The sequence below is a fragment of the Enhydra lutris genome, unplaced genomic scaffold, assembly GCF_002288905.1.
Source record: "Enhydra lutris kenyoni isolate GAN:26980312 unplaced genomic scaffold, ASM228890v2 scaffoldscaffold13, whole genome shotgun sequence".
Classification (NCBI taxonomy): domain Eukaryota; kingdom Metazoa; phylum Chordata; class Mammalia; order Carnivora; family Mustelidae; genus Enhydra; species Enhydra lutris.
Genome location: NW_019154097.1, coordinates 50,226,484 through 50,295,862, shown reverse-complemented (window position 1 = coordinate 50,295,862; position 69,379 = coordinate 50,226,484). Strand labels below are relative to the sequence as shown.

Genomic DNA, 69,379 nt, shown 5'->3' with positions numbered 1-69,379 from the left:
TAAGATTTTCTTTCTTTATTTGAGTGAGAGAGAGCATGAGAGGGGAGAAGGTCAGAGGGAGAAGCAGACTCCCAGTGGAGCTGGGAGCCTGATGCGGGACTCCAGGATCATGACCTGAGCCAAAGGCGGTCACTTAACCAACTGAGCTACCTAAGTGCCCACGTAGCTGCTTTTAAATGTCTTCATTTTCCTGAGAGCGTCACCGTCTTCTGGAGCTGCAGATGTTCTGTTGTTCCTCAGTCATTCATCTGGAGCCCCCCGCCCCAGTCCACTGCTGGTTTTCACAGGCCACGACTCCTGCTGCTTGAGCTCCCTCCACTCTGAGATTGGGGCTGTGCTGCTTTTGACTGAGCTCCAAGTCAGGTGACGCCAAGACCAGTCCCCCAGCCTCTGACAGGCTGCTTTGCTCTCCCGTTTGTAAAAAAGGGAACAGGGGACCTGGCTGCCCCTCCCCCAACCATGCAGTGCCCCACCAGGGAGGGAGTGGGGCAAGGGCAAACACCTGGAAATGTCCTATCATTGTGAATGTAGCTTTTTCCTGATGGGCATTTGCTTGCTGGCTGTGGATGTTGGACTCCCAGAGCACCTGTAAGGTTAACTCAAGCCAGTCCCGAGTCATCCACTTGGGGGCGGTGGGGGGGGGGCGTCAGGTAAGGGCTGGAGTGTCCTCATCCGCCCTCTTGGCTGACGTCACTGTCTAGGCCTTTCCTTTAACTGTTTTAATTTATTGTTATAATTTACAAAACATAAAAGAATTTTGAATGAAAACTCATTTATACAAATATTTCAGTCTTAAAAACTAGACGAAATCCAGCCCTTGATTCACAGAAATGAACTTTGAAATCCTCCAGTACTCCGAGCACAGGTCCCATAGTAAGTGACCTGACACCAACCAAAATCTGTCCTCCATCCCCACGCTCTCTAGACACAGAAAAAAAGGAAACAGTTACTCCGGAGAGTCACTCTTTTTTTTTTTTTTTTTAAGATTTTATTTATTTATTTGAGAGAGTGAGCAAGAAAGACGAGCAGGGGAAGGGGCCGAGGGAGAGGGAGAAGCAGACTCCCCACTGAGCAGGGCGCCTGATGCGGGACTCGATCCTAGGAGCCTCGGATCATGACCTGAGCTGAAGGCAGACACTTAACCGACTGAGCCACCCAGATTCGCTCTTACGTCAAATGTAACTGTAAAGTAAGCCCCAGAAGATTGTAAATAATGGCAATAAAACCGAGAGAAAAGGTACCAAGATTATCTTAGAAATGACTGATTTATGGATTATTTTAACAGACCTTAGTAACAATGAAAATGCTGTATTAACACTACCCACAAACAGAATGAAATAGAATCACTTAAGTTATAAGATTCAAATTCAAATATTCTTCAGTTATTAATCATTACGAATAATTTCTTCAGGATACTCATTTGAACCCCACTGTCTAATCTCCGAATTAAAAGCAGTAAAGCTAAACAAGAGAAAACTCCCAGTTACTTTAGAGACAAAGCTGTCGAGGTCAGGTTCAGGATTGTCCCGCTGTCACAGTAGAAGGCAGAGCACTGCCTCAGACTGCGTGGACAGAGGTGGGATCCAGCATCTGGTGTAGACATTTCTATTGTCAGTGGAATGTGTGTTGGGCCAACAAGGATCTCTGGAGGAGAGAACTCCTGGAGGGCAGCATCCTTGTTTTCCTGAATGTTCAAAAGGACAGGTGCTCTCAGGCTCGGTCCCTGGGACCCCTTGGTCCTGGGTTACAGAATCTGAGGGGAAGACTTGCATCTTGGCCTATGCTTCTAGGCGGGTGAGCGTCCGAGCGTCTGGGTCTGCCCATCCATCAGGAGGATGGACACATTCAGTGGAGGGTCCCTTCTTCCGAGGGCCTGAGCCTGTGGGGGACATAGTCACACCCTGGGTTCCTGTATGATCACAGCTCCAGCTCCGAGCTCCTTCTTCCTCAGAGTCTCGTTCCAGAGGATTCCCTGCTGGGCTTCTTGGGCCTCTGCCAGATGCTTCGCCCAAAATATTGGGGACATATGTTAAGCTTTTAATTCCTTCTGAGTAAATTTTGTCTAAAGTCTGCACTTTCTTTTCCTAAATCACCGTGTTTCTGTCATGGGCAATGAGATGGCCTTGAAAAAGCCAGTGAGGATTCCTGATGTTTCCGGAAGAATTTTGGTCTCTTGACCAGGCTACAGCTGTTCACATATGTGTCTGACCTTTTAACATGTTTCAGAAAGATTCTCCTTTCTATTTACACAGGGAGTTAATTCTCGATTGCATGTCAGTAGAGATTCATTTCTTCATCTATGCAGTTTCTGCTGGAACTCTTACCTTCCATTTTCTGCAACTTTTTAAGAGAATCATAAAAGAAAATGGGAAAATTTTAACATCCAGGTTCTGTGCCCAGCACAAGCTCTCTTTATGGGATCAAGAGTTAATGTAAGTTGATTTTTCTTCCTCAGAGTAAAGGAGTTCTCGGACTCAGGGATCAGAACCTGATTCCTGTAGAGCCGCAAGAATGAGTCAGACTACACCACCCCCTTCAAGTGAACACCAAGCCTATTTTAAATATTTTTTTCAAATGCTGGGGGTGGGACGTTTTGGGCAAAATGGGTGAAGGGGAGTGGGAGGTACAGACTTCCAGTTATGGAAGGAGTAAGTTGTGGCGATCAAGGGACAGCCCGGGGAGTATGGTCACTGGTATCGTGATAGTGCCGTGTGGTGACCGAGGGCCGCTGTGCCTGTGGGGAGCAGAGCATAACGTGTGGAGCCATCGAGTCCCTGCGTTGTACACCGGAAACTAGCGTAACGTTGTGTGTCAACTACACTTAACAAAAAACAATTTTTCAGACCAGGGAGATCCTATAAATTTCCGATGTGAATTATTATTGATAGATTTTTAAAGGATCTCGAACTGTTTTTTAGAGCATGACAAGCACGGGGGTGAAGGGCAGAGGGAGAGGGAGAGAAGAGAACCTTAACGAGGCTCCATGCTCGGCGTGGAGCCCGACCCGGGGCTTGATCTCACGACCCTGAGATCATGACCTGAGCCGAAATCAAGAGTCAGAAATCAACTTAGCCACCCAGGCGCCCCAAACTTTTAATTTTTTATGGAAGCATAGGAATTTTATTTTTTCCCAGTTTTATTGAGATGCAGTTGACCTAGGACATTGCATTAGTTCAAGGTGTACAGCAGAATGATTTCATGCGTGTATCTATGGCTGTTTGACTGCAGTGAATCGTTCTCTGGGGATTTTAAATGGGACTTAGAAGAGCTCTGGTGATTTCTTTCCCTGCTGTTCTAGCAACATTTGGTTTTGTCTTTTCTCAAGACTTTTTTTAAAAGTATCTAAGTGAGCCACATCCGTCAGTCTTCAGAATCCTTGCGACATGCTTTCTGTGGGCTTTCTGCTTCCTGACGGAGCCCTCCCACCCAGTCCACGGCCCCCTCCATGCCCCCCGTGACGCCAGCCAGTCTCCCCTGGGGCAGGACTGACCCCGACTCCCCGCCGCACGTGCCCTCCCGGCTGGTCTGTTGCTTGGCTCTGTTGCACGCACTGACCCCCTCTTCTCCGCCAGCTTTCTCCTGCTTCTGGAAGCAGCTCCCTGCTTCCCTGGAGGGGAGAATGCTGATGCAGGGCGTCTCCTGGGGCTATGGGCAGCCTCCCTTCAGTCCTCTGTTGGCTCCCGAGGGAGGAGACAGACGTGGTGGCAGGTCCTCGGCGCCGCGTGTGTTCTGAGCACCCCCCTCCCCCCGCCAAGACTGAGCCTTCATACGGCAGCTCTCGGCTCGGTTGTGCCCCACGTTGGCGTTTCTCTTCGCTTGTTCACTCATGAAACTCTTGCCTTGAAGCCCAAGCAAATGGGAGCTTTCTGGATCATTATTTTTTTTCTAATATTTTATTTATTTGACAGACATCACAAGTAGGCAGGGAGGCAGGCAGAGAGGGAGAAGCAGGCTCCCCGCTGAGCAGAGAGCTGGATGTGGGGCTCGATCCCAGGACCCTGAGATCATGACCTGAGCCAAAGGCAGAGGCTTAACCCACTGAGCCACCCCGGCGCCCTTTTCCGCATCACTATTAATGGCCTCCAGATTTGATTTATTTTTCTTGATTTTTTTTCCCCCAGTCTGGCTTCCATTCATGTCCCTTCAAGGCCTCCAAACTCCGAGGAAGCTCAGCTGCTCCAAGGTACTGCCTTTCCTCCAGGAGGCCTCCTGGTCTTGTCTGCTCAGAGCAGCCCCTTCGTGATGAAAAATCAGGTCTAACCCTGTCACCATCTCCCACAGCAATCTGTGTGGCTGGTCCCCGGCTGAGGTCCCCGGCAGCAGCACCACCACTTCGCCCCACGACCAGCACAACGACGTAAAGCCGCTGGCGGGCACTCCCCAGGCACCCACAGCACAAGGACAGTCCCGTCCCAGGAGCAGCAGGGCCCTTGGGGCCAGAGGTAGTTCCTGGAGCTTGGGACACCCCGGCCCTGCCTGATGGCCCACGAGTCAGGGGGGACAGTACCTGGCCGGCTGCGCCCAGCCTCCCGCTGTAGCCCAAGGCCTCATCCGCCCTGCGCCCCTCGGAAAACTCCCTCCTCGCAGGCCCCTCCTGGCTTGGGTCCGGCTGCTTTGAACAACTGGGAGGGTTGGGGGAGGGGTTCCGGAGGGTCCCACACGAGGTACCCGATTTACCTCACTAAAAGCCCGTGCAGTGTTCAGGGACTGTGAGCAGGGAAACCTGATCTCGAACCCAGCCCGCAAGCAGTGAAATGCTTGAGATGGAAGCCCCCCGAGGACGCTGCTGTCACGACAGGGATCCCGGGGGGAGCTGAGCGCACCTCCGGGGGGTTGGGGGGCGGGAAGGGGGGGCAACTCAGCCCTCAGGAGGCTGATCCCTGGCCCCCGGCGGCTCCCAGAGCAGCTCCACGCAGTCCACGGGACTCTGCAGGTCCCCGGAGCCTCCCCAGGGGAGGGAGTTGGCCTCACAGCCCGCCCCCCCCCGCCACCCATGGGGACAGAGAGGGGGCCCTGCGGTGGCATTTCCACCAGCTCCTCTGCGGGTGGTGAGCGGAAAGAAGGGGACAAAAGGAGGACAGCGCCCAGTCAGAGGGGCACGGGGAGGTCTTGGGCAGGTGCTTGGACCAGCCTGTGTGTGGCCCCCTCCTCCATGCAGGCATTGCCCCCTCCCCCTGCTCAGAGGCCACCAGGGCCCGGAGAGCCGTGGGCGTGCGGGCCGCGCTGGAAACAGAGAAGGGCTCCAGGGTGGCCGCCGACAGGTGAGCGACGAAGCACTTGCATACCCTGTACAGAAATCCGAAGTCTTCATATCAAAAATGGGGGGCGGCGGGGAGAGACTTCCGTCTGTCTGGGGCAGGAGGCCGTGTAGATCCGGGTTCCTGGGCCTGGTGCGGAGCCAGGGAGGCACCGGGTAGACGTCCCTCGGGGTCTTTTCCGTCAGGCTAGGCTGCCCCTCTACTTCGCTAAGCGAACAACTGGCTGATTTTCCTGTCTGTGTTCACTCACTCACGGCCGCCCTTACCAAGGGACCACACGTGCAGGGGCCTCTCCTGGACCTCCGCGTCCTCGAGTGGAAGCTGTTCCGTCACAGGGTCACTCTGTCCAATTCTTCGGTCAACACTCTTGAGCATCTTCTGTGTTGCTGCGTCTGAAGCTCAAGAGGTACGCACCCCCCAGAGTCACACAGTCACGAACCGGAGCCGCAGTCAGACTCGAGACCCTCCCAACCCCTCCTCATCCTCCGTCTCCCGGGGGGTCACACCCAGCGCCGTGTCTTTGCCCAGGGTCCCAACCAAGGGATGGTTCTCTGGTTCGGGCCGTCCACGCCTTCGCCCGACTGCCCTGTGCTCCCCGGGGGAGCGGACGTCTGTTCTCTGGCCGCTGCTGCCCCGGCTTCTCAGGACACCTGCTGGCCGGACGGGGAGAGAAGCAGCAGCCCGACACCCTGGGGCCAAGGACGCAGAAAGGTAAGACCCTCGTGTGGGAAGCGCGGTTTCTGTGAACATAGGACAGTGGGAGCCGTTAGGAAGGAGCATCCGCATGTCTGTGTGGAACATATGTAAACGGTCCAGTGCCCCGGGCAAGAAGATGCTGTTTTCTCCGTTTTACAAAAGAGTAAACTGAGGCACAGGGTAGGTAACAGGTTCAAGGTCAAGTTACAAAGCCAGGATTCCACTCCAGGTCGTGGCTTTCAAGGATGCCATCTTGCCCCCCCAGCCCGTCTGTTTGACTATCAGGTCAGACGAATGAGCTGTCAAGCGCCTGCCAAGGGAAGGCCAGTGTTTGTTGGTTGAGGGGAGAATGAAGGAAGAAACTAGAAAGTTTCGAAAGAGCAGACTTAGGAAGTTGTTGCAGGGTGGCCTGTGTCTGTGCTGAGCCCGCGGACACACTGTGTTCCAGGGACTGACGGGTGGGACTTAAGGGCAAATATGACCAGTGACCTCAAGGAAGCTGGCAGAGTCAGAAGCACTAGGAATCCATCTCCACTCAGACGAAAACTCAACAATTGCGGAACTCTAGAATCCATCCGAATGCTTGCAAGTCCCAAGGGAGGGCTTGGCTGGTACCTTCTGGTAAACCGTGAATTGCAGTCTATTTCAGCATTTAGTGTGGTAATGGCTCCCCTCCCCTCACTCCTGGCACACGGCAGCCTGGGTTCCTGGTGCAGCTTGCCAAGGTCAGGGTCAGCAGTAAGGACCTGGTCCTCCAATTGTGAGATTCTGTGTTCTGATCACTGATGGCTGCTTTTGATCAAGGACGTGCAGACACAGAGCTGGGCAGCCGTTGTCCCATCCCCCACTGGCTGATGTGGCTTTCAGAGGATTTAAAGGAATAGCCCCTGTTGTTTTATTTATTCCCCCCCATTTCCTATTTTGGGAACCAAATGTTTGAGGTAAAGGACATTCAGAAGCAACTGTGTGGACAGTCACTATGGTCTCAAGATGGCTTGTCCCAAAAACTAGGAAGAAGCTGGGACTTTTAGTCACAAAGGCGTTTAAGACATAGATTTTGCCAGCAACCCAAGGGAGCTTGGTTGAGGATTCCTCCCTGCTTGGGCCTCGAGAGAAGGCAGTATGACGGACACACTGCAGCCCGTGGGACCCCAAGTGGAGGACCAGCTGAAGCTGTGGGAGGAGTCCTGATCCATGAAAAATGTGAGTTGTTTAAAAAAGAAAAAAAGAAAGAAAAACAACCATGTAAACAGGGGAATTTAGAAAGCTACCCTCATGTTCATGGAAAGAAATGAGTTCAAGAAAGACCTCAAAGCTTTCCCCTCAGGCTGATCACAGATACTGTCAACAATTGAAAAGAAAAAATAAACACCCTGGGGAAAGAGGATCATCAGATTTCCAGATTTACCTTATAAAATTCTAATGTCCAGTTTTCAACAAAAAGTGACGAGGCATACAAAGGTATGGCCCATTGAAAAAAACGAACAGAAATCATCACTGAGGAACTTACTAGACCAAAGACGTAAGAGAGGGTCAGAATTCCACATCCAGCAAAATTCCTCTTCAAAAGTGAGGCAGTGTGCTACCACCAGAACCGTTTTACGAAGATCACTAAAGGAATTCCTTCCCTTTGAAATGGAAGGATGCTTGCTAGACAGTCACTCAAAGCTGTGAGGAGAAATCAAAATCTCCAGTAAATGTAAACACATGGCCTGTTATAAAAAGCTCGGATTACTATAATTTTGGTTTGGAAGTCTACTTCTTATTTTCTACAGGATAGAGTAGGCAAATGCAAATGCATAACAAACTGCTCTATCTTACCGGGCACACAGTGTATAAAGATGTGATCTGGGACCGCACCAACAGAAGGGGCTGTACGAGGGCAGGGGTATCTATGCTATTCAGACTGGCCTAATTTCGGTTACGGTAGCATCAGGAAGTTAAGCGTAATCCCTGTGGCAACCACAAAGAGAGCATCTATAGAACGTATACAAAAGGACACGAGAAAATATTCAAAATGTGTTGCTATAAAAGAAAATCAGCTACAAAAGGCAATAAGGAAGTGGGGGGCACAGAGAAAACAATAAAATGGAAAAAATAAGTCCCTTCTTACAAGTTACTAAATGTAAATGTATTAAACTCTCTAATCAAAAGGCAGAAGTTGAAGATGTCCCACTAGGAAGCTCCAGGCCTGCACTACCCCCATGGAAACATGGAAAATATGTACGTAAAAACAACTACTGACTTGACTAAAAGAACTTCACGGGACCTCTGGAAATCAGACAAAAATGTACAGCACCCGGATGAATGCCCAGTCAAGAAAAAGCCACAGGCACAACGGTAGGTAGTTTTGTGGCAGTTTTGCTTGCCTTTGCCTCGACGCTTCCTAGCACAATAATGCACGGTTGGGAGGAAGCAGCCCAGTTCCTGGTTCCCTACCTTGTGCTGGAAGGAGGAGAGCAGAACTCATCTGCAGTGCTCAGAGCTGTCTGGGCTCCCGAGAGACTGGTGTCTGTCTCGCCTGGCCCGGAGCTCAGGCGGGGGAACACGGCACAGGGGAGCCGGCAGGCGGCCCGGAGCCCCGCAGCGCAGCCGCACGAGACACGGTGCGGAAGAGCCGCAGGAGGAGGGCAGACCTGCTTGGAGTGGGAGAACTTATTTGAAGTGATGGACAAAAATTTCTCAAATGTGAGTAAAGAAATGCACCTACAATTTTAAGAAACTCAACACATTCAACAACAAATGTAAATCCAGAGACATCCACAGCAAACACCGGAAAACTGAAGGGCAAAGCGGACAGCCCTACAGTACAGGACTCCGAAGTCCCTCACTCTCCGGAAGCCAGCACAGCCAGGCAGAAGATCAGGAGGGAAACTGAGGACTTGCACAACATTACAGACCACTCGGACCTAAAACAGACAACGTCCCTGCCAACAGCAGCAAAATACACGTTTTCCTCAAGTGCACAGGGAACATTCTCCACAACAGACCACGTTCTGTAAGGCCACGAATCAAGTCTCAAAAAAATTTAAAAAGACAGAGCACACAAAATATTTGCTCTTCCCACAGTGGACTGAAGCTAGAAATCAGGGACAGAAGGGAGACCTCCTGAGTATGTGAAAAGTTGAGCAGTACATCATCACAAGGGAAAGTAGAACCTGTCTTGAGACGTATCAAAACTAAAAGCGCTGAGAAGGAAACTTGCAGCTAATAGACACTTACATTGAAAAAGAAGAAAGGTCTGAAATCAAAAACCTACCTTTTACCTTAAGGAACTAGGAAAAGAAAAAACTGAAAGCTGGCAATAGGAAGAAAACAGTATCAAAGCAGAGACCGAGAACAGAAAACAACAGAGAAAGCCAATGAAGTCAAGAGTCGGTTCTTCCAAAAAAAATACTCACCATAGTGGCAAACCTTCAGCTAAATGCCTATGGCAGGGGAAAGAGGACGAGGGCTTTCTTTTTTGTGGGATTAAAAAAATTTTTTTTTTAAATCTCATTTCCACACCAAAATATCAGAGGCCAAAAAAATGTAAAGTCGTGAGTTTATTGCATATGTAACAAAATGAACCTGACCTCCCGGGTCCAGCCTGCTGTACAATCACTGTTGGTTGTGTTTCCAGCTGGTTCCATAACCACATTAAATAGAACTAGTATTTCTTTAAATACTTTTGATTTTGACATAAAACAGAACATTAGTGTACAATTTTCACAAAATAAATCCGCAATAAAAACAGTGGGAAGAATAACAAGGATAGCAGCAATACTTAAAAACAAGACGTTACAAAATAAATTAAAAAATACATTATAAAGTGGTTGAGAAACAAAAATAAACAAATTTTTAAAATTCATACTATGTTTCGGGAAGGCTGCCGTGTGGCCCACACCTGGCTGCGGCCGGGGCTGGGGGGTGGGGCGTCTCCTCTGCCGAAGGCCCTTCCTGCCAGATCAGCTCTGAGGACCACCTCACCTGAACTGGGACCACGCGGCCGAGCAAGCTTAGGGAACACAATCCACCTGGTGGGCAGGTCCCCCCACAGGAGAGAGCAGTCCTTCCTGTCCCCCAAGCAGCCCCTTTGTTTTTCCTACCTCCAGCACTGGCAGAGCGGTGGTTGGCTACATCCCTGAGGGTCGGCTGAAGACCGCTGGTGAGGACAAGCCTGGAAGCTGGGCCCCTGAAGCATCTGGGCAAAGAGGTGAGGGGGGGATGGGCAGGCGGGGACTACCGTGGAGGGTGACGAATGAGAGCTTGTGGGAAACGGGGTCCCCGTGGACCCAAAGTGGAGTGACCGGGAGCTTTTACCAACTGTCTGCCACACTACTCTTTGGGTGGCCCAATCCACGGTTGATCGTGAAGGTTCTAGAAGGGCAGTGCCACTGACACAGGCCCCTTTGGTGAGAGTCAGCCAGGGCTCTGGAACATTCTGCTCTTTCAGGCTTCACGGTAACACACAGCTGAGGAGGGGGGCCCACGTGCAAGGAGAAAAGCAGAGACTCGGGCCTACGCCTGCGGAGCTGACCCCGGACACAGGTGAGCAGCCCGGGGCCGGCAGGTGCACTCAGGATGGTTCCCCCGTTCCTCCCAACAGCAGGAAGATCGTCGGGAAGGAGCCAAACCCAGCTTTCCCACTAGACCCTCATCTCCTCGCTAATTCCTGCAGAGTCTGACCAACACCAAAAGAAGCAGCCGGGCTTCCTCCCCCCCCAGTCTGGAGGTGCTCTCCGCTCGCTCGGGGAGCTCTCCTCCTCGCGCGGTTGGGATTCACCTTCGAGAGGAAGCCTCTCTGGGCACAGGTCTGGAGTTGACATTTGCTCACTCTTCCAGAGGAAGATTCCGAGGGAGGACTAGGGCCTCAGGGGGAGCCAGCTTCGGGGACGCCCTCACAAGGGTCATGGTAAACGAGACACGAGATGAGCCCAGCTGGGGCAAGGCAGAACTTCTGAAAGACCAAGCCCACCGCCCGGCCTGGACTTCCTGAATGGGTTTGACAGACACACGGACGTCTCTCCTCAGGAGCCCGGAGTACACGCTCCCGCAGCTCCGGGAACCCCCGGCCCACAACCCGTGACCCGTGCCAGGCAGACCCTCTGATCCAAAGAGGGCCCAGAGCTGCCCTCGTGAGCCACAGTCTGCGTCGGGGCAGCCCGAGGACCCACAGCAAGATGAGAAGGGGAAGCGCGCCTCCAACCCCGCCACAGTCCGAAGCTGTCAGTAACAGAGAGTTACTCCTTCCAAACCCCTCTCGGACCCACAGCCGGATGCCGATGCCTAACTCCCAAACCAACAGCAGAATTTCAACAGTGAAATGTCTTGCTCGTGGATTCCCGCACACTTGCCCCCAAAACGAAACAGTAACAAAACCCAAACAGGACGTCCGGCTGCCGCTGCCCTTTGTGGAAGTCCGTCTCCGCTCAGACCACCTGGTCGAAATACTGCTGCGGCTTCCTGTGCAAACTGCAAAGTGGGGTGAGACACTCGGCTTGCGCTGGCCTCGCGCAGCCCGTGAAGACGTCTGGGCAAGGGGACTGAGCAGCGACTGCTGTGTCGCCCTCTGACGCTCAGAAGATGGCCGGAGTGAGCCAGAGCGGAACCATGCTCCCCCCTCTGCTGTCAGGTTTGCATTTAAACCGTGACTCGGGCAGGGGGGCTGGGGTTAAGTCAGTGAGGTTAGCCGGTCCCCCTCTCCCTTTGAGGTGCGTCTGCACCCGGCCAGCAGCGAGAACAACAGGCTTCTCTTGTGTTAGTTCAGCTCTTCGCAACTTCTGTGCGAGACTTTGTTAGTATGCAGTGACTCAGCCGACACCCGGGGGTGCGGGAGCCCCAGCCTGGGACCGGCCGCGTGGAGTGGAGGCTGGTTTGGGCTGTTCTCGTATAAGCTCTGTTATGTGGTATTTTCACTGGAAGAATATCCCCAATTAGATAGATAACGTGGCCAAAGGGACTCTTAAAAGGAAAGATCATTTTTCTCTATGCAAAACAAATTTTTCAGCCAGGATCCCCTGAAACCTGCCCCGGGCCTGCAGCTGAGGCGGCCCCAGCCGCTTTACCTTCCCAAAGGGAAGCACACTCCTGCGGCAGGCTTCCCGCCGCGGTGCGCTGCCCGTCGAGCACACGGTTCTCGTTCAGTTAGAAATTCATCTGCTACCCGGAGCAAAGCTGCGAGGATGGGAGTGGAGTTTGAGCTGCTGCTCTTGCAAAGGGCCCTCGGGATCATTTTGACACAGAATGGCTGGTAGAGCCACCAGGTACGAACCCTCAGTAAGCCAGGCTCGGTTGCAGAACGTGTGGGTCGGTCTTCCTCTAGGGACCACAGGGCAGTGAGCCCATCACCGTATGGGTTCCAGTCATAGCGGAATAGCCTGTGTGACCGAAGCCCAGTGCTAAACCTGGCTGCGTTTATTAGATGGGTGATGGAAGGGGGTGGGAGTACTGTCAGAAAGGAGGAAAGTGTGGGTGGGAGCCACCGGCCAAAGTCCCCCCCACCCCCCTCGCTCCCTCAATGAAAAGGAGGGGAGACAACTCTTTGCCTCCGGTGATCTAGGGTTCCTGGGCCTCAGCCAGCCCTGCAGGAGGCACACAGAAAGCTTGCTTTGGGTCTGGTGGTCATGAGCTAGAATCTGTTGCCTTTGGTTGGTCTTCACTCCACAGCAAAGCCACACGTCTCCTCCACGGCTGTCAGCAGCTTCTCATAGAGCTTCTCGTAGGATTCATACGGTGGAATGTCAATCCGATTAAAGCTGGAACAGGACAGAAGAGCGGGAGGGTCACTGCTGGGGGGATCTGGACCTAGGACCTGCTTCAAGGACAGGCGGGAGCGGAGCATTCGTGCCCCTGAGCTAGCAGAGAGTGGTGAGTGAGTGTGTGTGTGTATGGACAGAGCCAAGAAAAGGGGATAAGCATCTCCTTGCCTCGATGGGTGAGGAGGCAGAGGCAAGCTTTCTGCTCCCCTCTCCAGTCCTCTTCTGCTCTGAAAGCAAAGATTTTTCATTGCATACACAGCAACACAGACCCTAAAATCTTGAAAACCAAAATTAACTCAATTACTATTTCCTGGTTATATGAGGACAAAGCTCTCAGCTCGTTTTGTTTGTTGTCTTTGAGGAAAATTATTTCTTGGTACAAAACACCACCTTTGCAGAGAGCCCCGCAACCCAGACCGGCTGACAGGTCACCCCGACCATCTACCGCACGTCCAGCCGATCCCCGTGACTTGATATGAGACGAAAGGGGGCAGTCTGGAGTATTTCTTGCAAAAACAAGCTTCAGCTCAAAACTAATAAAATGGCAAATCCCGGACACTGACATGAAATGAATAGAAATGAGTGAGGAGATGAATCAACATCTCCCTGGGGAAACTTATTTCTACTATTGTGTTTAAAAAAAAAAAATACTCTTTAAGAAGGATATTCTCTCCTAACAAAAGAGATACAAAATTCTGACTGAGAGGCCATAGAGTGACTGACTAAATTACAAGGAGTTAAACGGGTAAGGATGGTTTTTTGAGAAAGAATTGGGGTGAATGGTGGAATAGTCTGGGCGGGGGGGCTTCAGCATCAGAGGACGCCGCTCATGGCTGTTGTGCTCCAGCACGGGACCCGGCCAGGACGTGGCCACGGGGAGGCGAGCAGCTGCTGAGCACGGATACGGTGCTGCTGTGCCGGACGGGCGACCCGGGAAATGGGAAGCCACAGCCCTGGGCTCCCACCCAGGAAGCTTCTGTTGTGCCCCGTGCCTCCCGAGGACCAGGACCTGGCTCTCCTGAACTAGACACGCTGGCCTTCTCGGCACATGGCTTCATGACAAAGCGTATGTAAGTAACTTGATTTTTATTTTTTTTTTTTAAAGATTTTATTTAATTATTTGTCAGAGAGAGAGAGGGAGAGAGAGCAAGCACAGGCAGACAGAATGGCAGGCAGAGGCAGAGGGAGAAGCAGGCTCCCTGATGAGCAAGGAGCCCGATGTGGGACTCGATCCCAGGACGCTGGGATCATGACCTGAGCCGAAGGCAGCTGCTTAACCAACTGAGCCACCCAGGCGTCCCCAGTAACTTGATTTTTAAACCACAAAGGAAGTAATCTGCTACAGATACTATTTAAGTTCAAAGTCTGGGGAAGAAACACTGTTAAGTACACAAGATGCATCATCACAGACTAAGTTCCTAGAAGGAAAATGGGGTCCCAGGAAGTGAAGACGGGTAACTCCAGATGAAAACCTACAGTTTTGGAGCACATGGATGGCGTAGTCAGTTAAGCGTCTGCCTCTTGGTTTCAGCTCAGGTCCTGATCTCAGGGTCATGGGATCAAGCCCCGTATCCGACTCTGAGCTCACCGCAGAGTCTGGGTTTCTCTTTCCTTCTTTTCCTCCTCCTGCCCCTGCTCTCTCTCGATTTCTAATTAAGTCTTAAAAATAGAAACTATAGAGTTTTCGGGGTGCCTGGGTGGCTCAGTCGGTTGAGCATCCCAAGTCTTGATCTCAGCTCGGGTCCCGATCTCGGGGTCATGAGACCCAGCCCCGTGTCACATGGACATGGAGCCTGTTTAAGATTCTCCCTCTTTCTCTGCCCCTCCCCACCACTCACACGTACTCGCTCACTCTCTCTAAAAACTAAAATAAAAAAAAAAAATTTTTAAAAGAGAAACTAGTTTTCCTGCAGAGAGGGACGTGTGTGCTCACGCACATGAAGACAAGACTGGACCTGCCGGAGCGCCAGCCGACACGAATCCCATGTCACAACACAAATGGTTTCACGACAGACTTCTGACAACCCTCCTGCGACCCGTTGCCGAGTGCTCCTTCCGGCTGACACTGGGGCCATCGCCAGTGGTCCCGGGATGCTGATAAAGGAAGCGGAGCGCTCCATCCCATTAAAGAGCTGTGACAAGTCACGCGAAGGGCAGCAACCCGTGGAGACAGGCTCCCGGGGAACGGGCCTTACCAGGTATGGGCCTTCGGGAGGTTGTCTGTGTTGGCGTCGATGAGGTGGATGGTGAAGAGCCGGGGCCCTGCCGCGCCTGTAGAGCCTTACGAGAAAACATTCTAGTTAATGCACGTCAGAGGCAGGGCCCGGCCCCAGCCCTGCTGCCCACCACACCCTCAGCCTAGTGCCGGGGCCGGCTGTGCTGCCCAAGGTCATGGGCTTCATGTGGCAGCATGAGCCTCTGTGTGGCTTAGCATTTGCTGACGGTGGCTATCCAGGGGCCTACACCAGACATTCTAGAAAAATCACAGAGCAAGAGTGAAGACTGGTGAAAACTCTCCTGTGCCCCGGCCACGAACCAACTTAAATGGGGGTATCACACCTGGGCCAAAAGCCCAAGGGAATGGAAGGAACTTCTGTCACTCAGAGAAGTCCTTGAAATATGGAGACGTCTACAGGGAATATTCTATACGTGAAATGTATCTGCTATCACTGTTAATATGCAAAATTCCACGTACTAGGTCTAAACATACAGTTATGCCATACCTTTTCCTTTCTGGCTCTCAGGGTTATCAAAAATCTACATGTCAAATTTTTTTTTTTATCACCGTCGGAAGGGATGAGACACAGGACAGATACCCAAACTGAACAGTGGAGTCTATCGGGCAGTGCCTTTGCACAGAAAACAAAACCGAGTCCCAGGGAGGACCCCTGGCGTTAATGACCGACCCAGGAGCCAGAGACGCCCACTTCCTGCTACTCAGGCCAGGCCTCTCTCCCCCACGCTCAGGACTGCATTGAGAGAACCGCTATCAGACTCAGAAATGAATCCACGGTGCATGTTACAAACTCTGATCTCTTTCCTCAAAGCCTTGCTGCTCTTCCTACCCTCCCTCTCAACCAATTCTGTAAGGGAAGGGGAGGCACTGGTTCCACGGGCCCTTCCTCGCTCAGGTCTCACCCGACCCCGCCGTGAGCAAGCACCCGGCTGGCTGGCCCCCGGCTGCAGACTGCCCCCCACACCCCCCTCCTCCCCGAGCCCGTGGCCCGCAGGGATGTTGGGAAAGGCGGGTTTGGCAGGAAGCTGGGTTTTGCTGACATTTTCTCCTGCATGTTACAGGTATTTTCTTGGGCAGAGGCTCACACAGCCTGGAGCCCCAGAAGTCAGCAGAAGGAAGAGCAACCAGAGCCCCCCACCTTTTATGCAGGAAAGAGGGTCTCTATAGCCCCTAGGGGGTAGGGTAGCCCCTTCCACAATGCTAGACAGTTGTTCTGAGGGAACACCGGCCACACACGTCCCTAGCAGACGTTTCTGGAATCCTGGCATGGCCTGGCAGGGGGCGTGCCTGGGGGAGATGCTTGGGGCCAGGAGCCCCGCCCCCACATCAGTCACCTTGCAAAGCCTTGAAGCCTTGGAGAGGGACCCGGGTGGACCCCGTCACGAACTGCAGGAGCCTGGCCCTCCTCTCCTCGTCGAAGGTCTCCACCGCCTGCCAGAACCACCGGACGATGTTGCTGTCGGCCCCGCAGTGCTTCAGCCGAGTGTTGGACTTCCAGTCGCTCACGTCGATCTTATCCAGGCCGCCGATGATCAGCTGGGAGGGCGTTCGGCAGCAGGTTAGTCCTCGGACGCACAAACCAGCTCACGACATGTGCCCCCGCTCCAGCTCCCAGGACGTGAGAGGAGGAAATTTACTGCGTCTGAATAAATGAGCCCCAGAACTTGGACAGGCAGGGGGAGCGGCGGTGTGCCCGATGCTGCCACGGCGGGCTGCTTTCGGACCCCCAGCTTCGGGCTTTCTCACAACCACAGCTCAGTGCTGCACCACAGTGGCGAGGAGTCGGTATGGAAGAACGAGCTGTAAAGTGGGGCCTCATCCAGGGACCTCGGGGGCTGGGACAAGCAGAGGTCCAACGCTGGAGCGGAAGGACCACGCGTCCGTGTGTCTGCCCCAGGGTGGGAAGTGCCTCACCGGGGATAGAAAGACAGAAGGATTTCATAGCCCTAAGCCATTTGGCATCAGAGGTGGAACCGCTGTGTTCAAGCACGTACAGTGTGGTTAGGGGAGACAATAACACTTTGTTCCAAGTCTAACAATAGCCAGAACAAAAGCAGAAAGCTGATGTGCTGGGGGCCTGGTTATGTGCGAGATAACTTCCTCCGTACGAGGAGACTACACAGGAGGGGGTTAGGAACCTCCACTGACAGAGATTCTGAAAAATAAGATAAGCCACAGAACACCCGGCACGACGCCAGAGAAGGATCTGGACTGGCTGCGGCCAAGCAGACAGACACTCTAGCCCTGTCATTCTGGAGCCCCGAGAACCCCGGCCCTCCTGGGGAATAGGTGAGCCTCACTCTGCTGCCACATGTAAAACAAGAAAATAGGGATCACGCTCGCGACCTTGATTGTGGACTTGGCTCAGCCCAGTAAGCACCCACCTCCAGTTCCTTCTGGTCAAAAGGCTTTAGTAAGTGTTGAGGAATGAGTTCATTAAATCCTTTCTGAAGAGCTAAGAACTGGGCTTCGATCCCCCTCATGAATCTCCAATTTACGTACAACCTGAAAGACAAATTCCCAGAAGTTGGAGGTAATACCAAACGGTGCACGAGAACACTTCTCCCTCCATAGCAGGGCTGGCCATCATCTGCTGAACCTCACCCCCCGCCGCCAGGCCTCCCCTGGGTAGTGGTGTGTGGGGGGACGGGGGCATGAAACCCCCCAGCAGCTGGTAGGACCGGGTTAAAAATAAGTCAGCCCAGGCCTGGACACATTCCGAAGCTTTACTAAAAATAGCAGTCGGAATTGACCTGACCTGTTGCAGCAAGTGCCATCGTATAAAAGTAGATTTGAAAATAAGATTCGGGGACGTCATGAGAGCCACACACCAGTCAGGCCCCCCAAGCAGTCCGACGTGCCCACAGGCTTCCAGATTTCTAGTGTTGGCAACTCGTCATTTCTTTGCCAGCAGAGGTGGGACCACGATAGAGCAGACTTCCTCGAGACTGAACTCAAGGAAACTTCCAGGCTCCACTTCTCTCCTACGCTCATCACCTTCACACCCAGAATCGGGAGGCCATTTGCAATCCCTTCTGCCACTTGGGATGGGGGTGGGGTCATTACTGCCCCTTCAACAGGTCAGGCCTGGTGGCATCGGGGCTCCTCCACGCAGAGCCCGCACTACAGAAGCCGACGGTTCAATTACTGTGATTCTGGCCACCCGTGCTGACAGGGACAGGGAAGCCTCTAACGGTGAAGGAGCTGTGACCTCCTAAATGTGGACCCAGCTGTGCCTGGGACGGTCCTGGGCACCCGGATGCCCCAGCAGCAGCCACCATCCCCTGGAACATTACCGGACATATTCTTTCTTGTTCTCCTCTGTGACAGGAACGTTTCGGCCGTTGGGCTTCAGTTCATGCTGGAGAATCCTCCCGAAGGCATTGTGCTCCACACAGAAGGTATGGTCCAGCACAGGGGTGATATCGTTCTCTCTGTCGGAGTTAGGACAGAAGACGGAGGTCAGACCTTTGCCACGGCACAGCAGAGAAGAGAGCATGAGCGGGGACGATCCAGGGGATGGACAGACAGAACTAACCACCTGCCACCCCAGAGCTGCAGGAGGGAGAAGAAGGGAGCTGCGGGCAGACACAGAGCCTGTGCCAGCGCAGGGGTGCGGATACTGGGACGAGCCGGGGGACCCCAGATCCATGTCCATGTGCCCCTGACTCTCGGCTTCCCCCTTCGCAGGAAGGTGACAGCAGCTCTACCATTCTGTGGTTTTACAAGACATGGTGACCTGATTGCTTTGTCACCTGAGTCTCTGAACAGAAAGGAGGGATTCACAAAGAGCGGAGTCCAAGGAAAAGCCACCTGCAGGGACACACACCTAGACGAGACCATCCCCCCTTTAAAGCAGCCACTCACACAAAGTAGCACTTGAGAGTTCAAACGGACTCCTGCCCCTGCCACACTTCTGGCAACACAGAATGAAAGCTCTCCCGTGGGCTGGAGGCCCCGCCCCTCGCAGACTGCCCGTTCCCAGTGGGGACGCTCGAAGTGGAGCCGACAGAGCACAGGACACAACTGAGTTCAGCTCCTTGGCGCATCCTCCCCCTGCCAGAGGCTGGATCTCTTGCTCCTGTGGACTCGGCACCCTCCCAAGGACCGTGTCCCCATGGATCGGGGCTGACTGCTTTCAAAAGCGTTTTAGGAGACTTCTGAAACAAAGGTGACTAAATGGAATTTTTCTTGATCTTTTTCTTGTATCAAATACTTTGACATAAGGTACTTTGATACTAATTTCGTTTTTGACTTTCCATCCCCATAAAAGAGTCAAAAGCAAACCACCCGCCCATCTGTCATGCCCAGGGACTAACATGTGTGATCCTTAAGAATATGAGGAGACAGGGGTGTCTGGGTAGCTCAGTGGGTTATGCCTCTGCCTTTGGCCCAGGTCGTGATTCCCAGGGTCCTGGGATCGAGGCCCTCATAAGGCTCTCTGCTTAGCAGAGAGCCTCTTCCCCCCATTCCCTCTGCCTGCCTCTCTACCTACTTGTGAGCTCTCTGTCAAATAAATAAAATCTTAAAAAAAAAAAAAAAAAGAATTTGACAACAAAAGAAATTAGTCTATGACGTGAAACTGAAACTGGCCAAACATCATGAAGAATGTTAAGTCAACTGAGTATTTCTTATTCGATCTACTTTTATGCATCTGGTTGTGAAACAGCATTTTCTTTTGCTAACTTCACACCCACCCCTCAAAAACAATCACACACACGCACACAGTGAATGTATCTGGCGTACGAGATGGTGGTTGTGCACGAATTTGCCATTATCTGAACGGTAAGGCTGTACTTACAGAATCCACACTAAGCTCTTATGTAATTCTGGATCCACCGACTCCAAATCCGAGAGCTGGATGGGCTTCCCCAGGAGCTGCTTATAGAAGGGAACCGTGAAGCCCCCGTTGATGTAGTGTCCGTGGAACACAGCGAGACCCATGATCCGGCCCACAAAATGGAAGTAAGATAGATGGTCCTGTAGGAGGCACCAGAGAACACGAAGTCATCAGAGAAAGGCCCGGCCAAAGTGGGAACTCCGAGCTTTGGGCTTTCTCCAAGCTTCTCTAGAGAATGAATTGTCCCATCACGACCGAACACGGACTCGGTTACTCACGGGCTGTGCTCACCAATAGAGAAAGGAAGGCTGGTTAGATAGTCAAAACCCAGAGCATGTCTTTTGTAGAAATCATCTGAGCATTTGAAAGGCCCTTAGTTCAAACACCTCCTCAGGATTGCGACATCATTTGTGGCACTCGGTGTAGAAGGAAAATGCAGAACCCCTTACTCAGAAATTAAGAATTTCAACACTGGCAACGGCAGAATCAAACCAAGCACAGGCCCTTCTAAGTGCAGGGCGCCTGGGGAAGCCGCCCCCCCCCCTCCTTCCCACTGTGCTACCAGAAAGAGAGCAGAGGGCAATCCCTCCCGAGTCCCTGGAGAAAGCGGAAGAGAAAAAATCCGAAGAAGGAAGACAAAATGAAAAAGGAACATAAAGGAAAATTCTCTGCACGTGACGCATTCTAAAACTAGAGCTCTTCTGGTTTTTAATGGGGAAACACACATCTCTGCTTTCAGTTGGAATTATAGTCAGAATTCATCAAAACCTCATTTCCATTTAGGCTCTGTCACATTTGAATATAGAGTAGAGCTGGTCCCAGACTGCCTCAGGGCCGTGGGCTCAGCAGCAGTGACCACGGAACACGGCCCCACAGGGAGAGCCCTCCACACGCCGGCTGTCCAACCTCAGTCCAGTCCCTCACTCCGTGCTCCCGTCTTCCTCTCAAATGAGCCGCTAAGAGTGTCCACACTTGTGGCCAAAAAGGCCAATTAGGGAAAATTCTAATTTTGACTGGGAGAAGACAGATTTCATAGCCCAGGTCTCAGAATGACATGGTCAGCAAATCCTCCTACCTCGGTTCCCTCAACTGGCGATAAAGGGCTCTGAGTAGTCCAAGCAGTTCAGTTTCACTCTTGCTGTCTTTGAAATTAACATACCCCGTGACCCCAGGCCTGGGAGAGAAATCATTCCCCTTAATCCGGTTCCCACTCGGCCTTTCGCTATTTACCACAGACTCCGAGCAAGTCCAGAACCAACAGACCAAGGATAGAGACCAAACCTGGAAATCCATTTTAAAAAATGTTCCAATTTGCCCCTTCTTCGTTCATGAATACTTACGGGGTTGATTGAGGAATCTGGGTTGATTTGCAACATGTAAATGTTGTCCGTAGAATATTGGAAGAGTCCGTAATACGGATTCAACATTTCATGGCACAGTAAGTAAAGCCACTCCCTAGGAACAAGAACAGTGAAAGGCATTTTATACATGCAAGAACGTCCGGTCTTCGGTCTTACCAGATGGACGGGTTCCCTGTGCCCTGGAAGGCCCCACTGGTGGGGATACCCTGCTCTGAGAGAAGGGGCCCCGCACAGACTGGGAAGGAACAACTTGCTTCTGGCTGAATGAGAGATGATGGCTTTTCTGGCCCTGACCCCGCACAGGTTGGAAGCTGAGGAAGACCCGTGCTGACCCGAGTCAGGACCGCCTCCCCCGGGCAGTCCTCTCAACAGCTACCTGGTCAGCTTTCCTGCACCTCCGCTAAAATTCTCTCAGCTACTGTGCAGAGACACACATCTCAGGTGCTGACGCTCATGCTGTGGTAGTAACAGACCTACCGTAAGGACCGTAAGAAGGACCGAGATCCTAGTTTTATTTAAACAAGAGTGTGCGCATGCGCACATACACACAAAACAGGAAAGCTGTCTACACAGAGCAAAGAGAAAGGGGGACGATTTACGCTGACAGTAGTTAACTTGAGAATTAACATTCTGGGGCATTTGCAGTCTTCTTTTGCTTCTTTCTAGAAAGTTCTTCAATTTCCAACTGTAACACGTTATCAACATTTAAGCGAGGAGAAGATACTTCACAGTCTGGGGAGATGGATTAAGAATGACTTTTTCGCCCTTCATAATCTTCTGTTTTGCTGAATTCTTATCTTTTGCTATAAACATTTATTTTTTTGAGAGAGCATGTGCACTCATGAGCAGGGAAGGGACAGAGGGAGAGAGAGAATCCTAAGCAGGTTCCACGCCTAGCATGGAGCCTGACCCAGGGCTTGATCTTCAGACCCTGAGATCATGACTTGAGCCAAAATCAAGAGTCAGACGTTTAACCGGCTGAGCCACTCAGGCACCCCAACATTTACTGCTTTTATAATTTAAAAAACAAGCTTAATACTTAATGAGATTAATTCTAAGAGTTCTAAAATCTGGGATATTTAAGAATAAATTACTTTCAGAATTCCTATATATTCCAATCATTTCATTATAAAAAGGCCCCAAATCAGAAATAAACAAAACAAGCACTCTCAGTAGAATCTGGAGGAATCTGGGGAACATACGGGGAAAACCGTACCCAAGCACCTGTGCCACTTCTTACAAAGACCCTTTTCTTCTTTATTCAAAACTCCTCTCAAATGAATAAATTTCATTAAGATAAACAGACCCAAGTTTTATTCTGGAATTTCTTACTCTGTCAAATAGAAAAGGCAGAGAATTGAGAAAGATTATGAAAGGATAAGCACACGTGCAAATAATTCAAGAAAACTGGGAGAGTATACAAAAAAAGAATCAGACCACAACAAAATTATGTATCAAACTCAAAAGAACAGAAAGGAAGTGCCAGAAGCAGTGAGACTCCAAATGTTACAAAATTCTTTACTAGAAAGGCAGAATTCTCCAACTATAAGACCTGGATTCATCCCCAAGTTTCAGAGTTTGGGTTTGAGAAGAGTCATTTTCCAAAGCCAAGGACCCGCAACTGTCTAGACAGGAAGTGATTAAAATACAAGCAAACATTCTGACCGAGTCACGCACGGAGGAAGGGAGGCGTATTAGGTATGTTAAGGAAGTGGTAAGGAGAGAGCAAACTATGCAGGCAAAATGGTTTTTTAACAGTACAGGAAATGGTTCAGAACCAAACACTGGGGAAGTTAAGTGTAGACTGATTCTCATCAACCAGATAATGAATGCAGGCACACATATGTGGGATTTAAATCTCTCTAAAGCTCTCTAGATAGATCTGATCCCCTACAGACACAAGGAAGGATCTGAGGGGTGAAATAATGCAAGACCCAACAGGAGGCAGGAAAGCCAGGGCTCACAGCTCTCCCCACTGGAGCACCGTGTCAACCAAGGGGGGGCTCCCCAAAGACCTCTCCGTGTGGAAGACTTGATAAAAACGGGACACGTGGAAGGAAGAGAACTCCTAGCACACGAAACCAAGCTATTCACATGTGTGCCTGGGAATAGGCAGGACCAGACATGCAAAGGAACGACGGTAGGTTGGAACAGTTCAGGACACCGAATTTCCGGGACTATAAAGGAAATGGAGAAAATGCAAGTAGTCTGATTTAAATTGTTGGGGCAGATAAGAACGTGTAACTAGGAAGATTCTCCTCTATGAAGGAGGACAGAAAGCCTAATCCTCTTAGCTGGAGACAGAATTTGTGTTATCAAAGGCAAACAGAAGTTATACTGCCAAAAGAAAGATGGTTTCTAGAATCAAGATCAAGTTCAAGAAGAACCTTGGGATGGTCTTGAAAGGAAAAATGTTTCCCCTGGAGAGCTGGTGCCAATGTGAGCTCATGCCAGGTGAATGCATGCCTTTCTGTGGCCTTTCTCCCAGTCGGACTTGGCAAGAGGGTGGGAGGAGGGAGAGACAGGCAGTGGGAAGAAGGTGGAGGACTGATTCCATCCAGGGCCAAGGGGCAGATCGTGACTCCTTGCTTTTCAAGTCTTTTCTTTTGGCTCCTGAAAAAAAAAAATCCCAGCTCTACCCAGAAACCAAATGAAGCCACTTATCATGCGTATCAGAACATAATTTCTCTTGGGGTAGCTGCTGTAGGGCTGAGAATCTGCCCTAAAGTGGGGAGCATGTGACATCCTGTCCCGACTTCCCAAGACACATCTTCACAGGAGCACGACCTCTTCGGTAGCCTCTACCAGAGGTGGAGTTTTAGAATTACTTATGTAATTCTTTCATTAATGTCTGTACCTCATGAGATTGAGAACGCCTTTGGATGGGGACTTGGGAGGGGTGAAGGGGGCAGAGGACACATCACTGTGTTCTCTGTCGTATCCCTAGTGCCTAATACGTGGTAGAGTCTTGACATTAATGGGTAATGAGTAAACACAGTCTTCACAAGAGCACACATTATAGGGGTGTTCTTGAAGAGTCAGTCCTGTGAAGACTCCATCACAGATGGCAGATTAGAAGTGAATTTTCTCATTTTATATTTTGTTACCCTGGAATCCACAAATGAGTATGTTACGATACCATAAGAAAATAAAAACGTGCCAGACAGTGCCGCTGGGGACAACAGTACAGAGGTTCCTCCAAAAATTAAAGATAGGAACACCATGTGATCCAGTAATTCCACTACTGGGTATTTATCCAAAGAAAATGAAGACACGAATTCAAAGTCTTACGCGCTCCTCTGCTTATTTACAATAGCATTATTGTGGCGGCATTATTTACAAGAGCCAAGATCCAGAAGCAACCTCAGTGTCCACGAGCAGACGAACGGGGAAAGCGGTGATGGACGTACACGAGGGGATGTGAATCCGAAAAAAGGATGGGATCTCGCGACCACATGGACAGACCCAGAGGGTATGATGCTGAGTGAACTCAGACAGACAGACACAGATACCATGTGATTTCACTTACATGTGGAATCCAAAAAATACAGCAAACCAAACAAAGCAGAAACAGACCCGTAAGGACGGGGAACGGATGCACGGCTGCCGGAGATGAGGGGCCAGGGGCGGGGCACGAAATGGTGAAGGGGGTGGGAGGTGAGGGAATGAGGCCATCACGGGGAGGAGAGGCGCAGCCTCGGGTCACGGTCAGCGGCGTGGGGAGCGCTCGCTGTACAGTGACAGGTGGCGGCCACACTCGTGGTGAGCCGAGCCCAAGTGTTTACGGAACACTGAGCTACACGTCGAAAACGAAGGTCACGTTGTGTGTCCGGTATATGGCAATAAAGCAACTCAGAGATGAGCAGGTAAAAATAACTAGACCATTCCGAGCCACCACTTCTGTTCGCGTAAGTAGAGTCCAGCTCGGAGTTAAGGGGCCCGTCAGCAAGAGCGGAGCAAGGAAAGGGAGGAGAGGAAACCACGAGCAGGAAAAAGCCGCGGCTTTGGCGGACCCGTCGAGAACAGAACAGCCCCCGAGCACGTGGGCCGCGCAGGCCGGGGGAACACGGGGATCTCGGGGCTGCGGAAGGACTCTGCTGGGGTGGGGGGGTTACCCTGTGAGCAGACCCCAGAAAATGGAGGGAACAAGCTATGTGACACCTCGGGACACTCTAGGCAAAGGCCTGAGGCGGGCCATGGAGAGAGCGCGGCGGCCAGAGGGGGGAGGCCGTGGGGCAGGCCTGGGGGCACCTGCGGGGGGTTGGCTGGGAGCCTGGGGCCAGGGGAGGACCAGCAGAGCGTCCAGAAAGCTGGTGGTGGCCTGTGCAGGAGAGTGGGACACGGCGGGGTGGGGGGGGGGGGCAAGGGGAGCAGCCACCACGCATTCAGGAGTGAGGACAGGAGCCCAAGCGGGGAGCTGGGGAGCCAGAGGGGCCACGGGTGGTCTGGGCAGGGTTCTTTGCTGAGGACGGACTGCAGGTGGATGGGCTCTGGGAGGTGACCAGGGAGTGGCTGGGGGCGGGCTGGGCACGGAGGAAGGAGAAACAGGAAGCTAGTATGAGGGGGGCCGCCAGAGATTTGGGACCATTAGGCTCAGGAGGCTTTACAAATCCCTAAGAGCCCAGGGCAAACAGGTGCGGTGCTGAGGGGACTGAGCAGTGGGGTACAGTGGGGTACAGGCGCAGAGACAGAGCCCGGGGCACACTCGGGCGACCCCAGGACCAAGCTGGGGGCTGCCAATGCTCCGGGGTGAGGACCGACAGGGGACTGCCAGGAGGCAAATGAAGAGAGAAAGGTGGCCCAGAACCCAGTGGAAAAAGAGCTTTGAGGACAGGGAGGGACCAACGACACCAGATGCTGCTGACAGACCAGGGGAGGTGAGGGCTACGGAGGCATCGCGGGGTCTGCGGAGATGCAGGCCAGGGGAGACCTTGACACAAGGGGCTTCAGAGAGCAGAAAGGTGTGCCGTGGAGGGGGAGAGGGGGTTGGAGAGGAAGCGAGAGATGTGGTGGCGGGGCCGGGAACGGTCACTACCCTCGCGAGGGCTCTGCTGCAAGGGGAACAGAGAAGGGGTCAGTGACTGAGGGCGGAGCAGTTGCTCCTGGAATTCCTCCTTGTTTTTCTTTCTACTTTGCTCTGTTTGCCTTTAGTGCCTCCTTAAAGCACGGACAGGAAGGGGATACAATGTCCGGCAAAGGTCTGGCGTCCCCAAGGTGGGGAGAGGCCAGCGGTGTGGACGGCATCGTCCTCCGGCCACCCGCCCCCGCTCAGCAGAGGCTCGGCAGCCCCCGGATGGGGTTGTTCAGAGTCAAGGTTTTGCCAGACAAGTGCAACAAACGGAAGAGGAGAAGGGAGAGATGATGGTGGATGACGTGGCAGCAGGAAGTAAGGACGGGAAGAGGGGAGAAAAAAAGAAAAAAGGCAGTACACTCTGGATGATGGGTGGTCCCGGATGGGCCTAAATTACTTCTGGTGAAGGAGGGACTAAAATCGGGTTCCATCGGTGACAACGGGTGCTGAAAGACGGACAGCAATGCCTTCAAAGGTCTGAATGAAAATTATTTTCTTGGGGACACCTGGGAGGCTCAGTCAGTTAAGTCTCTGCCTTCGGCTCAGGTCATGATCCCAGGGTCCTGGGATCGAGTCCCGCATCGGGCTCCCTGCTCAGTAGGGAGCCTGCTTTTCCTTCTATCTCTGCCTGCTGTTCCCACTACTTGTGTTCCTTTAAAAAAAGGAAGAAAACACATTATTCTGAGTTACAAAGTCAACGAAAGAAGATCTCCAAATGACGACAGCATAAACCAGGAAGTGAGAGTGTTAAACTGGGCCCTCAGCACAGGCATTACCCAGCCCATCTGCGTCTATGACCGCACGTCGTGAATGTCTGAACTCAGCCAGTTTAGTGACATAAAATTACCCAGTAGGAGAGAGAGTTAAAAGCGCAAAAAAGGCAGTTGTCTCAAAGGTGTAAAGACATAGGATGGGAAATAGCAGCTTTTCGTTCTTCTATTTTTAAGATCACTTGCATGAATGATTCTGACCATTGCATCATTCTGCAGAGTTCCTCTGACACCAGTGCCCCACAGTCCTCTCGTGGGAAAAGCAAGCCTAACTGCCTCGCTCCCGGACTGATTTCAAAAGCATGTCCCTCGTGTTTCAGGTTTGGAGCTCCCGGATGACGCGGGGGTGGGGAGGGGGGTGCTGAAAAGCTGAAATCTGTGTCTAAGAAGTAAATTCAGGGTAAAGGAGATGTGCGTTCTGGTGGCTGTGACACAGGCTCGATCCCAGGAGCGCTGAAGGCCATGCCTGCCCCAGGACAAGCACCTCTGAAAAACCTCCTGTCCCGGCGGCGCTGAGCCCCGCGCAGCAGCAAGTGGGGCCGCCCCAGCTCCTCACCTCGCCACTCCGCCATAATCCAGACCTTCCTCTCCCCGGAATTTCACCATCAGCCGCTTCTTCAGATCCTTTGGCCGCATCTTCATGATCTGACGGTAAGACTCCTGCTCAGCAAAATGACAGTGTCAGAGAGAACGGGTATTTACAGTTACGGAAGGTGACAGGTTGTTGGTGATGGAGCCCCAACCAGGGTGCACGTGCATTTAAACCCAAGTCTGAGCTGGTTCCATTCTGAGTGTTGATTTGGTGTCTCTGGTGTCCTGTATGTGGTGGCTTCTGTCACCTGATCTCCCTGAGTCTCCCTCAGGAACAAGGCAGCCTGTGCCTGGTGACGCCACACCGGAAGGACACACACACCCCCAATTTCAGCACAATTACTGAAGGCTCAAGAGCAAACATACATCCTCACTAGAGCCCATGTTCTCCAAATTAATTTTAACGTGGCCATACTAAGAACAACTTACATATTTGTAAGAAAGATTTGATTTATTCATTTGACAGAGAGAGAGAGCATAAGTAGGGGGAGCAGCAGACAGAGGGAAAAGCTGACTCCCCGCAGAGCAGGGAGCCCAACGCGGGACTCGATCCCAGGACCCTGGCATCATGACCCGAGCCGAAGACAGATGCTCAACCAACTGAGCCACCCAGGCATCCCAACTTCTGTATTTTAACCAAAATGAAGATGTCCCTAGAGAATCTGAACAGTAAATGAATTCTGAGCCTGTTTTTATACTGAGGTGAAGAATCACAGGATTTCCAGAGTCAAAAAAGGAAAAAAAAAAAAGATTTAAGACACACACAGTAGCTTACCCAAAACACAGAGAACAGGTGGCCAGCCCAGCCTTCCCCCAGATTCAGTATTTTGAGTGGAACTAGCTAAATGCAGATATTTTCAATGATAAGGCACTTGAGAATCTTTTCATACTTTAAATTTAATGTAATTCAAGCTTCAACATCCCAAGAGGGAACGAGGATGCTGAGTGGACATGCGCTGGCAGCAACATGTCAGTAATTCGGCGATTTTCTCTCCCCAGCAGCCATGTACGACGGCTCAATGGCCGTTCTGGCTGATCCGTCCATTCGCCCAACACTGGCTGTGCACAGGCATCAAGTGTGGCCCCGGGCGCCTCCTCAGTGCCCATCACCCCGAAGACGCCACTGGGCTCCCTACCGGCCGGACCTCGCCCTCTGTGTCCCTCCCATCCCACCCCCCACCCAGCCGCTGCAGCCCGGGGGCACCTGAGTTCAGTTCTTCTTCAGTTTCTTCTGATCGCTTCTGCCTGTGATTCCCCTGGCAGGCAGGATATGGCCCGCACATCGCTGACATGTGACCTTCCGATCACCTTCCTTGAGAAAAGGGTCCTGTCTGCAAGAGGGTCCTGCCTGTTTAGTGGCCTTGACCCCACCAGAGAGCTGCATGAAGGACAAAATCCTTTTTAGGAACCACCTCATCTTCCCGTTTCCAGAAAACACGTTAAAAATATGGCGGCCACCTGGCCACTAAGCTGCTCTGGGGAGGCGAAGCCATTGGGTGAAACTCCGTGCAAGGCAGTAGAAGGGATGACTGGTTCTGAAGAAACCGCGCAGACTGCGGGAATATGTCACCACAGAGCACACGAGGGCACTGACAGTAATACTTCGTACTGGTTTCCATATAAACCTCTTTATTTTCACTTCAGAAGCTCTTGAGCTTTTCAACTCCTACCAAAGGAGAAAACAGTCTCTCTGTACCCATTGGTCCCGAAAAAGCCCTGCAATTCGCTGAGTAATAAAATCAAGACTAGAAGGGGTGCCGGGGTCGGGGGAGCTCAGTGGGTGAAGTGTCTGCCTTTGGCTCGGGTCGTGATCCCAGGGTCCTGGGATCGAGCCCCACGTGGGGCTCCCTGCTCAGCGGAGAGCCTGCTTCTCTCTCTTCCCTGCTTCTGCTGGATCTCTGTCTCTTTCTCTCTCAAATAAATAAAATCTTTTAAAAAAAATCAAGACCTGAAATGCCACAGAGAAAGAAGAACTCACTGTCTGTTTACAGGGTCGAACAGTCTATGCCTCACTGCCGGTCGCACTGAATTCCATACCTCAAATATTTCTTCTCTGGATACTTCGATGCGGCAGTGACCCGCCTGGGGTTGCTGCAGTGAAAGTTCGTGTCTGAGGACCTTCAGCTTCTGGACTAAATCTCTTTCATATCTCTGGGCGGGAAGCTCCTCGTCTTCCACAGAGCCCTCGCTAGGCAATGGCAGCGGCTGGCTGGGCTCCTTTAGCTGGCACTGGTGACTTGAGAAGAAGAGAGGCATCAAGGTCACTCCACAAGTAGAGGCCAAGGGAGCCGTAAGGAATGCCCCCCGCACCGAGCAACCGGGAGTCATTACACAGAACTTCGAGAAAAAATGTTCTCTCTGCTAACATAACCATGTTATTTCTAAGCCCACTCATAAAATTCCAGTGAAATCAAGGACTAGGACTAGGGGAGGGATGGGGTGGCATTTGCCTTGTCCAGGTTTTGCCCCCAAGGGCAGCTGTCAACGAGAAGAGCTACGTGGGCTCTTACGTTCTGGAGGACACAACAAACCCGGGACCCTGAACATGGGATCCAAGGTAACTCCCAGTTCCAAGCTGTCCGGGAATGACGGGCACAGGAAAAGGCTCCAATGAGGAGCATTTCAGGCTGCAGCCCTTCCAGGTGGTGACGAGCGAGCGCTAAGGAGAAGCTTCCTTTCGCTGCCCCTCATTCTAAGGGCCACGCACTCCCTTGGAGAGCCGCGTGTGGAAGCTTCGAGAACGGAGCTGTACTGAGTACAGACTGCCCTCTCGGTGAGTTTTATTGAGGCTGCGGCAAGGAAAGGTGGCCACGATACAGCTCGCAGCTCACCTGAGAGTCTGAATCATGCGCTTGTCGACGACGATTTATTGTATTTTACTTACGCTTACTCTCCACTAACAATGCAGTAGAGAAGAGAATTGTTAGTAGAAAACATGAAATTATAAATGTAAGAAGTCAACAAAGATTTTATGAAAAGTCTTACTTCATGATGTGATGTAATCTTGGGTCTGTAAACTGGGTTGTTCGGTTATTATGATCTACAAAATATATTCTCCCCGAAACCGTACTTCGGACTTCCCAACCTGGTGGCAGTGGTCCAAGTTCATCACAATTCACACTGTTAAGGTCTCTACCAAAATGGAAGATAACAGAGAGGTTTGTCCATCTGTGTGTGGGGGCGGAAGACTGAAACTTCAGCGAGAGGTGCCACAGGAGACCCCGATCGACGCGGCCGTGGCTCTGTTCCACTAAAAGGGGCAGTCACGTTGCTACTTACGCCAAGCTCCCACCGAGTCCAGGCCTGTGTGCTGCCGGTGGCACCGACACCCGAGAGACAAAAACGGAGCCCTCAGAGCCTGTAGCCGTGATGGGGAACCTGGTCCACCCAGGGAACAGCATGTCTTACACTTAAGAGGGCTAAGTAGCAGGAAGTAGCTGACTGCTGGCGGAAAACTCTGAATTTACAAGCTAAATTAAACGCTCCAAGGTCACAGAGGTGTCTCCACTGAAAAGCTCCCAGAAGCCCAAGTTTAAAGCTCAAGGGGACATATTAACATGCCTTCGAAATCTCTCAGTTCTAAGCAGGTGTGCCCGGAAGCGGCATTCTCGGGCTTCAGTGGGCTCCGTTCCACAAGCGTTTCTGATCCCAGCCCCGTGGTTAGTGACTGCAGTACAGTCCTGTCACAGGGAGGGGGGCACAACATCACTGACCAGGTTGCTTGTCTAATTAGTACAGTGGGTACTAAAGGGACACCTCATTCATTTGCAGGTAATATTTCCATTCTAATTATAGATCCTGAATCTTAAATTCAACGGAGACTCAGAAAGTCAGCAACAGGAAGCTTGTTCTCAGAAGAAACGAATTATGAATAGAAAGGAAAGGAGCATTACTAAAAATGTTATTAGGTAGTAATGCTATTTTAAAACAAAACAAATTTCGAAAAAGAAAGCAAAACAAAGAATAAAAAAAAAAACAAAAAACTTAACTCCATTATGGGATGGGGGAAGGGTGGGGGTCTCTCTGACCTGGGCTCAGATGTATGGCCTTGTAGAAGGAATTCGTATAGAAAAGCTTCATCTCCCCCAGGAATGGTCCCCAAGGGACTGAGGCAATAGGGACAGTAAAGTAGAAGAAAGAAAGGGTAATAGAGTCTTTATATTTCCTCTGTAATGTTTTCTTATGGAAAATTTTCACCCCATACAACAGTAGAGAGAGACCATTAACGAATAACCCACTCCGACCATTACCAACTCATCATCCACCTGTTTCAAACATGCCGCTACTCGCTAACCCCACCCCCCACCCCAGCCCCAATCATCTGAAGCAAACCCTGGATATCCTATCATTCATCCATTGCTTATTTTTTGTTGAAAATGACAGCAACACTCCTTGAAGGGCTCATTGGATTTTCAAGCAAGAGCACATTTGATTTCATCTAGGGGCGAGGGTCTTTCAGTTATGGGATCTGATTTCAAGATCCTGCTCTCTCAGGGACCCACTTTTGTGACAAGCGCAGTGACCCGGTTACCGAGAGGAGTCCGAAGGGGGCAACAGAGCTGGGACTCCAACCCAGAGCGCCTGCGTCCAAACCCTGTGACTCCTCCTCTCAGCACTGCCACACTTCTTCCAGCCCAAGGGCTGCTATCATCCAGCAGAGGCCAGTGGGGAGACGGGGGGAGTCCCCCCGAAACTACTGGAGAAAGGGCTCTGACCGTGCCCATTCTAGAAAACCCACCTTGGTATCCTGGGGTCGTGCCACGTGCTGACTCCAGTCTGTGTGTGCAGAAAGTAAACTTGGCCCTGCACCGTTGTTCTTTGTTCTGCACGAGAAACCAGAGGGGGCAATTAGGGTCATTTCCAAGGACAGTTGTCAAAGCATCTTCACGGCACAGAGCCTAAGCCTCCTCTTGGTTTTCTTTTGAATCACAGGGACACGGGGCAGCGGTGAGCTTCCGCTGGCCCTGCTTGTGTCACAAGCCCTGCGCGTACTGTCTGGGGGGCTCACCCCACTCCCACCTGCCGAAGCGGTGCTCCCCTTCCCCAGCCACAGCCCGCAAAGCACAGGACGCATAGCCACCTTGGCATTGCCCTCCGCCTGAACCCAGTCGTCAACGGCCACTCTCACATCTGCTACTATCTGCACATCTCCATTACATTCCTCCTTCCCTGGGTTCTCCGCTCTGGGGCGGTCAGATGTGCCCTTTCCCTCGTACCCGGCGCAGGCCTTCCCACACTCACGCCACTGTGTGCTACACGTACCCATCCAGCCCACGCATCATCTTGCATTTTTTTTTTTTTTTGGTCTTCATTTGCCTAAAACGTTCACACGATTGCTAAACTGGGAGAGTAGAGCAGTTGCTGACACATTCACGATTTATCACCACCTTTTTTACTTGTCTTTATTCTGACACAGCCGTCATATGGCCCGGCTCTGCCAACGTGGGCAGTCGGGGCACGGACGAGTCACAACCAAAGGAGCCACGGCAGCTACTAAGGGGGATGGCGGGGTGGATTCTCTCACCATAGCCTTCGGGCAGTTCTGGTGACTGGTGGCCGTGGGGTCGGTTCTGAGGCGTCTGGAGAGACCCCCGGACCTCGGGATTTCGGAGTCGCTGCGCCTGGAGTCTCTGATCTTGACTTGGGGACTCCACGAACCTGCAGTCCCCTCCCCCCGCAGCAGCAGCGGTGCTGTCTGTGTAAGGGGCCGGCTCCTCCATGAAGCAGCTGAGTGGCCTCCCGGGCCCCGAGTCTTCATACACGGTTCTAGAAAGGAGAGGGGGCACAGCGCGCATGGGGCCCCCAGCCTGAGACAAGCACCTAAAAACTGACCGCGGAGCCCCCACACCTGTTACTGGGCTTTCCCTCCACAGAGATGCGCCCAGCGCCCCGCTGTAGGAAATTCGTTCTGTCCTGTTTAAACAGACAGACTTCTTCGTGAGCCACAAGCAGCCAAGGGGAGCCCTGCGGGAAGCACGACCGAGGCCACGTGCAGGATGCAGGCGCAGGGAGAGCTGAACGACTGAGAAACCCGACCTTGCGCTCTAAGGAGCTCGTGGAATGAGATTTCATGTTTCTGGCTTTAAAATCAAATCCAAATACTCCATTTCCCTCGTTACTTTACTGTATAATAGAACTCGCGGTTATGTAAAGCACTGCACTGACTTAAAGTACTCTCGAGCATACATCTCTACCTCCTGAACAATTCTGAAGACAATTTACCTTAATAGGCTACTCCCCTTACAAGTAGTTTTTAGAAGCATCTTACACTGAAAACTTTCAAACATGCACAAATTGAGAGACTGCCTCCACAGCCCACCCCCGCCAGCCCCCCGAACTCATCATCCAGCTACGACAATGGCCAGCTCCCAGCTACTCCTCTACTTCTCTCCTCTCTGCTAGATTATCCTGAAACCAATCCCAGCGTGTTTCCGTTTCATCCCTAAATATTTCAGCATATAATCTCGAGAAGAAAAGGACTTCTTCCATGATCACAAACGAAAAAAAGGGCATTGTTTTTTTTAATATCATCAAACACCAGTGTCCAAATTTCTCCAGTCAGTGGGCTCATTAATCAGGATCTAACAGAGGTCCCCACACTGCATTTAGTAGATAGGGCTCTTAAATCTCTTTTATTATTAATTTGTAGATTCTCTTCCTTTTTATTTATTCCTCTTGTGATACAGCTGTCCAAGACGGAGCGGTCCCCCACGCTCTACCGAGCGCCCCCTCTGGACACTGCTCAGTGCCCTCCCGCAGGGTGGGACGGCTCATTCCTCCGACTGGATTTCCAAGAGCTGCGTTAATGTCAGATTACCTCTCTTTGGTGGTATTTTAGCAACTATTAATGATTGCTGCCCAGCTCCATGAAGGCACTGGGCATCACAAAACTAGGACAGTGACCAAAGAGTTTTTAAAGTTTTGTTTTGTTTTTTTTTTTTTTTAAGCGTTTCACAGCTTTTTTTGCTCAGTGTCATGTCTAGAATTTTTAATATATTTGATGTGTTCCCATCTGTTGTAGTTATATTTCTTAGTGATGCTCAAACTCCCATCTCTGGCCAGTGAAAACCTCTTTGAATTGGATCCCGAGGAATCTTGCGGGCACGGTCCCACTCATCTGTACAGCTTCCTTTATAAACAGGGAAACCCGGCCTGTAACCCAAAGTCCTTTCCTACATGCCGCGTGTTCAGCACCCAGGTGTGAAGGCTACAGTCAGGGACCAAGAGAGCCCAGGGCAGCAGAGATGCGCGCGGGCACGGCCACGGGGATACGTACCCTTCGTTCTCTAACAGTCCCCTGCAGTCCACCACGGAGCCTCCAGTGCCTATCCTGTCTCGTGTCTGTAAACTGACTAAAACAGAGAAGAACGTGTTGCATTAGAAATCAGCGGCATTTCATACAACTGTCACACAGTGAGCCACTGCGAATGTGTGACTTCCGTACGCTATTACTACACAAAGCAAGGCACGTGTACACACAGAAACGTATCTACTGCCAGGCTCTCCAGTATGAAGCACTGACTCCGCGAGCTGCTTGGAACAGTCCTGGGAAATGCGGAGAAGGGGGTGCTGCGTTTTCACCCGCCCCATAAAAGATAACAGATTCACAATAGTCGCTTCCTCTAAGTTACCTCATTTTTAAGGAAGATCTTTAATGACACAGAGAGCGCTTCCAGTATCTGCAAAGTCTAGATGAATTTAAATATTTATCCTCTATCCCTACTGTGACAACAAAGACACGTATAACGTTGCTTCTAGGTATTCATTTTTCCCCCTGGCACACCACTCCACGGAGAAAAAGAAATCACAAACGGAAAAGCATTAAGTGAGAACTTTCTCATTATGAAAGTTTTCAGGATGTGTAACCACCTGTTCATTTATTGTGAGTCATGTCTCTTCAAAGACAGTGCCCGAAAGATTTGGGGTCCTAACTCACTCGGGTATGCTGCTGAACTGCTGGGTTTTCTCCACCTCTTTGCAATGCACACAGTCCACGTGGGAATTACCCTAAAACGCTAATAAAATGAGGTGGGTAACAGAACAAGCCACCTGACAGGGAAAGCGCTTCCAACGGGATACCTCTCGTCAACACCTGTAACTTTAGTGTATCTCATTTTTCTCCCTCCTCCACAGTTCAGTCCTAACTCTATAAAATCCCTATCATGCAGACGTCTTCCGAAGTCATCCTTGCTTTGTACACACACACACACAGTAGGGTCTTCCTGGAGAAACCAGTTCTTGGCCCTCGCATGTGTGGCCACCTTTCTTATCATGTGCCCTTGGAAGAGACACTGACAAATTAATCGTCCGTGAATGAGGTGCTTCAAATGGTATCTGAAATTCTAACCTGAAATCTTTTGGGAGCCTAGTCATGGTCCTCAACTTGGGATGACGGGATGAAGGGAATTAGATAAAATGAGAAAACCACACAAGATGAACGTTTTTAGTGCTGAAAAGATGGCCCCGGATGTGGCCTGTCCTTTGATATCTGTCACCACTGCCAGCGCCTGTGCGTGCTTTCTCGGTGAGGAAGCGCCGAATGTGAAAGTCTGTAAAAGCATCTCTTTATACAGATGAGAAAGTTCTTACCCACTATTTGGCCACGAACTGCATCAGTATCTGAGGGGTTTAGTTTGCATAGATCCAAACGCTGGTCTGCAAACAAACAATTCAAAACTTAACCCAGGGAAATGTTAACTAGGGAGGAACGCAGGAATTGTGTATTTCAGTATTCAAAAGAAAAAAAAAAAAGATGCCTCATAAGCCTTCTTCGGTTGTATGGAGAGGCAGAAACGCATTTGGTTCTTACATCCGGTATCTTTTAATCGGCTGATGGCGTTGGAGAGCAGCCGCACGCAGCCCAGAAAGCCAGCCCCCTGCTTCTTGTGGATTTTCTTGTGGTTCCACACGCTGATGGTTATGGAATCCGTTTTGCCGACATACCTGAAAACGTGCAAACTCCGGTTTAATTGTCTTTCTGAGTTAGGAGAGCCCACTGAGATATCACCTGATTGACTTGTTGGTACAAAAGAGCCCCTTGAACATGATGGGGGCCCTCTGGTCCAGATCTAATGGGCACTCAATAAATACATACCGACTCACATCGATGGTCTGGGAAGAGGTCTCCAGCCAGTTATAGAAGAAGCAAATGGACATAACTACATCGTAACAATAATCCGAGGACAGAGACTCGCTGTATTTGCACAGCTCCAAAGGACAACCACAGGATTCATAAATTCCCACCAATTAGGCTTCACTGCAGAATACCAGTCTGCACCAAGGGGCCTTAAAAACCCAAAGATCCACCCAAGGCACACTACAGAGCCCTAACACAGACATTACACCCCAGCTGCTGCCCGTGCAAATCAACCACAGAGGGCAGCTTTCGGGACAAGGAGCGACCACCACTCTCCAAGCCACTTGGGATTCTTGAGTGTAACTGCAATGAGTCTTGGAATCCAGTTCCTAAACATTCCACCCAAACTCAGTGCAATCCGTATCATACAAAACCAAGAATCACTCCACATTCCTTCGATGAAATTTTCTCAGCAGGGACATGAAAACATAGGTGGATATAAAACAGTGGTTTTCAAAGTGCAATCCATCTTAGGAACGAAGGCAAGAAATTCTCTGATGGTTGCATAGGCTGAGAGACATTCAACCATACCAAACGATATTTTCTCTTGTAGAAAATCTACTTGTACTAAGAAGTGGGATTTTAAAAGATGGAAATATACATAACACATTTGCATAATAAATATGAATAATAACGCATTTTTTAAAAAATTTTATTTGTAAATAATCTCTACATCCAGTGTGGGCCTTGAATTCACAATCCCTAGTTCCATGCTCCATAGACTCAGCCAGTCAGACGTGCCCAAAATAATACACTAATTAATTAATAATGTCTGCCTTTGGCTCAGGTCATGATCCCAGGGTCCAGGGATCAAGGCTTGCCTTGGGCTCCCTGCTCGGAGGGAGCCTGCTTTTCCCTCTACCTTTCTCCCCAGCTCGTGATCTCTCTCGTTCTCTTTCAAATAAATAAATAAATAAATAAAATCTTTTTAAAAATAAATAAAGTAGGGGCGCCTGGATGGCTCAGTGGGTTGGGCCGCTGCCTTCGGCTCAGGTCATGATCTCAGGGTCCTGGGATCGAGTCCCGCATCAGGCTCTCTGCTCGGCAGGGAGCCTGCTTCTCTCTCTCTCTCTCTCTCTCTCTCTCTCTCTCTCTCTGCCTGCCTCTCTGTCTACTTGTGATCTCTCTCTGTAAAAAATAAATAAATAAATAAATAAATAAATAAATAAAGCTCTACAACCAAGTTTAGACTTTCACTGGAAAAGATAAACAACAACAAAACAAAACAAAACACACACAGTATACAGAGGATCTGAACTATGGCCCCTATTTTTCCTGTTAACATGGCCAGGAGATAGAAAAGTTTGAAAACCAAAGTTACGGAAGCAGACCATAAAAATCCATGAAAATGTCAAACACAAGAACTTCCAGGTATATGGATTCTAAAATTAGGCAGTATGTATCCATTTGGCCATCCAGTAAGAAATTAGTAAATCATTTTTATCTTTATTATTAAATGCTTCTCTTAAAAGCTAGATACCTACTTTCCTGGGGCTCCCCAAATGGCTTATACAATATTTGACTCACAGATCGTAGTGCTGGTTCCATTTGGGGTCCAACGTGTTTTTCACAGTGTCCGTTGAGTGGCACTGCCCAGATCCGTCCACCACAATCTTTGCAAAGGGGTCGGGGAGTCCTAGAGGAGAGGGGACAGCCACACCTAGATGAGACTACAGATCCATCCATGGGACACAGAACACGGTCTTACAGGCTACAGAAAGCTTCAAGATCATCTAATTTGGTGAAGATTACCCTGCGGCATTTTACTCTCTAAGTTAGGGTCAGTTTGATGAGCAAAATAAGTTCTTGCTAGTTAGCTTCCTAAGAAAGGCAACTCAGTATGACAGCACTCTCAGATTTTTAGAGGCTAGAAAACGATTAAAAAAAAAAAAAAAAAAAAGGTTTAAATGCAGAATTTCATTTCCGATGATCACCAAGCGGGCTAATTAGCTGGAATAAAAGGGGTCTGTAATTAATTGTATTTAAACTCTCTAAAAAATAACCTAGAAATCTTGTTTATTGATCTTTGTCTAGTTTATCTATGGACACAAGTGTTCACCAAGTCTTCATCAGGAAGGTTCCTAAAGGCTGGCGTGTGAATCACATGGATTTACACGATCCGAGAGGTGGCACAGGCTGGGGCTTTAAAGATACACCTGGATGGGGGCCACTACTCCCGGGCTTCCCAGCTACTTAAATAAAGCCTGTAACCCTAAGTTTAAAATGTGAATAATACCACTTAAGAGTTGAGCAGCACTCTTGTGAGAATCAGAAAGAGTGAAAAATTTCATGCTGCAGGCACCTACTCTATTGAATTTTTTTAAGTTAAGGGGTAATTTCTTCCTGCAGAAAAGGATCACCATTCTATCTTTTGCACTTTTACTTTTTTTTATACTTCCTTTCATCATGAGGCTTTCAAAATGTGATTTAATTTCTAAAATTTGACTAACAATTTGACTCAAACCCAGCTATTTTATAGAACAAATGTCTCGTGTGTATTTGAGCTGAGAACACTTCATCCAGCAGAAAGCAATGTATTGATGGGTGGAAAGACAGAAAACAGGGTGCGGCCGGAACAGGGAATGAGAGAGACCGTTTTTCTGGTATGAGTTATTAACTCCGTGCCTCGCAGCTAAGGAGCCTCTACATTGTAGTCAACTTGGAAATGAAGCTGGTCAAATGATGAATCTATTCAGCAAAGGGCAGAACTCTTCCGGGGAATAAACCCAGGAGTTTTTTAAAAGTTGACATTGCAAAAACGTGTGAGGAATATTAATATGGTTAAGAGAGCAAAAGCCGGTGTGTACTTACTGAAGAAGTCTTTCTTTGCAAGGTTCTTGGCACATAATACTGAAAACAAACAGAAATCTAGGGTTAGCCTTTATGGAAAAGATGTTCACCACCATCACACCCACCAGGACTGGGTTGTGTTGCCCCAACCCCGAAATGGCCCCCAATTCATGTCAGAGCCCTAAGCCCAATGTGATGGTGTTTGGAAGTGGGACCTTTAGGAGATGCTCAGGTTTAGGTGAGGTCATCAGGGTGGGGATCTCATGGTGGGCTTAGTGCCCCAACAAGAAGAGCCCCCAGAGCTTGCTCTCGCTCTCCTCTCCTTGAGAGGACGCAGCAAGATGGTGGCCGTCTCAATGCCACAAGACCCACATCCGCCAGCGCCTTGATTTTAGGCTTTTCTATCCTCTAGAACCAGAAATACATGTCGTTTAAGCCATGTCTTCTATGGTATTTTGTTAGAGCAGCACAAATGACTGAGACATAAGTCTACATTTGCAATGGGGAAAAAAAACCTAGAACTTATCTTTGCCAGTGATTATCTTTCAAGTTTAGTACTATGCTAAACAAAAAAACCTGACAAGTAACTAGAAAATATTTTCTCCTCCAATTGGAAATCAACTGTAACAAATATAAGATGTTTTAATTTAAACTTTAAATGTTAAACATACAGAGATAAATTTATCAATATGCTCTTAGAACCGCACAGAATCACATGAACGCCAATTCAAATTAAGACCTACAATATTTACTTTATAGCTCCTGCTGACAACAACAAAAGGAACTGCATTTTGGACATTCAGAGAAATAACACAATTTCGCAAATGCTAGATAATAGAGAGCAAGGGAGACTGATGGAAAATATGAGACCACCAAGTGTTGTGAAATATAAACGGAAAAATGCGTATTAAGAACTTAGCACAATGGGGTGCCTGGGTAGCTCCGTGGGTTAAAAAAGCCTCTGCCTTTGGCTTAGGTCATGATCCCAGGGTCCTGGGATCGAGCCCCACATAGGGCTCTCTGCTCAGCAGGGAGCCTGCTTCCTCCTCTCTCCCTGCCTGCCTCTCTGCCTACTTGTGATCATCTGTCTGTTAAATAAATAAATAAAATCTTAAAAAAAAAAAAAAAAGAAAGAAATTAGCACAGGGGCGCATGGGTAGCTCAGTCAGTTAAGCGTCCGACTCTTGGTTTCAGCTCAGGTCATCATCTCGGTCGTGAGATCGAGCCTGGCGAGAGAGTCTCTCTCCCTTCTCCCTCTGCCCCTCCTTCTCTCTCTCTCTCTCTCTCTCTCTCTCTCGCTCGCTCAAATAAATAAATAAATCCTAAAAAAATTTAGCACAATGTTGGCACATAGAGAGAATACAATAAATGCTGTTATCATTATTTTAAATGACAAGGCGGCATCAATTACTGTGAAAAAATTTTGTTGCCAGCTGTTCCATGATTAAAGCTACCACCGCAAGGGAAAACACACCAATGTCACTTTTCCAGCGCTCCACAAATTTTGCCAGTTTTTAAGAATACAGTGCTTTGCTATGAACATATCATTTTTATGTATATTCATATATACTGTTCCATCAACTTTTCACTCGGCATACTTCTACATCACAGCTTTATGAGAGATAATTCACATACTATACAATTCATCTAAAGCATATAATTCAATGGGTTTTTGTATATTCACAGGTTGCACAAGCCCCACAATCGATTTTAGAACATTTTCCTCATCCCCCGGAAGAGATTCCATACCCATTAGCTATGACTCCTCACCCTCCTCCCAGCCGACCTCTAATCTACTGTATGTTTCCGTGGAGTTGCTTTCTGGACAGGTCACAGAAGCAATCACGCCGTATGTGGCATTTTGTGACCGGCTTCTTCCACTGCGCGTGTTTTTAAAGTTCACCCATGTTGCAGCGTGAATCAGTACTTCGTTCCCCTCCGTAACTGAGTGATACCCTATTGTACAGACAGACTGCATTTTCTTTATCCATTCATCAGCTCAGAGACATCTGGGTTGTTTCCAATTTCTGGCTATTGGGAGTGATCCCATACGAGCTGTGATGCAGACCTAGATTTTATTTTTCTTGTTGGGAATCTCTGAGGCATTACGTCTAACATTTTGAGCAAGTGCCTGGCTGTTCCCCATGGCACTGGCACTATTTCATCGTCCCACCAGCAGCATCTGACGGCTCCGATTTCTCCACACCCTAATACTTGTTATTGTCTGTCTCTGTGGTTCTTCATCTCTGTGGTTTTAATTTGCACTTCTCTGATGACTCATGACTTGGAGCATCTTTTCTTGTGCTTATTAGCTATTGGTAAATCTTCTTTGGAGAAATTTCTATTTAAACATTTTTGCCCATTTTTTAATTGGGTGATTTGCCTTTTTCTATCAGAATTCTTTATTCTAAATATATAGATTTCTATAGAGAAGCTAACCTTATCAGATATAGGATTTGCAAATATTCTCCCATTCTGGGGGTTTTCACCTTCTTGATGGTGTTTTTAAAGATTTTGTTTATTTATTTGACAAAGAGACCACAAGTAGGCAGAGCAAGAGGCAGAGGGAGAGGGAGAAGCAGGCTCCTCATGGAGCAGGGAGCCTGACAGGGGGCTGGATCCCAGGATCCTGAGATCATGACCTGAGCCAAAGGCAGAGGCTTAACCAACTGAGCCACCCAGGCACCCTCCCTAAGTATTTTAATCTTTTGGGTACTATTGCAAATGGAATTGTTTCCTTAATTACATTTTCAGATGATTCTAGTGTACAGAAATACAACTGGTTTTTGTACATTCAACTTGTATCTTATAACTTTGCTGAACTCATTTATTAGCTCTAATACTCGATTATTTTGAATTTTCTGTATAAAGATCATACCATCTGCAGATAGAGTTTTATTTCTTCCTTTCCAACCTGGACACTTTTTTAAAATTTCTCCCGCCTAACTGCCCACTACCTCCAATACGAGACTGAATAGCAGGGGCGGGCACTCATCTTGGTCCTGACCTTAGGGGGAAAGCATTCAGACTTTCAACCACTGAGTATGATGTTAGCTGGGGGGTTTTCATAGATGCCCTATATTTGGCTTGGGAAGTTTCCTTCTGTTCCTAGTTTGTTGAGTGTTTTTATCAAGAAGTGCCATTAGCTTTTGTCAAATACTTTTTCTGCATCACTAAGATGGTCATTTAGTGTTGGTCTTGTATCCATTGGTATGATACAGTACATTGATTCTCAGGTGGTAAACCAACCCTGCATTCGGAGATAAATTCTTAAAGATTTTATTTTTTAAATTTTTTAAAAAATTTATTTGACAGATGGAGACCACAAGCAGGAAGAGAGGCAGGCGGGGTGGGGGGAAGCAGATTCCCCGCTGAGCAGAGAGCTGATGCGGGGCTCGATCCCAGGACCCAAGACCACGACCCGAGCCTAAGGCAGAGGCTTAACCCACTGAGCCACCTAGGCGCCCCTCGGAGATAAATTCTACTTGGTTATGGCACATAATCCTTTTACGAGCTGTATTCAGTTTGTTCGTAATTTATCAAAATTTTTTTGTCTATATTCATAATGGATATTGGTCTATAGTTTTTTTTAACCAGAGTGATACTAACTTCATAAAATAGGTTGAGAAGTGTTCACTCTTAGTTCTTTTTTTTTTTTTTTAAAGATGTTATTTATTTATTTGACAGAGAGAGATCACAAGTAGACGGAGAGGCAGGCAGAGAGAGAGAGGGAAGCAGGCTTCCTGCCGAGCAGAGAGCCCGATGTGGGACTCGATCCCAGGACCCCGAGATCACGACCTGAGCCGAAGGCAGCGGCTTAACCCACTGAGCCACCCAGGCGCCCCTCTTAGTTCTTTTTTTAAGTGAAGAAATGGTATTCATTTTTCTATAACATTTAGTAGAATTTGCCAGGAAGCCATATAGGCCTGAGCTTTACCTTATGGAAAGTGTTTTCAATTACTAATCCAATCTTTTCACTTTTTACATGTCTACTCAGATTCTTCATTTCTTCTTGAATCAACTTTGGTAGCTTGTGTCTTTCTAGAAGTCTGTCAATTTCACTTTGGTTATCAATTTGTTGGCATAGAGGTGTTTACAGTATCTCCTGATAATCCTTTTTATTTCTATATAGTCAGTAGTAATATTTTCTCTTCATTATAATCTTTATGCCTTTCCTTCCCAAGGGATGGGGACACACACACACACACACACACACACACACATTTTGTCTCTCTTTGGTCTCCTTTGTGGCTAGATCATAATTTATTATAACTCTTGCTGTTTTGTTTCTATAATTATAAAAGTAATACTTACAAAAAATGAAAACTTGGAAATGTGTAAGTAAAAAATTCATGACCCTGGAATCTCGTCATTAACTCTCCTTAAGATTCTCCTGACTACTTTCACATGCTTATTATTCCCATTGAACTTTCGAATCATTTTGAGCAAGTTAAAAAAAATTACTTAATAAATAAATTTGAGGGGACTTATCTCTTTACAATACTGAGTACTCACATTCTTGAATGTAGTACATTGATCCATTTATTAAATTCTTTAATGCTCTTAAGTGAGGTTTTAAAGTATGTCATAAAAGTTTCCCACATTTTTAATTGGGTTTATGCTTCAGTGATTTTTGGTAATATTGTGAATGGGAGTGTTCCTTTCACTGCATTTTCTGTCATTTGGATATAGGAAAGCTATTGATTTTCTTGCATTAATTTAAAAGCAGCCATCTTTTCCAAACCCCTTCAAATGGATCTGCAGATGTTGCCTCCTTCAACTTCTTTTTTCTCTCCCATAGTTTCAATGTCTCAAAAGGCTCTCACGTCAAGCTCAGATTCCAAAACTAATCCAAAACTAAAGCTGAAATCTTCCCACTCTGCCTAAAAAGCTGGTCCTCTCCCAGGATCCATTACTTCAGACATCAGCAGCTACACCCATCAGTTGCACAAGCCAGAAATCTATGTGTCATGCTTTTACTTCTCCATCTCTCTCAAGTCTCTTGACTTCTCACCATCTCCACCCTTGTTCAAGTCCCCAACATCAGCCATCACCTAGTAACCTTTTCAAAATTTAAATCTCCTGCCTCCTTCCACACTGGCTTCCCATTGCAAAACTCCAGTCCTGTCATGCTCTAACCCCGACAATCTACCTCACCTCTTTGGCCTCAAACATTATCCACCAGCTCCCGGCCCTCGTTTTTCTAAGGTGCTGGTGCTGGGCTGCTTTTGACTGGAAGAATTCTGCTCACATCTCAAAAAGACAGATCTTTGTTCATATTTACAAAACTAGCGATGTTTTAATTAAAGGCTCATTCCAGTGGAATGTGATTACCTCATAAAGTGGAGAGTCTCAATGGCATCAGCAAAGACAACCTTGCCTCCCTTTTGTGTTAAAATCATTTAGGGCCATACTGAATCTGGTTCGGTTAAAGGAATTATGATTTCTCCCGCTAGAATAATAGTGTGATCTTGTACACTCTAGGAGGCAAAATGATAAACTGTAATTTAGCGCAGCCTAAAATCCCACTCCATCCAGAGACGCCAGTTCTGAATGAGCTTCTGAGGGCACAACAATGAACAGAAAACGAAGTCTATTTCTCTCAGCGTAGACCACTGCCTGGTTGCTTTGACTCCAACTCTCAGGTCCCCCTCTACTTTGGATGCATCATGTCTCTTACATCCCATGATTTCCTAATCACATGCCAGAATTTCCTATGTTGGGGATAAGTGACAGCGAATTACCGAGGAGGCTGGCCTGCTCCTCTGCCTGCCACCCTGGGTCCCCCCACCAACAGCAACACCACTCATGTGACTTTAGAGCCTCCGAAGCCCTTCTATGTACGGTATCTCTACCTCTTCCTCACAGGATTTGGCAAGCGGACAGACAAGGCAGGTGTCATTCCCCCCCCAACTTTCTTGGTGAAATTATGAAGATTCAGAAAGATGCAGCGGCCACCCTCCGTGTTCCAGCCCATCCCACGTGACGCTATCACAGCAATGGCATGGCCATTACCACTTTAAAATTAAATCCTCTCCCACGGGGCGCCTGGGTGGCTCAGTGGGTTAAGCGTCTGCCTTCAGCTCAGGTCATGATCCCAGGGTCCTGGGATCGAGCCCCATGTCAGGCTCCCTGCTCCATGAGGAGCCTGCTTCTCCCTCTCCCTCTGCCTCTTGCTCTACCTACTTGTGGTCTCTGTCAAATAAATAAATAAAATCTTAAAAAAAAAAAAAAATTAAATCCTCCCCTTGTCTGCTGCTTCGACTCTGTTCCTCCCTTACAAGAGGGTCCACTGGAACAAGGAACTGTGTCTTTTATATTCACCACTGTCTCGGGAACTTGGTGTGGTGCCTGGCACACAGAGGTTACTTTTAAAATGCTTGCTGAATAAATGAATTGGGTAATAACCTTTTCTTCTTCTTCTTCTTCTTCTTTTTTTTTTTTTTTTGGAGAGAGAGAGAGTGAGAATGTAAGCGGGGAGGGACAGAGAAAATCTTAAGCGGGCTCCACACAGAGCCCAACGTGGGACTCGATCTCACCCGCCTGAGGTCACGACCCGAGCCAAAATCAAGAGTCAGACACTTAGCCCACTGCACCACCCTGGAGCCCCTTGTAATAACCCTTTTCTTTTCCCCTGAACTCATCACTAGAACATGAACACCAAGAAGGCAGAGACGACGATCTTCCTGAATCATGACATCCCTGCCATGGAGCACAGGGCCTGGCATAAGTGAAATTCTCAGGAAATGTTGGAAATGCTTGAAGGAACGGCTAAATGAAGGAGACCCCTTGGCCAGTGCCATCCCCCCACCCCTGCTGCGGCGTGCCTGCCTCCGTCATGGGTAGGGGGGTCCTGCGCCCTGGGGCTCTTTGGAACAAGTTCATGCTATTTCTTGAGGTATCATTAGGGACATCTGGCTGACACTAAGGGAAAACATATTCCCCTGAAATTTCAAGCTAGATGTAATATTTCAACAAGGGAGAAATTAACTATATGTCAAAAAACCAGTAATAAAAACGGAGAGGGCGTTTGGAAATTTTCATTTGAACAAAAGCCCTCATTAACGAACAAAGTCATTTTTACATCTTAAGGAATGGTCTTCAGGGACTGGTTAGGCCACTGCATTCCAAGAAGATACATAACATATTTAATTTTAAATTTTAATTGTAAAGTGTTGCTTTTTGGGACACCCTGGATTTGCCCCTGCGGGACAGACTGGAGGAGGACTCCTTCCCATGGGAAGAATGACCCGAGCCGGCCTCACGGGGAGCAATTTCCAAACCTACGCTCGATTCTGTTTGAGTTCTTCCCAAGCATCACAGGCTAGACAACTGCATCTCATCTAAAGCATTTTCTACCTCCAGACCATGTTTCTGTCTTAAATCAGCCAAATGGGACATTTTTCAACCAGGAGAGTGGACCCAAGGCATCAATGGTCAGGGGACTGCACAGGTGTCTTAGAACACAGGAAAACCCAGGTTGTTACTAGAGACCGTTTTATCTCAATAGTGAAGGTTCTACTCCAAAAGTAATCAGTTCAGGTAATTATCAATGATGTCTCTACACAAGTTTGTTTTTCCTTTCTTTTTTTTTTTTTTTTTTTTAAAGATTTTATTTATTTATTTGACAGAGAGAGATCACAAGTAGAGAGGCAGGCAGAGAGAGAAAGGAGGCAGCAGGCTCCCCGCCAAGCAGAGAGCCCGATGCGGGACTCGATCCCAGGACCCCGAGATCACGACCTGAGCCGAAGGCAGCGGCTTAACCCACTGAGCCACCCAGGCGCCCTTGTTTTTCCTTTCAAATGTCCTCATGTCAAACACCATACACAATGACACTGATGAACCCCAACACCTGAGCCCCCTGCGTCTACCGTCTCAGTTCCTGCAAAGCTCGTGGTGACTTAATTACTGGCAATCAAGGAGCACTATGCAATGTGACCTTCCCAAACCACTCTGGCAAGAGGACTATATCCCAGGCAACCATCTGACCAAAAACATCCGATGAAACCTATCCATGGAATCCAGGGGGATAGTTTGGGAGATGAGGAAACTTTGTCACTGCTTTGCGAAACTTTAAGAAATACAATCTAAGTCCCTTTAGTGTAAAGACAGCAGCTGAAATTTACTGAATGCTCACCAGGTAATGCGCACTATATTAAGTATCTGACACGCACGACTGCGTTTACTCAACACAATTCCATGGAGTAGTTATTTTCATTATATTCATTTTCCTGAGGAGAAAGCTAAGGCCTTAAAAGATCATATGACTTCACCACCCTCCACCCTGAGTCAGGCTAGTACATAAAAGCTGCTACTTCTGAGAGGTGAATCCATTTAACTTCTTAACAGATGTTTGGGGATCACCCCACGCCAGGTGGAGCCCTGTTCTAACGCTGAAGGTTCCATGAAGCACAAAACAAAACAAAATTTAAAAATCTGGGGCTTGCTGTCAGTTTGTTTCCTCAGGGTTTGACATTAAAGAAAAGTAAATTAAGATACTTGTTTTTTTGTTTAATAGCAATTGCTTAAAACTAACTTCTCAAGCGTTCTTCCTAAGGTTGTACAGTATAAAATAAAACTCAACTTTGTCAGGAAGGAAATGAATTTTAACCCCAAAAAGCTTGTCATTGAGTAAATGATATCTGATCGTCACCCTAGAAGGACAGGAATGAACTCTGTTAATAGGTGATAATCCAGGGCTAATTGGAGGAGAAACCTGCAGGCTTCCAAACATCCTCACCTACCTGGGCTGTGTCCTTCTGATGAAGTCATTTTAAACAAGGTGATAACCACTGAGAGTGAGAGAAATTGAGGGATTTAAAGGAAAGAAAGCTAGAAGTAAGCAAATTAGTCTATAACCTGGTCATTGGAACAGACATAAAACAAACAGGCAAGGAGGAAAAAAGTAATAATTAACAAATAATAGCAGGAGAAAGTTCTTTGAGCATTTTCTCTCCTTCAGTTACTAAGCTGTCAGATGAGGCTTTATTAATTTGATGCATAGAAAGGTCAACAGAAAACCGAAAAGTAAGCAGGGGAACACATGCCAGTATCCCCATGCAAGGTTATAAAAAAAAACCATAATCTTCTAGAACAAAGCCCCTTATCATTTCTTTTCTATTTATCACTTTATAGCACTAAGTTCTAAAGCTCTGAAGTATTTAAGGGTATTATTTTGCATGATTTTATCATAAAATCTTTTATAATTACTTAGCTCATCATTATTTGCATCACAGTATAAGTCAGGGCAAAATCATTATGCTCAATTTAGTTGAGAAAAATAGACGCTCGGGAGATTGAGCAACTTGCTCCAAGTGACCCAGCGAAGTCAATGATGGAGACAAGGACTTAAGCCAGTCATGAATGAAAACCACTGAGTTCACTGAATTATGCTCCTTCGTTAAGACAACTGAGTGTGAAGAAGAAAACAATCTGTTACAACATTAAAAATTTCAAATCAATGTGGCCAACACTGGATTCAAAAGATCATTTAAATTTAAAAAAAAAAAAAATCAGGGGCAGCTGGGAGGCTCAGTTAAGTGTCCTGACTCTTGTTTTTGGCTCACTCAGGTCGTATCTTAGGGTCATGAGATTGAGCCCCACATCGGGCTCCACACTGAGTGTGGAACCTGCTTATGATTCTCTCTCTCCCTCTGTCCTTGTCCCCACCCCACTCTTTCTCTCTCTCTCAAAATAATAATAATAATAATAATAATAATAATAATAATAATAATAATGACCCAGCAAGTCCACCCTTAGGCACATAATCAACAGAAATGCACACATATACATATGTTCACCACATAGAATGGTTATAACAGCAGTTGGCGAAAGTCAAAGGCCAAAAACCAATGAGACACCCATCAATAGTACAATGAATAAAGAAGTTGCAATAGTCACAAAACGGAATATTATAGAGCAGTGAGCAAACCAACCTACAACTACACGCAAAATTAGGAAGGAATCTCATAAATTGAGATGATATTGAATGAAAGATACAATCTACGTTTTGCAACACCATTTATACAAAGCACAAAACCAGACAGAACTAAGATATACTGCTGAAGTGTGATTAACCTTTAACGGGGGACAAGGTAGGGATGGGAAGGGATCACGAGAAAGGCATCCGGGGAACTGGCCAGACTATCTCCTGATCTGGGTGCTGACAACACCTGTGTTTGGTTTGTGAGAATTCAGTGAGCCATACACTTAAATATTTATAAATCAATCATAAAAATCAATGGAACAGAATAGAAAATCCAAATATAGACCCAAAGGTCTGAGATCAAATGATCTGCATCAAAAGTGCCAAGATATTCAATGGGGGGGGCGGGGGAGAATAGTCTTTTCCCATTTAGAAAATGGGATATCTAGTTGGAATAAATGGGATATCCTTAGGGTAAAAATAAACTAGCTTTAACTCTTGTCTCACATCATACACAAAAACGGACTTGAAATGGAGCACAGACTTAAACATTAGGTACCACTAAGAAAATAAAAGACACTTTCCCCCAGTTGGGGAAAAAAATCTTCATAATATATATATATCTGACAAAAGATTTGTATGCAGAATATATATAAAGAACTCTTACAATGCATTAATAGAAAAACACCCCAACTTAAAACCGGACAAAGAAAACTGGGACACTGCGCTGAAGAAGACATCAAACGGCCGGTAAACACATGAAACACAGTCAGCATCACTAATGATCAGTGACACGCACAGGGAAACTGCAGTCAGGTGTCACTACACACCCACTAAAACAGCTAAAACTAAAACGACAGACAAGACTACGTGCCGATGAGGACGTGGAGGAACAACTCTCACATGTCGCTGGTGGAAGCATAAATCATAACAGCCACTTTGGAGAACTGTTTAGTAGACATGTACCCCATGACTTAGCAACTCCACTCCTAGATTCTTATCCAAATGAAAACACAATAGCCACAAAAATATGTGTGCATGAAAGCTGACAACAACTTTATTCATAATAGCTAAAAATGATAACCCAATATCCATCTACAAGTGAATGGACAAATGGTGGTATAGTCATATAAAAGCATGAATTACTGATACAAACAAAATATGGATAAATTTTAGAAACATTAAGAAATACCTAAGAGTAGGGTGCCTGCCTGGCTCAGTCCATTAAGCATCTCCCTCCAGCTCAGGTCTCCTGGGATCAAGCCCCACTTGAATCCCTCTCCTTCTGCCCCTGTTCGTGCTCTGTCTCAGATAAATAAATAAAATCTTAAAAAAATAAATAAAACTTAAGAGTACATGCTATATGACTGCATGTATATGAAACTTTAGAATAGGCAAAATTAATCAATATAAAAAGCCAATCACTGGGTGAGTGGGCCCAGGAACTCGGTAGGGAAACTGGCTACAAAATGTCATCAGGAACTTTCTGGAATGATGGAAAGGTTATAGATCTTCACTTGCATGGTGGTTATGTGAGTGCCATACTATTGTTACAATTCACTGACCTATACACTTAAAATTAGAGAGCATGTTGTTATTATATTGATACTATATTTCAATAAAGGCTATTTTAAAAGAAAAGTCTTAATGCTGTACAAGAATACACAATGACATGAGAAGATAATCAGTATATTTAATTGGAAAAAAGTCACATTTCTAATATTATCGTCTATTAAAAGAATAAACTGCTCCATGGAGAAACATATGCCTCTAGGACTAGGATACGTAATATACAAGGTGAGTACCTTGTAGTGACAGACGTAAGAAAATGCTCAAAAAAAAAAAAAAAGAAAAAAAAAGAAAGTGAAAGAATCCCACCACCACACTTCCAACTTGAATAAAACTTACGTGTTATTAGGTTTCCAGACTGACAAGACACAAGACACAGTCTGCCCCTTCCTCCAAAACCAACAGGAAAGATGAAATAGAATAGTTCAGACACACAGACACATAGCTCTGCTCACAAATTAAAGGAACCTCTAGAAGATGGAGAACAAACAAGAAAAGGAGGGAACCCTGAACTGTAAACAGAGGACACAGCCACATGTGGGCAACTGTGACCACAGAAGGTGGCCCCAACACCGTAGCATCTCAGGCGAGGCCACGAGGGTGGGAGCTGGTGTACGACGAGCCATGGGGGGATGGGGGTGCACACCATCAGGCTCCTCGTCAGGCATGCACACTGTCCCATGGGAGCCAGCGGCCCAGAGCCAGGCTCCGCCTCCGGCTACAGGAGTGCAACACGTGGCTCTGGGACACAGGACAGTGTGCCAGCAGGGAATGGGGGACTCAGGTTCAGAGCTCAGCCAGTGCACAGAGGAGCAGCCTCTTCTGCAGCACACCGCTCCCTCATCCCTCCATCCCTCTTGTGCCTTGACTGAGAAGCAGGAAACCCCAGCTGCAAAGATACTAAGAATCACTAAACGTTTGCAGAAAGTCACATCAGGAAAGGGAAAATAAACTTGATAAAATTGTTTTCCTCCTAAAACAGAGAACACACGTTCTTTTCAAACACACATGGAATTTAGAAAAGCAGACTGTCTTCTAAGTTACAAAGGAAACTGAAATTTCCCAAGTTGATAAACAGTCCACATTCATTCACTTAAATGTAATAAAACATCCATACCAAATACACAGCTTAAACAAATCTGTACATCTGGAAAAAAAAATTTTTTTAAAGATTTTATTTATTTATTTGAAAGAGAGAGCATGGCAGGGGGGAGGGTCAGAGGGAGAAGCAGACTCCCCACTGAGCAGGGAGCCTGATGCGGGACTCAAGCCTGGGATTCCAGGATCATGACCTGAGCCAAAGGCTGTTGCTTAACTGACTGAGCTACCCAGGTGCCCCTGCACATCTGGAAAACTTAAAACCTATGTTTAAATAGTCATTGAGGTCAAAGTGGAAATGAGAACCTATTTACAATCAAATGAAAACAAAAGTACTATATATTAAAATATAATAGGCTTAACTTCATTCATTAAAAACCCAGAAAGACAGAAAATATATGAACTAAGCTTCCAAGTCAAAACAGGTAAATAATCCAAAGGCAGCAAAAAGAAGGATTAATAAAGGTAACAGCACACATTAATTAAAAAAAAAAACAAAAACAAAAACAGGAGATTTGCCAAAAAACCAGAAGCAAGTTCTTCTAAATCATTAGTTTTTTTTAAATGAACAAATCTTGAGGTGCCTGGGTGGCTCAGTGGGTTGGGCCTCTGCCTTCAGCTCGGGTCGTGGTCTCGGGGTCCTGGGCTCGAGTCCCGCATCGGGCTCTCTGCTTGGCGGGGAGCCTGCTGCCTCCTTTCTCTCTCTGCCTGCCTCTCTGCCTACTTGTGATCTCGCTCTGTCAAATAAATAATTAAAATCTTTAAAATAAATAAATAAATAAATGAACAAATCTTTAAAAAAAATAAAAAATAAAAATAAAATGAACAAATCTTTTTAAAGCAAGCTTAACAAAAAAGAAAGCATACATAACCCCAGCAAAGACAAAAGGAGGAGATAAAACTAGAAGAATAAATGTTACAAATCACAACAGTACACCCACCACAGGAATGACTTCAAACCAATGGCTAAAATGGAACATTTCTAGGTACATGGAAGTTGCCAAAACCGGGCCCCAAAGCAGTAAAACCCCGACCATTAACCATAGTTAGTTGAAACGGTCATTGAGAATCTACCCACAAAAACAAGGCATCAAGCCCAGATGGTTTTATGGGAGGATTCTATCGAGATTTCAAGGTACAAACAATGCCCACCTTATAATTCCCTACAACTGACATCAAAACCAGAAATCATAAATAAATAAAATGACAGACTGTGGTAGACATCCCTAACGCTCTCCACATCCAGTCCTCCTCTCCCTCATGAAGGAGGGAAGGCCACACTTCTCCGCTCTCTGGAGTTGGCTGGGACCATATGACTATGGTGTGTGTCACTTCGGAGCCAAAGTACAGAAGAGCTGCTAAGAGATCTCCATGCCTCTGTGAGACAGTGGACCAGCAGAACCCCTATTGCGTGGATCGCTGACTGACCCATGTAGACAACAGCGCCCACCAACTCACAATGAACATGAACAAAAAGTAAATCATGGTAACCTGAGGGTGATACGGGGAGACCCGCAGGCTGGGAACTGGCAGACTAGGGGGCCTTAGCCTGACATGTGCGTTCTTCCAAGAGAAGGATGTATTCATTTAAAGATTGCTTTTAAAAAAATAAATCTCATAGGTCCCAGAAAAAAAGAGAAAAAGAAAAAGACAATAGACACAGGAGAGGAAAGAAGGAAAATGTGAAAGAAACCAGTAATTCATTTAACATCTGGAGAATAGGGGCACCTGGGTGGCTCAGTGGGTTAAAGCCTCTGCCTTTGGTTCAGGTGATGAACCCAGCGTCCTGGGATCCAGCTCTGCATCCAGCTCTCCGCTCAGCAGGGAGCCTGCTTCCCCCGCCCTCTCTCTCTCTCTGCCTGCCTCTCTGCCTACTTGGGATCTCTGTCAAATAAATAAAATCTTTGGGGTGGCTGGGTGGCTCAGTGGGTTAAAGCCTCCGCCTTCGGTTCGGGTCGTGATCCCAGGGTTCTGGGATGGAGCCCCGCATCGGGCTCTCTGCTCAGCGGGGAGCCTGCCTCCCCCCCTCTCTCTGCCTGCCTCTCTGCCTACTTGTGATTTTTGTCCGTCAAATAAATAAATAAAATATTAAATAAAATCTTTTTTAAAAATCTGGAGGATAATCTCATAGTATATGGAGAATATTGGATTAAAAGAACTTTGAGACTACCCTTTTAACAGACAGGGGACCATCAAAACTATTACTGGTGCTTTTCTATCTGTTTATCTTTTTAAAACAGAGGGGAAATAAATAGGATGACATTAATTTTTTAAAGAAGTTTCCAGGTTTAAAAAAAATTAAAAAGTTTCTAGGTTTGGTTTTGTAGGAAGCAATTTCCCTGGTGTGGACACACATCTAGGGGTAGATTTAATAATTATTAACTATAAAACTAACAACAACAATTTCTGATATTTAGTGAGCTTACTCTGTGCCAAACATTATTAATAGCGCTTTACAGATTATTCTCTACCTAGTATTCACAGCGGATAAGGAAGCCAAGGTTAGGTGAGCTTCAGTTATTTGCCCAAGACCACAGAGCCTGTAGGAGGAAAATTTGGAGTCTGTCTGACCACGAAGGCCCAGCTCTACACGGCACTAGACTCTGATGCAGCGTGTTCTAAAAAGGTATAATTATGGCGACAAATTGACATACAACACAAGGAAGCCAGAACACTCTAGAGAAACCTGTATTTAAAAAAAAAAAAAAAAAGGCAAACAAACATGACTTAAAATAAAAAGGGAACTCTTGCTTCTAACTAGAAAATGGAAAAAAAAAAATTGCAAAGTAGTCATATCTCAGTGAGCGCTCATTTTAAAATACACCACCCGGTTAAGAGAGAATTCACAAACCATGAAACTGGTAAACTGTGAATACAATTCACTGGGTTTTAGTATACTCAGTTGTACAACCACAACCATTTAACTTCACCACATTTTAACCATCCGCCAAAGAAGCCTTGTACCTGTGAGTAGCCACTCCTGACCCCCCTTTTTCCCAGCCCCCAGCAACCACTGATCTGCTGTCTCTTTTGATTTGCCTATGCTGGACATGTTGTATAAATGGAATCAACCATATGTAACATTTTATTTTTTACGTAGGCTCCACACCCAACATGGGGCTTGAACTCACAACCCTGAGATCAAGAGTGGCAAGTTCCCCGGACCGAGTCCCCCAGGCGCCCCATATGTGATGTTTTCTGACTGGCTGCTTTCATTCGGCATAATGCTCAACATTTCATCACGCTGCAGCACGTATCAGTGCTTTCACTCATTCTGGGGATCAGATAATATTCAGCTATATGGACATAGCGTCTTCTGCTTATCTGGTCATCAGATAACGAACATTTCAGTTATTACCACATTTCAGGAGTTGTCTGGGTTGCCGTGAATGATGCTGCTAAGGCACATTCGTCTAACAAGGTTTTATGCAGACCAACATGTTCGATTTTCTTGGGTCTATATGTAGGAGGAGCACTGTGGGGTCACAGAGTAACTCTATGTTCAACGTTCTGCACAACAGCCAAATTGTTTTCCAAAGTGGTCGCACAACTTTTCGTGCCTGCCAGCTGTGCATAAAGGTTACAATTTCTCCGCCTCCTTACCACCTTTATCATCTGTCCCAGCATCCCAGCACCATTTGCTGAAAACCCTTCTTTCCCATCTAATGGTCTTGACATCACCGTCAAGAATCAGTCCACTGTAAATGTACGGATTTCCAGACTCAGTCCCGTTCCACTGACCTACGTGTGTCTGTCTGTCCTTATCGTGGGTAACATTCCATCTTGATTACCATCGCTCAGTAGAGAATGTTTGGAAGTTGGGAAGTGTTTCTAGTTCTGTCCTAGTTTTTCAAGACTGTTTTGGTTATCCTAGATCCTTTGCATTTCCATATGAATTTTATAATCAGCTTGTCAAATTCTGCAAATAAAGCCTCTTGGGATTTGGCGAGACGGGTCCGGTGTGGCATCTGTCGAAGAATCTGGGGAGCACTGTCATCCTAAGTCTTCCGGTTTATAAACACAGGACAGCTTTCCGTTTACTTAGGTATTCTTCGGTTCCTTTCAACAACGTCTTGTAGTTTTCAGCATACAAGTCCTGCGCTTCTATTGTTGAATTTCTTGCTAATTTCTTTATGCTACTTTAAAGGGAATGGTTTTTAAATTTCTTTTCCCGGGCGCCTGGGTGGCTCAGTGGGTTAAAGCCTCTGCCTTCGGCTCAGGTCATGGTCCCAGAGTCCTGGGACAGAGGCCCGCATCAGGCTCTCTGCTCAGCGGGGAGCCTGCTTCCTCCTCTCTCTCTGACTGCCTCTCTGCCTACTTGTGATCTATCTCTCTGTCAAATAAATAAATAAAATCTTTTTAAAAAATTAAATAAATAAATAAATAAATAAATTTCTTTTCCCGTAGATGAGTGGTTGCATAGGGAAGGTGGGGATGACAGCTAAGGAGTAATAGGGTTTCTTTTCGGGGTGGTGAGAATGTTCTACAATGGACTGTTGTGACAATTGCACAACTCTGTGAATATACTAAAATCCATTGAATGAAACACTTAAATAGGTGAACTTTATAGTATGTGAATTATGTCTCAATAGAGATGAGAGAGAAAGAGAGAGAGAGAGAGAACAAACCCTATCAGGTAGATGAACAAACTCCTAGCATCTTGTACTTTTCCATTTGTATCAAAAGGAAAGATGTTTCACTTCCCCGGGCCAATGTCAAAGACATTGTTAACACAGTGGTGGTTTGCCTGGAAACATTAAATTGGTCTCAAACAAAGCTTGGCAAGACTGCCATTATTTTAAACTAGGGGAAGGGGGAAAGAAAACTTCCGCTGTTTGCTTTTCTAATGTTGATCAGGTACATTTCAGAGTGACAAGTAAGTAACCTGCCCATTAAGCAAACCACCTAAACTGCTATGGTGATTTCAAAATTGTTGGAATAGCCTCCCAATTAAATCCCTGCTTCCTCTGTTGATTCAAACCCAATTATTCTTAAAGCATTATCAGAATCCTTTTTCATAATGCCTGAAGGGTCTCTACTGCCTACAAATTGCTTTCTTTGGAATTCAAAACACAAAATACTGTTTCTCCTGATCTACTTTGCCAACTTTCTCACCCAACTGTGGTTCATTTAACTGCTTCTAGACAACATAGCAATTTTTTTTTAACCTGTAGATCTTTCTTCATTCTACATGCTGTCCTCTATGATATCTAACCAATATTTCTTGAGCCAGAAGGTGGGCTCAACTGTAGTTCACACACAGATGAGGCTTAGTCAGTACTCACTGGGGCACCTGGGGGGCTCAGCTGCTTAAGCGCCTGCCTTTGGCTCAGGTCATGATCCCAGGGTCCTGGAATCAAGTCCTGCGTCAGGCTCCCTGCTCAGCTGGGAAACTGCTTCTCCCCATCCTAATCCCGCTGCTTGTGCTTTCTCTCTCTTTCTCTCTTTGTGTCAAATAAATAAAATATTTTTTAAAAAATACAGTACTTGTTGAAGAATCCTACTTCCTATTTTATGCTAGCCTCTGTCCCAAGCACTTCATGTGTTATCTCCTATAATCCTTCCGCAAACCCTCTGAAGAAACGAAGGGTCTGAGGAACTACTTGCCCAAAGGTACACACACTGAACCACTATCCGATGACTGAAATTCTATTCATTCTTGGGTTATAGCTGAAATATTATCCCTTATGCCTGTTACCTTTCCCTGAAACCTATCCCTTTCCCTGAAACTGGCAGTGATTTCTCCTTTCTCTGAACTTCTGAAGTACTTCCTGTCTTTGACACATAAAACTACACTATCTTGAATTGTATTTTGGAAGGAGACTTTATTTTTAGAGCAGTTTTAGGTTCACAGCAAAACTGAGTGGAAAGTACAGAGATTTCCCATATCCTCCCTGCCCCCACACCCCCCCACACACACAAACACACACACACACACACACACTCCTCCCACTATCCACATCCCCCACCAGACTGCTGTATTGGTTTCAACTGATGAACCAATGCTGACACATCACTGTCACCCAAAGTCCCCATTTTACATCAGGGTTCATTCTTAGTGTACACTCTGTGGGTTTTGACAAATGTATAATGACATGTATCCACCATTGTCATGGAGTACAGAAAAGTTCCACTGTCCTAAAATTCCTGTGTGTTTCCTATTCATCTCTCCCTCCCTGCAAACTCCTGGCCACCACTGATCTTTTTTCCCACAATTTCATCTTTTTCAGAATGTCATATAGCTGGGATCATACAGTATACAGCTTTTTCAGATCGACTTCTTTCACTGAGTAACGAGCATACACGGTTCCTCCGTGCCTTTTCACAATTTGAAAGCTCCTTTCTTTTTAGTAGTGAATAGTATTCCATTGCCTGGATGTATCACAGTCACTTCCAAGTTTTAGCCACCAGGAACAGAGCTGCTAGAAACACGTGCGCCAAGTTTTTGTGTGGACGAAAGTTCTCAACCTCTTTGGTTCAACAGCAAGGAGCAGAATGACTGGATCATATGGTGAGAGTGTTTGGTGTTAGAAGAAACTGCTAGACGATCTTCCAAAGTGGATGTACCATGTTACACTCCCACCAGCAATGAATGAAAGTTCCTACTGCTCCACACTTGCCAACTCCTGATTTCAGCTCAGGTCAAGATCTCAGCATCATGGGATCAAGCCCCATGTCCAGTCCCTCTCCCTCTGGTCCTCCTCCCACTCTCTCTCTTAATCAAATAAAATCTTTAAAAAAGGAGTGGGGGGAATCCCAGAGAGATCCCATACTCCTTCAGCCATGTGAGGAAATAGTGAGAAGATGCCATCTATGAACCAGGAAGCTGTTCTCACCAAGCCATGAGCCTGCCAACACCTTGATCTTGGACTTTCCAGCCTTTAGAAACTGTGATAAGTAAGCGTTTAGTGGCTCTGGGGACTGAGGGCAAAGTAAATGGGGCCTGATTGTCAACATAGGTGGGGTCTGCTTTGGGGGTGATGAAATTACCCTGAAATTAGCTGGTTATGATTGTGCAACTCTGTGAGCAACCTAAAAACACTGAATTGTACTCTTGAAAGGGTAAAATTTATGGTATGATCATTATATCCCAATTAAAATATAAAATAGAATAGCAGTGTGAAGACTAAGTGATACTGATTTTTCATAAGACAAACCCTTCAGCCTTAGCTTTATCTTGTTAGTGAGTTACAGGCCACTGTTTAAAATGTCACGCACGCTGTGGAGAATAACAGGTGTTACATAAATTCTTTAACGGGAATAAAAAGATAATGGCCACCTACGACAAAAGGAGTAGAAGATGTAGAGTCTGCTCCCAAAAGAGTTTACCATTTAACTCAAGAAACAAAATGCATCAACCAGAAAACCAAACAACAGCGCAGAGCCGCTCACTTCTGCCAACCCACATTCAATTACTCAACAAGTCGTATCAATTCGTCTTTTGTAGTATCTTAAATCCATTCTTTGCAGTCCCAGCCCACTGCTCAATTGCAGGCCACTCTTGTCTCGTGTCTGGATTATTACAATAGGCTCTGGCATCTCTTTTCTCTAATTCATTTTAATCATGAAATAATTATTTGTTGGATAAGTGAATAGAACACTCTTCATTATGTAAAGTGCCCTACACATAAACCTCAGAGCTTAATCCCACTTCCAAAGTGAAATATAAATTTCTCCCTGCCCCACACCCCTCTGCCCAAAAATAGAGAGAGAAGGAGAAAAAGTACAAACTGCTAGCAGCTAGCACTTCGAACTTTCCAGAATCCTGTCCCACTCACTTTCTGGTCTTATCACTCACCAACCCTTCCTCTCTGGTCACTTGGCTCATGCATTCCCACCCCACCCCCCCAACTCCTATGCTGGGGTCCCCTCTACCAGCGCCTCTTCCTCCTTTTCATCACACAGATCTGTGCTTCTCAGCCTAGTTCAAGTCTCCCTCCATCGGCCATCCCCTATCCTGTACTGCCCTTTCAAGTCACAGGTTTGGGTTTTTTTTTTTTTTTTTTAATATATTTTTTGTATTTATTTGTGACAGAGAGAAAGAGAGAGCAGGGGTGGAGGGGTGGCAGGGGTCAATCCCAGGACTCCAGAAATCATGACCTTGACCTGAGCCAAAGGCAAACGCTTAACCGCTCAACCGACTGGCCACCCAGGTGCCCCTGAAGTCCCATTTTTAAATTCCCATTACTTATTTAAGTCTCCAAACAGATTTTAAACTCATGAAAAGTAGACCCATGGCAGATGTAAATCCAAGACTAACATCTTGCTCCACAAACACTGCCATATGGACTCAAACTTCCAAATGAGCTCTACAGACAGACTACCGGAATTCAGAGAAACAATGCTATTGTGGGAAGGCTCAGGTTGTGTTTGCTTATTTTTGTGGGGGTGAGACAAGCTGAATTCCCAAAGCGGGGGTTGGCTTTATGAAGAGGAAGTCAGGTGGGGCAGGCAGAGGGAGGGAGGCGTATTCCAGCATCCACGGGCCAAATGCTTACACTTCGAAGGGAGGGTCTGGACACTGATAACACAGTGACTCTTTAAAATACAATTAGTTGGGGTATTTTGTCTTCAAAACCTTCCAAAATTCTACACTATTCGCAGAAGCTACACTATTCGCAGAAGAACTGGCACAGATCCCCTGAACAATTTGACACTGAACACTGACAACAGAAGTCTATGGCTTCAGCCTGTGACTCACCTGTAATGATTTTGGGTTAACTTTTTTGTAAACCCACCTACGTGGATTTTTTTTTTTTTTTGATTTTATTTATTTATTTGACAGAGAGATCACAAGCAGGCAGAGAGGCAGGCAGAGAGAGAGGAGGAAGCAGGCTCCCCTAGAGAGCAGAGAGCCCGATGCGGGGCTCGGATCCCAGGACCCTGAGATCATGACCTGAGCCGAAGGCAGCGGCCCAACCCACTGAGCCACCCAGGCGCCCCTACGTGGATCTTTTTATCACACTACTGTTTTCTGCCCAACTTAAATCTCCAAATAGATTGTGTGCATGTGGTCGGATGGGGCTCATTCCTCGTATTATATGATCACAAATGCTTAAAGGACACTGGCTGTCCTAGGATGTGATTTATTTTCTTTTTTAAAGATTTTATTTCTCTATCTGACAGACAGAGATCACAAGTAGGCAGAGAGGCAGGCGGGGGGTGAGGGGGATGCAGGCTCCCCGCCGAGCAGAGAGCCCGACGCGGGGCTTGATCCCAGGACCCCGGGATCATGACCAGAGCTGAAGGCAGAGGCCTTAACCCACTAAGCCACCCAGGCACCCCCTAGGATGTGATTTAAAAGAAAAAAGCTTATTTCCTGAGAAGAAAAACAAACATGAATTTACAAAGACTGGTAACTACAAAAAAAAAAAAAGATTTTCGTGAACATAAATTACAGTCAGTTTAGAAAGGTGTGTGGAAACCAGGTGGACAACAGTTGATGCTTCTTGAACGTGTAGAATTTTTCCCAGTAGAAAAATCTGCACACGAACACGTGACTCCTCTGTGGCCAAGAGCAGGTGGCGTGGGGTTCTGGGTGTTACCTCAGGGGTTTTTTGAGGAGTGGGCATTAAAACAAAGCTCTTACAAAATGGATCTTCTACTCCCCAGCCATGATGAACCAACCACTGTGGTCAAACACCTGCTCGGGGCTGGAGAGCGCTCAGCGTGTCCCCCCTTTCCCGAAGCTTACAGCTAGCTATCCCCGCTTGCTGTCGGGACTAACACACCACTCCCCACCCTGGTCTCCTCTTCCCATGTAAATCTAAGGCTTCTCTAACCCAACACGTGGGACAGGTAGGAAAGGGAAAGACGGAAAAGGGGAGAGAGAATACACTGCATTTTAGGGGAAAAATTAATTAGCAACCTCTGCCTTCTGTCCTGAGATAGTAAATACCCTCAGAGTTTATCATTAAATGTACAATTTGTTTTTTTTGTTTGTTTTGCTTTTTAAAATTTTATTTATTTATTTGACAGACAGAGATCACAAGCAGGCAGAGAGGCAGACAGAGAGAGAGGAGGAAGCAGGCTCCCCGCCGAGCAGAGAGCCCGACGTGGGACTCGATCCCAGGACCATGAGACCACGACCCAAGCCGAAGGCAGCAGCCCAACCCACTGAGCCACCCAGGCGCCCCTAAATGTACAATTTGAAACAAAAGAAAAACTAGTGAACTGTAAGCTGTTACAGTTCCTGGTATTTAATTTCAATTTTCCTTTTCCTATCACCAATAAAAAATGCTCAATAAACTTAATATCTGGGGCGCCTGGGTGGCTCGGTGGGTTGGGCCTCTGCCTTTGGCTCAGGTCATGATCTCGGGGATCTGGGATCGAGCCCCACGTTGGGCTCTTTGCTTGGCGGGGAGCTTGCTTCCCCCTCTCTCTCTCTGCCTGCCTCTCTGCCTATTTGTGATCTCTCTCTCTCTGTCAAATAAATAAATAAAATCTTAAAAAATAAAATAAAATAAAAAAATAAACCTAACATCTTGGTGGGGCATTTGGGTGGCTGAGTCGGTTAACTGTCAGACTCTTGATCCCACCTCACGTCTTGATCTCACAGTTTTGAGTTCCAGCCCTGCACTGGGCTCTACACTAGCGTGGTGCCTACTTAAGAAAAAAACCTGACAAATGAGTATCTGGGTATCAGAATCTTTTTCTTAGAGCAAAATTCATTAAGAGATGACAGGTTTTCTATATAATGTTACTTTCACTGCCCAAGGTGACAACGCTAATTTTAAAATGTTGCGCACACACACACACACACACACACACAAAATCAAAATCAAAATAAATAAAATGCTGCACACACAAAATTCTGCTAGGGTTTAACCCTACAAAGGAATTATGAAGGTCTTAAAGTAAGAGCTTTGCTATGAACCGGGGATTGGCTAATGACGGCCCATGGGCCAAAGTCTGTAAATGGGCCTCCTGCCCTGTTTTTGTGATTAAAGTTTACATGGAACATGGCCACACTCATCTGTTCACTCAGTGTCTGCGGCTACAATGGCAGAGCTGAAGACTTGTGACAAAGACCATATGGTTCACAAAGCAGAAAATATTTATTCTCTGGGCCTTTCGGAAGAAGGGTACAGGCCCCTGTTCCAAATATACAACAGTACTGACTGTATACACATCATAACCTCAGGGGACACGCTTCTTCGGGATCCGTGAAGAGAAACATATCCCCAAAATACCACCCTGGCTTTTCACTGCTTATTCATTTATTTATACGGACACTAAATACAAATGCGATTCGAAATCGATACAATGCGTATCCACCAAACTTGAGCCAGATGTAAGAAACAAGGATTCCCCAAGAACACCATGAAGCATTCTGCTCAATCGCCTTGTTGTCGTCTACTGAAACACATTTGCAGACGACAAGTAGAAAATGATAGAAAACTTCCACGTGTCTCTCAGAGTCTGGGCATTCAGAACACTCTGCTCAGCCTTGGCTCAGAAAAATCTCTATGTCATTGTCAGAGGGGAGGGTGGAAACCACCACTGGGAGGCCTTTACTTGCCAAAGCACCAGACAGACCATTTAGGGCTCTGAGAACTGGGATGGTTCCCAATTCACTCCCCCTACAAACACAAACTGTGTGACTATGGGAAAGCCTCTCTCCAAAACCATCCCCAAAAAGGACCCATCTCTGGAAGAAGACTGAGTAAAATACCTCTTAAGCCAGTCATTTGGAGCCCTTGAGAAACAAAGAGCTTTCCCCAAGTGCTCACTTTCGTACAGACTAAGTACCTAGGAACATCAGAAATATGTATAGAGAAGCAATTGTACGTGCTATTCTTTACAAGTCCAGTTCCAGACAGCTACAACGGCGACCCAAGAGTCTCCAATTTGTCACCTCCCTCAGATATAAGTGTTCCCTGCCCAGGTCCTCATGTCAACTGACCCCTAGCTAAGGCCCCTTCTTTAAAGCATCCCTTGGCCTCTGCTCCCATCTATGTCATAATTCTATGCCTCTGCAGCTCAAGACCCGTTATGTGGATCACTCTGGGCTCTGTCTTGCCCTGATTTCTCCCTCTCTGGGCAGGAGGCATAAGCTCTGGCCCTTCCAACGCAGTCCTCTTTGCCTGACCACCTCCGCCCTTCACCCAGATGTACAGATCCCGGCTGGATCACTAGGGACCTGATGCCATATATAATCTCTTCACTTAAAAAGATCATGTCCTGGGCTCAAATTGCAGCTCAGCTATTTAACAGATGAATAACATGGAGCAAACTACTTAACCTCTCTGGGCCCCCATTTTTCTCTTCGGTACCACAGAGATGAGAGTTACTATTTTTCAGGGTTATCGTGAGCATCAGAATAGGTACTTGATAAAGACAGTTGCTATCAGTATTAACTTGTCTTACTAATTATTACCCACCACGAATTATCAAGGACTTACTGTATACGTGGCAATATGACAGCAACTTTACTCATTTAAATTCACTAACTTCTGATGCAGATAATATTTATCCCCAATTTACAAATATGAAAAAAGACACAGAGAGGTTAACTTGCTTAAGATACCAACACATGTATTGCATGGTGGGGTCACGACCCAATCCTAGCCATGCAAGCACAGTTGGTTGGTCCTCGTTAGCCATGAATTCTTTGTGAATTTGTGGAACTTGGTAAAGTTTACTGGGGTGCCTGGCCGGGTCGGTTAGTAAAGCAGGTGACTCTCTAATTCAAGATGATGAGTCTGAGTCCCATGCTGGGAGAAGCGTTGGCTTTTAAAAAAAAAATTCACTTGCAGGGCACCGGGGTGGCTTAGTTGGTTGGGCATCTGACTCTTGATTTTTGGCTCAGGCCATGATCTCAGGGTCATGAGATCGAGGTCCAAGTCAGGCTCCACGCTAAGCATGGCGTCTGCTTGAGAGTCTCCCTCTCCTTCTCCCTCTGCTCCTCCCCTCCCCGCCACCCCGCCGTGCTCACTCCCTCTCTTGTGCTCAAATAAATAAATAAGAAAATCTTTGAAAAAACTTTACTTGTAACCTTAAAATCAATACATCGGCACTTCCTGGTCATTCACAGACATGTGCAAAGAAAAAAATTTGAGTATCCCAGTGCACACACTCCTAGCTGAGGCTGAATGAGGTGACATTTTGCCTTCTTGTTTCAACACTCATGCTACAAACGAGTATCCTTTTTTGCAGTCTATTTAGTGATGGCTTTTCCATATTTTTGCGCTTTTTGTTGGTGACTGTGCTATTTAAAATAGCCCCTAGTGTTGAAGTGCTACCTGGTGTTCCTGAGCTCAAGAAGGTGATGATGTGCCTCGTGGAAAAAAATACATGTAAGTAGACTGGCTTCATTCAGGCCTGACTTAGAGCACTGTTAGCCACAAGTCACATGCTAATGAATCAGCATTACTGTCCCTTATTATTAATTATTCATACATACTAGATACAGTGTCTTTGCACAGGACACACATGAAACACACTACTGCTCAGGGGACGAAAATGTGACCGGAGGTTCACAGGAACTAAATTCTGTCTTCCTTAGGAGCAAAGGGTTAGGGGTCACTAACTCAGTGCTCCTGGGCACTCCCCTGAACACAGTTAACCAGGAATAATGGGACTCAACGGTGTAGGCCTCATTCTACTGTGAGGGCTGGTATTACCCACACCTCAGATACTATCCACAGAGCCTTCCCAGATGGTTTCACTCCCATCGCCACTCGTGCTCATGGGATGTGCCCATGGGACATCCTGGTGGGAGGCCCGGGTGGGCACCAGCATAGGAAAGAACAAGAGGAGAAGGAAGAAAAGGGAGACCAAAAACAGACCAATAATCTGCTGCTCAAAAAAGGTGAATAGGAAATGTAAGCTACAGACTAAAAACATGAGCTTGTTACTCTCTGCTCCTTCCTACTTCCAGAGTTACAAGATTTGGCAATCCGGGAAATCCCTTTACTCAGACAACATTTCCAAAAATGAATTACGAATTAATCAAATTTAAAGCTGCCTTCAGTCTTGGCATTCTCAGTAACTGTCAAATTTCCTTTCCTCTCCCTGCAAAGCCAATCTCCTCTCTGTTTTCAGCTCTGACTACAGCAATTAGGAGAGAATGCCGACAGTACTACCACCACAAAGGTGTATTGTGTTTCGAAAACAAAGACCGCCCTGGAATTTACTCCCCCCCCCCAAATTCAATAAAATACAACAAAGCAAACACCCTATAATGACATTAAATTATTACCAAATTGCCAGAGCCCTACAGAAAAGCACCTAAATTTTGAGGCAATCTCCTTCTTAAAATTCTCATGCAAAAATCATTTCATGCCAAGCTCAAGAGTTTGATTTCTTTTCTCCCCATGTTGAAGACATTTTCTTCATTTAAAACAATCTACTCCAAAGTATGCTGTACACTCTTCTGTATTTTTTAATTTAAAAAAAAAAGCCAAGTATACAACCCCAAGTTAAATTGATATGAGCCAATTTTTTGAATTATGAATGAATTATGGATAATGTGCTAAAAAAGCTTTGCAGTCTAAGTATTAAAGTTTTGATAGTCTGTCTACATTGCAATACATTAATCTGAATTTTCAAAAATAACAGCAGGGGCACACGGGTGGCACAGTTAAGTATCTGACTCTTGGATTCGGCTCAGCTGTTGATTTCAGGACCCTGAGATCGAGTCCCAAGTTGGGCTCCGCATTCAGCGAGGAGTCTGCTTAAGACTTTCTCTCCCTCTCCCTCTGCCCCTCCCCGCCATGAGTTCTCTTTTTTTCTCTCTCTCTAATAAATAAATCTTAGAAAAAAAATAACAGGTAACAAAAGTCAAATTCTGTCATTAATAAGCTAGTTGATGTTCACGCACAAAATTAAAAATAACTGAAAAACGTTATTTGAAAATATACGTATAATAGCTCCAAATTAAAATCCAGTAACGGTTACCTGAAAGTAACCTTAAGTATTTCAGGAAAGCAGATTTAAAAACACTAGCAATACAAACAGGACCAAAATAAAAATTCACCCAAAGGTTTAAAAAGTAAGTTAGGTGGGAAGCTTGCAGGATTCCCCAGCAGTTGTTGGAACCCCATCCTCTTTGGGCACACACATTCAGTTAAATAACATAGTGAAGGAATAATAATTAAATTACAATAAGTAAAAAAAAAACAAAAAAACAAAAAAACAAAACCTTAAAAATTCATAAATAACCCCTTTTGTAAGGACAATGAACAGCTTTATAGATCGTACAGAGACTATCTCCCATTAATTGAGAATGTTAAAACTGAACAAGTTAGTTGAGGGCAATACTCCTACCAATTTTTAAATAACTCCACAACTACTTTTTAAAATACAGCTCTGACTAAATCTGTGTCTTTTAAGTCATGTTAACAGAAGCAGATGCACAGGAGAATTTGAAGACTACAAAGGAGAATTCAATTCAATTCAAATACCATCTGCTCTGCTGGGAGTTTCTGTAACACCGACGAGCTCATGTTTGATTGGTAAACGGGAATGACACCATCACAGCATGGAAGTCTTGCTGATTCAACTGTTGAGTTTCCAAAGCAAAGAAGTGGAGGGAATGGAATTATGTGAGATCTCAGGCAAGATAAAAACAAGTCCTCACCTAACTTGGCCTTAGCAAGAAGCTGCATTTGAAGCAAGTAGCGAAAGGAAGCCTGCACCCAGGCCTCACTCTCCGGACGGGTGCGGTCATGGCCAGGCCAGGGTCACTCTCAGCTGGGTTGTAGCACTGGCTCCCATCAGTGCCCTTCACAATGGCAGCCGCACCGGGGGTTGGAGCCTCACTCAACACCCACTATCCATGCACCAATGCAAGCATGGCTAGAATTTCCACTTTGCTGTTCTTGTCCACTTTTAGTATCCATTTTAGCAACGTCCAGCCACACTGAGATGTTCACTGAAGTGGTCCAGGTAATCAGTCGCCTGGGGTACCAATTACCGCTTTTGCTAGTAGCTACCAAGCCGCATAAATTTTGAGATCTCTGCCACAAGCTTACTTTTCTCTTACAAGACACTATTTTTAGTGCATGATTTGCAGAACGCAAGGGTTTTCAGGAACATAAACATTCCATTATAGTAGAAAGAACGATAAATACTTCTCAAGTGCCTACCTACCATGTACAGGCAATGGGCCAGGTACTTCAAGTTAAACTTCAGGACCTAAAAGATCTCAACTTTAGAGAAACGAACATCTCTTCATCGGTCTGCTAGAGCTGCCATCACAAAGTACTAGGTACTGGCTGGCCTTAAGCCACAGAAAATTTGTCTCACCTTTCTGGAGACTAGAAATCTGAGATCAAGGTGCCAGCAGGGATGGTCCCTTCGAGAGCTGTGAATCTGCTGCATGTCCCTCCTCTGGTTTACTAACACTCTCCGCTGTTCTTGGAGGACTGACCAGGCATCTCGTCAGGTGCCCTCCCTTTCTGCTCGTCTGCATCCAAATTTCCCCATTCGATAAGAACACCAACTTAAGGACTTCATCTCAACTAAGTGCATCGGCAATGATCCTATTTCTAAGTGGGAAACCATGTTCTGAGGGACAGGGGTGTGGAGACTTTCACGTATGAATACGGGAGGGTCAAAACGCAATCCATAACCACCTCTAATTCACAAAGCGGAAAATACTAAAAATCGTCAGTATTTCCAGCCTCTGGTAATGGCAGATGAGGTCAGCTGGTCTGCTGGAAACCATAAAAGCTGAGGGAAATATGAAAAGCATCTTCCTAAAAGCCTCAAGTAGCTAACATGGTAGTGAGGATGGACAGAACTAAGATTCAAGTCGGTACTTGCCCCGGAGAGAACGAAGCAGTCCGGCTGCTTTTTGCCCTGCAGTCATCTGCAAAGACTCTGGGGGATGACGGCTAGGAAATGTTAACTGTCAAGTCCTGGCAAAGAGTACCTCAGAGGGGGCTAGCCCTCGAAAGGCAACAGGTTGGGGGTAGGAACTGAGACTAAGACCAGCTTCGTATGAGCTGGGTGACCAAGAAAATCTCAAGCCTTGATTCTGGACAACTAGTGATAACTTTCAAATACACACGTCCGGTCCACCTGAACTACAGGGCAGACCACTGGCCAAGCTCCAGGCAGCCACCAGTGGCAAAGTCAGAGACAAAGAACATTGCAAAAGTTATGAACACAGAACTGACACCAAAACCACGACCCGCAGAAGGCCATTTGGAACACACACCCCGAACCCAGCTAGGTCAATGTCTGCTAAAACAAACATATCCACATTCAACACAGGATTTGAACAAGATGTAGAGCCTCATAACAAAACATTCAAAATGTTCAGGATATAATCCAAAACTACACAGCATA

General features: G+C 47.1%; 1 protein-coding gene across 1 annotated transcript; it reads right to left on the bottom strand.

Annotated features, from left to right (window-relative positions):
* Positions 1 to 9,482: 9,482 nt before the first annotated feature.
* Positions 9,483 to 44,540, bottom strand: LOC111145504 (SMAD specific E3 ubiquitin protein ligase 1). Its single transcript, XM_022500396.1, has 18 exons — positions 44,504 to 44,540; positions 39,511 to 39,567; positions 38,227 to 38,335; positions 36,373 to 36,506; positions 36,153 to 36,218; positions 34,840 to 34,915; positions 33,088 to 33,329; positions 32,302 to 32,386; positions 30,549 to 30,695; positions 29,601 to 29,799; positions 27,529 to 27,632; positions 21,111 to 21,225; positions 19,732 to 19,910; positions 18,227 to 18,364; positions 17,315 to 17,435; positions 16,265 to 16,466; positions 14,890 to 14,965; positions 9,483 to 12,691 (listed from the first exon to the last, which is right to left on the bottom strand). The coding sequence occupies exons 1-18, from the start codon at positions 44,538 to 44,540 to the stop codon at positions 12,592 to 12,594; spliced, it is 2,187 nt and encodes a 728-aa protein (XP_022356104.1). The 3' UTR covers positions 9,483 to 12,591.
* Positions 44,541 to 69,379: the final 24,839 nt, after the last annotated feature.

Coding starts and splice junctions, on each gene's coding strand:
- LOC111145504 (XM_022500396.1), bottom strand. CDS start 44,540: ATGGCTGATGTTGGGGACTTGAACAAGGGTGGAGATG. Junction 33,330..34,839: donor GGACTGTTAGAGAACGAAGG/GTACGTATCCCC, acceptor TCTCCTTTCTAG/AACCGTGTATGAAGACTCGG. Junction 14,966..16,264: donor AGGCTTCAAGGCTTTGCAAG/GTGACTGATGTG, acceptor AAGGCTCTACAG/GCGCGGCAGGGCCCCGGCTC.